Source organism: Mirounga leonina, unplaced genomic scaffold (assembly GCF_011800145.1).
Source record: "Mirounga leonina isolate KUSES-001 unplaced genomic scaffold, KU_Mleo_1.0 Mir_454, whole genome shotgun sequence".
Classification (NCBI taxonomy): Eukaryota; Metazoa; Chordata; class Mammalia; order Carnivora; family Phocidae; genus Mirounga; species Mirounga leonina.
This window is the reverse complement of record NW_023270763.1, coordinates 15947965-16013703: the sequence shown is the minus strand read 5'-3', so window position 1 is coordinate 16013703 and position 65739 is coordinate 15947965. Positions and strand designations below refer to the sequence as shown.

The 65739-nt window shown below is 43.6% G+C and overlaps 2 protein-coding genes and 1 non-coding gene across 4 annotated transcripts; 2 read left to right on the top strand and 1 right to left on the bottom strand.

The window, feature by feature from the left end:
* The first annotated feature begins 2971 nt into the window (after positions 1-2971).
* Positions 2972-3078, top strand: LOC117999686. The gene has a single exon (XR_004676299.1). It is a non-coding gene; the product is annotated as a U6 spliceosomal RNA (small nuclear RNA).
* Positions 3079-9592: 6514 nt separating this feature from the next.
* On the top strand, positions 9593-36818 carry LOC117999555 (integrin alpha-D-like). The gene is made up of 30 exons (XM_034988789.1): positions 9593-9660; positions 11482-11587; positions 14089-14192; positions 14328-14398; positions 14525-14639; positions 18056-18186; positions 18858-19003; positions 21408-21561; positions 21658-21808; positions 22010-22083; positions 23385-23514; positions 23623-23765; positions 23955-24095; positions 24189-24398; positions 24914-25044; positions 25163-25320; positions 26256-26410; positions 26672-26803; positions 27619-27692; positions 27921-28062; positions 31991-32104; positions 32218-32297; positions 32410-32493; positions 34736-34814; positions 34975-35082; positions 35189-35266; positions 35470-35583; positions 35726-35827; positions 36085-36195; positions 36678-36818. The coding sequence occupies exons 1-30, from the start codon at positions 9630-9632 to the stop codon at positions 36789-36791; spliced, it is 3483 nt and encodes a 1160-aa protein (XP_034844680.1). The 5' UTR covers positions 9593-9629; the 3' UTR covers positions 36792-36818.
* Positions 26269-38667, bottom strand: LOC117999554 (cytochrome c oxidase subunit 6A2, mitochondrial). 2 transcript variants are annotated; one of them, XM_034988787.1, is made up of 4 exons: positions 38531-38667; positions 38222-38358; positions 37978-38093; positions 26269-26365 (listed from the first exon to the last, which is right to left on the bottom strand). In XM_034988787.1, exons 1-3 carry the CDS (start codon positions 38601-38603, stop codon positions 38010-38012), a joined length of 294 nt encoding a protein of 97 aa, XP_034844678.1. In that variant the 5' UTR covers positions 38604-38667; the 3' UTR covers positions 26269-26365; positions 37978-38009. The 2 variants fall into 2 exon arrangements, with proteins under 2 accessions (XP_034844678.1, XP_034844679.1); XM_034988788.1 differs by lacking the exon at positions 26269-26365 and adding an exon at positions 36924-37315.
* Positions 38668-65739: the final 27072 nt, after the last annotated feature.

The following is a 65739-nucleotide window of genomic DNA, read 5'->3' as shown; positions in this document are numbered from 1 at the left end:
TTTTGGGTACAATTGTAAATGGGACCGACTCCTTAATTTCTCTTTCTTTGGTCTTGTTGTTGGTGTATTGGAATGCCATTGATTTCTGTGCATTGATTTTTATATCCTGACACTTGACTGAATTCCTGTATAAGTTCTAGCAGTTTTGGGGTGGAGTCTTTTGGGTTTTCCACATAAAGTATCATATCATGTGCAAATCTTCTTTGACGATTTGGATGCATTTTATTTCTTTTTGTTGTCTGATTGCTGTGGTCACGGCTTCTAATACTATGTTGAATAGCAGTGGTGATAGTGGACATCCTTCCCGTGTTCCTGACCTTAAGGGGAAAGCTCTCATTTTTTCCCCATTGAGAATGATATTTGCTGTGGGTTTTTCATAGATGGCTTTTATGATATTGAGGTACATACCCTTTATCCCTATACTCTGAAGAGTTTTGATCAAGAAAGGATGCTGTACTTTGTCAAATGCTTTTTCTGCATCTATTGAGAGGATCATATGATTCGTGGTCTTTCTTTTGTTATTGTATCACGTTGATTGATTTGCAAATGTTGAACCAACCTTGCAACCCAGGGATAAATCTCATTTGGTCGTGGTGAATAATCTTTTTAATGTGCTGTTGTATCCTATTGGCTAATATTTTGGTGAGAATTTTTGCATGCATGTTCATCAAGGATATTGGTCTGTAATTCTCCTTTTTGATAGGGTCTTTGTCTGGTTTTGGGATCAAGGTAATGGTGGCCTCATAAAACGAGTTTGGAAGTTTTCCTTCCATTTCTATTTTTTGGAACAGTTTCAGAAGAATAGGTATTAATTCTTCTTGAAATGTTTGGTGGAATTCCCCTGGGAAGGCATCTGGCCCTGGGCTTTTGTTTGTTGGGAGATTTTTGATGACTGCTTCAATTTCCTTAGTGGTTATAGGTCTGTTCAGGTTTTCTATTTCGTCCTGTTTCAGTTTTGGTAGTTGATACATCTCTAGGAGTGCATCCATTTCTTCCAGGTTATCTAATTTGCTGCCATATAGTTGCTCATAATATGTTCTTATAATTGTTTGTATTTCTTTGGTGTTGGTTGTTTTCTCTCCCTTTCATTCATGATTTTGTTGATTTGGGTCATTTCTCTTTTCTTTTTGATAAGTCTGGCCAGGGGTTTATCAATCTTGTTAATTCTTTCAAAGAACCAGCTCCTTGTTTCGTTGATCTGTTCTACTGTTCTTTTGGTTTCTATTTCATTGATTTCTGCTCTGATCTTTATTATTTCTCTTCTCCTGCTGGGTTTAGGCTTTATTTGCTGTTCTTTCTCCAGCTCCTTTAGGTGTAGGGTTAGGTTGTGTACTTGAGACCTTTCTTGTTTCTTGAGAAAGGCTTGTATTGCTATATACTTTCCTCTTAGGACTGCCTTTGCTGTATCCCAAAGATTTTGAACAGTTGTGTTTTCATTTTCATTGGTTTCCATGAATTTTTAAAATTCTTCTTTTAATTTCCTGGTTGACCCATTCATTCTTTAGTAGGATGCTCTTTAGCCTCCATGTGTTTGAGTTCTTTCCGACTTTCCTCTTGTGATTGAGTTCTAGTTTCAAAGCATTGTCGTCTGAAAATAGGCAGGGAATGATCCCAATCTTTTGGTACCGGTTGAGACCTGATTTGTGACCTAGGATGTGATCTATTCTGGAGAATGTTCCATGTGCACTAGAGAAGAATGTGTATTCTGTTGCTTTGGGATGGAATGTTCTGAATATATCTGTGAAGTCCATTTGGTCCAGTGTGTCATTTAAAGTCTTTATTTCCTTGTTGATCTCTTGCTTAGATGATCTGTCCATTTCAGTGACAGGGGTGTTAAAGTCCCCCACTATTATTGTATTGTTATTGGTGTGTTTCTTTGCTTTTGTTGTTAATTGGCTTATATAATTGGCTGCTCCCATGTTAGGGGCATAGATATTTACAATTGTTAGATCTTCTTGTTGGATAGACCCTTTAAGTAGGATATAGTGTCCTTCCTCATCTCTTATTACAGTCTTTGGTTTAAAATCTAATTTGTCTGATATAAGGATTGCCTCCCCCGCTTTCTTTTGTTGTGCATTAGCATGGTAAATGGTTTTCCACCCCCTCACTTTCAATCTGGAGGTGTCTTTGGGTCTAAAATGAGTCTCTTGCAGACAGCATATCGAAGGGTCTTGTTTTTTTAATCCAATCTGATAGCCTGTGTTTTTTGATTGGGGCAGTTAGCCCATTTACATTCAGGGTAACTATTGAAAGATATGAATTTAGTGCCATTGTATTGCCTTTAAGGTTACCATTACTGTATATTGTCTGTGTGCCTTTCCTCTCTATGCTGCTTTTAGGCTCTCTCTTTCCTCAGAGGACCCCTTTCAATATTTCTTGTAGGGCTGGTTTTGTGTTTGCAAATTCCTTTAGTTTTCTTTGTCCTGGAAGCTTTTTGTCTCTCCTTCTATTTTCAATGACAGCCTAGCTGGATATAGTATTCTTGGCTGCATATTTTTCTCATTTAGGGCTCTGAATATATCATGCTAGTCCTTTCTGGCCTGCCAGGTCTCTGTGGATAGGTCTTTTGCCAATCTGATGTTTCTACCATTGTAGGTTACAGATCTCTTCTCCTGAGCTGCTTTCAGGATTTTCTCTTTGTCTCTGAGACTCGTCAGTTTTACTATTAGATGTTAGGGTGCTGACCTAATTTTATTGATTTTGAGAGGGGTTCTCTGTGCCTCCTGGATTTTGATGCCTGTTTCCTTCCCCAACTTAGGGAAGTTCTCTGCTGTAATTTGCTCCAGTATACCATCTGCCCCTCTCTCTCTTTCTTCTTCTTCTGGGATCCCAATTATTCTAATGTTGTTTCATCTTATGGTATCGCTTATCTCTCAAATTCTGCCGTCATGATCCATTAGTTGTTTATCTCTTTTTCTCACCTTCTTCATTTTCCATCATTTGGTCTCCTATTTCACAAATTCTGTCTTCTGTGTTCACTTCGGCAGCACATATACTAAAATTGGAATGATACAGAGAAGATTAGCATGGCCCCTGCACAAGGATGACACGCAAATTCGTGAAGCATTCCATATTTAAAAAAAAAAATTCTGTCTTCTTCCTCATTCATCCTAGCAATTAGAGCCCCCATTTTTTAGTGTACCTCATTAATAGCCTTTTTGATTTTGACTTGGTTAGATTTTAGTTCTTTTATTTCTCCAGAAAGGGTTTCTCTAATAACTTCCATGCTTTTTTCAAGCCCAGCTAGTATCTTGACATCATACTAATGTCCGTATTGAGTAGGTCCCTGGCAGTCGGTACTGCCTCTTGTTCTTTTTGTTGAGATGATTTTTTCCATCTTGTCATTTTGTCCAGAGGAGGATAAATGAATGAGAGAACAAAATGCTAACAGGGTAACAATGTCCCCAGAAAATATACTCTAAACAAATCAGAAAAGACCTGAAGCTGGGGTAAAAGAAAGGGAAAGAAAGAAAAAAGAAGAAGAAAAAGATAAAAACAAAAACAGAACAAAACAAAAAAAAAGCCAATATGATCAACTATGAACAGGCTGGTGCAAAGACCAGTGCCACACACTAGATTTTGGGCATATTTTGGTTTGTTAGAAGAAAGTGCCTCCCAAAATTTTAAAGAAAGAAAAACTTATATATATACAAAAAGAAGGGTAAATATGATGAAGGGATGGAATATGACTGTAAAGATGAAAGCTGTAAAAGATTTTCTAAAAGGAATTAATAAGAAGTTGGTTGAAAGAAGAGGATTAAAAAAAAAGGGAGAGAATGTGATCAGGCAGGAGAGCAGAACAAAACCATACACTAGAGATTAGGGTATATTTTGATCTGTTAGAAGAAAGTGTGTCTCAAAATTTTAAAGAGATAACAACTTATATATACATACCAAAAATAAGGGTAACTACTATGAAGGGATAGAATATGACTCTAGAAATGAAAAATAAAAAAGATTTTTTAAAAAAGGGATTGATAAGGAATATTATGCAGCCATCAAAAGGAATGAGATCTTGCCATTTGCAATGACGTGGATGGAACTGGAGGGTATTATGTTGAGTGAAATAAGTCAAACAGAGAAAGACATGTATCATATGATCTCACTGATATGAGGAATTCTTAATTGCAGGAAACAAACTGAGGGTTGCTGGAGTGGGGGGTGGGATGGGAGGAATGGGGTGACTGGTTGATAGACACTGGGGAGGGTATGTGCTTTGGTAAGCGCTGTGAATTGTGCAAGACTGTTGAATCTCAGATCTGTACCTCTGAAACAAATAATGCAATATATGTTAAGAAAAAAAGAAGAAGAAGAAGGTAGCGGGAGGGGAAGAATGAAGTGGGGGAAATCGGAGGGGTAGATGAACCATGAGAGACGATGGACTCTGAAAAACAAACAGGGTTCTAGAGGGGAGGGCGGTGGGAGGATGGGTTAGCCTGGTGGTGGGTATTGAGGAGGGCACATTCTGCATGGAGCACTGGGTGTTATGCACAAACAATGAATCATGGAACACTTCATCTAAAACTAATGATGTAATGTATGGGGATTAACATAAGAATAAAAAAAAGGGATTGATAAGATGTTGGTTGAAAAAGGGAAAAAGAAAAAAAAAGACGGTTAAAAAAATTAACTTTGAAAGACTAAAGAATCATGGTAAAAAAGACATGAATTCTATGTGCAGAATTCCCCTAGCGCTGGAGTCCTGCCGTTCTCATTGATTGGTAAACTTGGTCTTGGCTGGCTGTTCTTGCTGATCTTCTGGGGGAGGGGCCTGTTGCTGTGGTTCCCAAATGTCTTTGCCAGAGGCGGACTTGCCCCGCCCTTGCCGGTCCAGGCTAAGTAATCTGCTTGGTTGTTCTCAGGAGCTTTTGTTCCCTGCAAGCTTTCCGAATAGCTTTGGAGGATGAGAGTGAAAATGGCAGCCTCCCAATCTCCAACCCAGAGGAGCCGAGAACTCGGGGCCCTGCTCCTCAGTGAGCCCCCAGAGAAAAGCAGTCAGTCACTCCCATCTCCCCGGTCTCCAGCGCACTCTGTGCTCACCCGGCCTGTGAGGGAGCGTTTCTATCTCTGGCACCCGACCTGGTTTGGATTCTCCAAACCCAGCAGATCCCTGCAGTGCGCTCCCGCGCCACTCCTCCCAGGAGAGGAAAGGGAGTCTCCCTGGATCGGTCGCTTGTTGGGTCCCTGCTGGAGAAGCAGTGGCCCAACTGTGCCGCAGATCATGGTTTATGGCAACCCTGAGCTGAGAGCCCACTCCTCAGCTCCATCTAGGCAGCCAGCTTCCCCGCTCCCATACCTGGGAGCTCTGCCGCACTCAGGCACCCCCGGTCTTTCTGTGACCCCAAGGGTCCTGAGATCACACTGTCCCGTGAGGGTTCCACCCCCCCACCCCCACCCCCACCCCTGCTTAGCCACTGGAGTGACGTCCCTCAGCGGAGCAGACTTCTAAAAATTCCGATTTTGTGCTCTGCCGCTCTATCATTTGTCTATCCTCCCGAATATCGCCTCAGATTCACTTCTCCACACATCCTACCTTCCAGAAAGTAGTCGCTTTTCTGTTCAGAGAGTTGTTGCTATTCTTTTTTTCGATTTCCTGTTGAGTTCATAGGTGTTCAGAATGGTTTGATCCCTATCCAGCTATATTCCTGGGACCAGACGAAATCCAGGTCTCCTACTCCTCTGCCATCTTGCTCCACCCCCTGAAGAGTTTAAATCAGGAAAGGATGCTGTAGTTTGTCAAATTCTTTTTCTGCATCAATTGAGAGGACCATATGGTTCTTCTCTCTCCTCTTATTAATGTGTTCTATCAAATTGTGTGATTTGAGAATGTTGAACCCCCTTGTATCCCAGGGATAAATCCCACTTGGTCGTGGTGGATGATCCTTTTAATGTATTGTTGGATCCTATTAGCTAGGATTTGTTGAGGATTTTGGAATCCATATATATCAAGGATATCAGTCTGAAATTCTCCTTTTTGATGGTGTCTTTGCCTGGTTTGGCGACTGAGGTAATGCTGGCCTCATAGAATGAGTCTGGAAGCTTTTCTTCTGTTTCTATTTTTAAAAACAGCTTCAGTAGAATAGGTATTATTTCTTCTTTGAATGTTTGGTAGAATTCCCCAGGGAATCCATCAGGCCCTGGACTCTTGTTTTTTGGAGGTTTTTGATCCCTGCTTCAGTGTCATTACTGGTTATTGGTCTATTCAAGTTGTCAATTTCTTCCTGTTTCAGTGTTGGTCGTTTATAGGATTCTAGGAAAGCACCCATTTCATCCATGTGGCTCCATTTGTTGGCATACAGTTGTTGATAAAAATTTCTTTCCATAAAATTTTATTATGTTATGTTAGTCACCATACAATACATCATTAGTTTTTGATGTGGTGATCCACGATCCATTGTTTTCATATAACACCAGGCGCTCCAAGCAGTATGTGCCCTCTTGAATACCCATCACTGGGCTAACAAATCCCCCACCCTCCTCCCTTCTAAAACCCTGTTTGTTTCTCAGAGTCCATAGTCTCTCATGGTTCATCTCTCCCTCTGATTTCCCCCTTCATTTTTCCCTTCCTTCTCCTAATGTCCTCCATGCTATTCCTTATGTTCCACAAATAAGTGAAACCATATGATAATTGACTTTCTCTGCTTGACTTATTTCACTTAGCATAATCTCCTCCAGTCCCATCCATGTTGATGCAAAAGATGGGTATTCATCCTTTCTGATGGCTGAGTAATACTCCATTGTATATATGGACCACATCTTCTTTATCCACTCATCTGTTGAAGGGCATCTCTGCTCTTTCCACAGTTTGGCTATTGCAGACATTGCTGCTATGACATTGGGGTGCATATGACCCTTCTTTTCACTACATCTGTGTCTTTGCGGTATATGCCCAGGAGTGCAGTTGCTGGGTCATAGGTTAGCTCTATTTTTAATTTTTTGAGGAACCTCCACACTGTTTTCCAAATTGACTGTACCAACTTGCATTCCCACCAACAGTATAAGAGGATTCCCCTTTCTGCACAACCTTTCCAACATTTGTTGTTTCTTTCCCTGTCCATTTTTACCATTCTAACTGGTGTAAGGTGGTATCTCAATGTGGTTTTGATTTGGATTTCCCTCATGGCTAATGATAATGAACATTTTTTCATGTGTCTCTTAGCCATTTGTATGTCTTCTTCAGAGAAGTGTCTGTTCATATCTTCTGCCAATTTTTGACTTGATTATTTGTTTTTTGGGTGTTGAGTTTGAGAAGGTCTTTATAGATCTTGGATACCGGCCCTTTATCTGTCATGTCATTTGCAAATATCTTCTCCCATTCTGTGGGTTGCCTCTTTGTTTTGCTGACTATTTCCTTTGCTGTGCAGAAGCTTTTTATCTTGATGAGTTCCCAAATTTTCATTTTTGCTTTTGTTTCACTAGCTTTTGGAGATGTATCTTAAAAGAAGTTACTGTGGCCAATGTCAAAGAGGTTACTGCGTATGTTCTTCTCTAGGATTTTGATGGATTCCTGTCTCACATTGAGGTCTTTCACCCACTTTGAGTTTATCTTTGTGAATGGTGTTAGAGAATGGTTGAGTTTCATTCTTCTGCATGTGGCTGTCCAATATTCCCTGCAGCATTTATTGAAGAGACTGTCTTTTTTCCATTGCATATTTTTTCCTGCTTTGTCGAAGATTATTTGACCATAGTGTTGAGGGTTGATATCTGGGTTCTCTATTCTGCTCCATTGGTCTATATGTCTGTTTTTGTGCCAATACCATGCTGTCTTGGTGATCACAGCTTTGTAGTACAGCTTGAAATCAGACAACGTGATGCCCCCAGGTTGGTTTTTCTTTTTCACCATTTCCTTGGTGATTTGGGTCTTTTCTGATTCAATACAAATTTTAGGATTATTTGTTCCAGCACTTTGAAAAATGTCATTGGAATTTTGATTGGGATGGCATTGAAGGTATAGATTGCTCTGGGTAACATAGACATTTTAACAATGTTTATGCTTCCGATCCATGAGCATGGAATATTTTTCCATCTTTTTGTGTCTTCTTCAATTTCTTTCATGAGCCTGCCATGCTGTTACTCAGGCAATCCTGTTTGGGCAAAGATGCCCTGCCCCCTGTGGTGGGGGATGGTCTTTGTGGGAACCAGTTTTTTGGGGCTTTTGTTCTCTGGCAGCTTTCCCTGGCAGCTCTGAGTCTCTTCTGAGAGTCAGAGCAGAAGAGATCATTTCCCACCCTCTGTCTCAGAGCAGAGAGATTGCAGTCTGTTCTTCAGTGAGCTCTCCAGGCCACACTATCTCCTTTTCTGTCTGTGCTGCTATAAACTGCAGCATCCTGGGTTGTGCACCCCTCAGCAGCACTTCCAGTCCTTGCCTCCTGGTCAGGCATGTCTCGGCCCTTTGTGCTTCTAAAACCACCAGCCGCCCCCATTTCGCATGCACATCCCAGCTGCTCTGGGTTTCAGTCTGGGGGGCTGCCCTAAAGTACTTTCCCAGTCGCTACTGGTCTCCAAGTCTGTGCCCCATCCCCAGTGTGGGAGACTATCGCTCACTGGCGGTGTAGGATCCCGACTGCTCAGCTCCCTCCCCCTTCCATTTTCTTTGGATATGTGCCACCAGAATCACAGCTCCCAGCCTCATACCTCGAAACCAATCGCCTGCAATATTCTGTTTGTAGAGATCCAGATATATCTTCTTATATCTCAGGCTGATTTCGTGGGTGTTCAGAGTGATCTGGTAGATATCCAGCTCAATTCTGGGGACCGGTTGGAATAGGGTCCCCTACTCCTCTGTCATCTTTTCCTCCTGCCTCATTTTGCGTTTAAAGTTATTTGCTTTTAATGGGTACAAAGACATTTTTCATTTTTTGAAATAGGAGTTAAAGAAAATTTGGGCCAGATGAGTCTCCTTTCTCTCAGAGGTTCTAAACCAGCTATCAAGCAGCTCTTAGGAGGTAGCAGAGAGCGGGCACTCCATAATCTGATGCAGTTAGGTTTGAATCCCAATCTGCCACTTCCTGCTGTGTGTCCTTGAGTAATTATGTAATTTCTCTGTCAGGAAAATAGAAACCCACTGGCTATTTTACCAGAGAGAATTTAAGACCGGGAATTGGAGGACTGTAAAAGCCAGAAGGCAATGCAGAGTTGGAGTCTACTTTTTAAAACAACACTCTCACTTATCTACTCCCGTCCCCCCAACACTTCTATCTGAAGTGGAGTTCTGCCTCTCTCCAGTCTCACGTTCATGCAGTCGGGCCTCTGCAGCAATCTGCTTTATCCCTTCCACTTATATGCAGCCTGGTTTCTGAGGCCCCAGAGGGGTCCCAAGTCACCCTGGGTACCATCTGGGTCTCATGGGCTGGGGGAGAGTGGTCTTCTGGGAAAGCCTGGCCATGAAAAAGGAAACCAGATCTACAGAGGTGGTGATGGTGGGAGAGTATGGGGGATTTTCCCCAAGGGCATCTTTGGCCTCCTGCCCCTGCCTCTGTTCTATGATTAACCAAGAACTTCCTGACTGTGCCCCTCCTTCTGTTACTTCAAGGCCCTGAGTCAGTATTTTAACTTTCCCCCAGGGCACTGAGTGCCCTTCAGTGCTCTACTGCTCAGCTCTTCACTTCTCCTTCAATGCATGCTCAGTGATGGCTTTTGGAATTATGCTCCTCCTGGGTGGTGAGTGGAGGCCCTCAGGGCTGGGAGAAGCCTGGAGGGGATGCATCTCCGTCTGGTAGGGCAGATTGGGGATGGTGGTTAGCTCATATAGCTCTCTGGAGAAGCTGAGAACAGGGGAGGGCCCTTGTGTTTAGAGTCTTGTGTGGAAGGAGGAATGGCCTGGAATCAGGGGAGGGTCATAACCTGAGCAAAGATGAGAGAAGATGGACTTGTAGGCTATGCTTGGGTGGAGGATGAGCTCCCTCTCCATGATTCTTCTTGTGGGGGTCCTGGTGTGTGTGTGGTACAGGGGACAGGAGTCTGCCCCAGGGCCCCAGGGGGAAAGCCATAGGAGTCACTAGGGAGGGGAAGTGTTGGATATCACCTGGTCCCACATGTCCCTCAAGTCTTGATTTCAGGTATGCTGTCCCACTGCTGCCAAGAGAATAGTCCAGAAATTGAAAACTGTATCAGGACCACATTCGCGTGTCATTTGAAATCACTTATATATGTGTCAGTTAAAAATCAGATTCTACACAGAAGCCCAGACTGTCAGCTTCTCCTGAGAAATGGGAAGTTCCGGAGCTCTGAACACTAGAGCTTGGTAATGGCTACTTCCTTTAAAAGGGCCACAAACTCTAAGTGCCCGTAATTCCTTGGTGCTCACACTTACCCACTTCAGTCACTGATGTCACCTGCCTGACCTCTGAGGCATTTGAGTCTGAGACATTTGGCACCCTCCTACTTGTCAGGTCATAGAGCCCATTTTCAGACTCAGAAACAGAGTCATTCTTTGAAAGGAAGATGTAGTATGTGAAGCTCCCTTGCATGTGGCCATTGTAGGGTTGTAGCACCTTCAACACCTGGCCTTTTCCTTAGAACCCTAGGGTTCAGGTGTCGGGACCCTGCCTGTTACCTCCTGGCCTGATGCTTTACCTCCTTAGAATTTCCTTAGTTTGGGGGTTGGAGTTGACTCCTCAATCCAGACACTGGGAATTCTAGTAGAAATGGGGAGAAAAGATGCTATTTGGGAGTGAAGGTCTTGGAAAAAGCCCTTGAAATGTAGGGGGTCTTCCCCTGAGGTTTTTGAACTTAGTCACCAGAGAGGAGAATGTCAAGGGTCAAGAGAGTGGGTTGGAATCCTGGCTGTACCAGTGACTTGCTATGCAGTTCTGGCCCAGTCAACAAATAATAATTAGTCATCTGCTAAGGGCCGGGCACTGTACCAGGCACCATGCAAGACAGTTGCAGTCTTTGCCGTCTTAGAGTCTGGCACCAATGGAGGGGGACATGGGAAACATAAAATTACAAATAATCATAAAATTCTCAGTCTGTTCCCTAATCTGAACCTTAGGGTCTTTGTATAATGAAAAGATGGAGCAGGACAGTCTTTAAGAAGGGTGATCATATGCCCTGGCCAACCTGGGCCAGTCCCAATGACCTTGGTGTAATTATTAATGGTGCCCCTTTCACTCACAGAAGGGCTCAGTTTAGAAAATAAATTGTGTGGTCACTTTATCTTTAGGGGACACACCTGATCTAACAGACCAGGAGGTGACAGGCCTAATTTCAGATTGTGGATATCCTTTGAAATGACCTTGAGGGGGCATTTTTCTGGATTGTCGCTCTTTATATTGTGGTTTGATTATTTCTGATGGAGGGAGAGAGGCAGGAATCACACAGATGGCAAATCAGGAAACAAAGAAAAAGAGAATACCCTTCTTTTTGGCACACGAGCTGGACTGGGGTGGGCATCAAGATCCCAAGAAGTCAGAGGTCCAGAGGAGATGAGGCTTTTCTGACTGTTCCTCCTACCCCCGCCTCTCTCTCCATATTCCTCAGTCCTGGCTTCTTATCATGGATTCAACTTGGATGTGGAGGAGCCCATGATCTTTCAAGAGGATGGAGCTAGCTTTGGACAGAGCGTGGCCCAGTTTGGCAGATCTAGGTAGGCCATGCCCACCCACCCCCCACCTCTGTCCCTTCAACCTGCAGGCAAATGCTTGAATATGCATTTGGCATGTGGCATGAACTGAATATGGCATGCTCAAGAGGTGTCTTGGAGGAAGGGCAGCATGGGCAAGAAGCCTGTCCATCACTCCTCCAAGGCCCCTGGCACCCTTACTACTAACTATTCACAATCCCAGGAAGGACCACAAACTCTGGACAAGACAGTGCTTTGGGAGGGAGGTCTTGAATCTGTTCCTCGGTGACCAGTGCATGTGACCAGTATAGTCACCCTTGCGCTTGGAGTAATGTTTTGCAGTCTTCCTCTTGAAATTATTAATAATTTAATCTTAGCATGTGTGTTTTGTAAGTAAAATTGATGGGACAGTGGAGATGTGCTGGGGGCTTGGAGCCTTGGCTCACATGCAGCCCAGCCTTCTGGGGAATGTTTCTCAGCTGCCACCCTCAATCCCTGGCATGAACTGAGCAAGGTCAGGGTTGGCTGAGGCACACAGTTCGCCCAGTCCTATGAGGGTTTGCACTGGTCCGGTGAGTGTCCCTGTGCCTGAGGGAATGCAACACTAAAGAGCAAACAGGAAATACCAGGACAGGTAGAGAGGAGTACTGCCAAAGGAAAAAAAGAAAAGGAAAAAAACTTTTTCCATGAACAAGAGGCCCCACATTTTTATTTCACTCTGGGACCGGCAAATTATGTACCTCACCTTGCCTCCAGAAGCTCACATTTTCAGGTCCCAGTGACAGGGACCCAAAATGTTGAAGTTACCATGTGATGCAAACCTAACCAAAGTCTGGGAGGCATAGGAAGGGAGAGATCAAACCCAGGAGGGAATTCCAGGAAGGCTTCACAGAGGGGGTGGATTGGCAATGAGCCTGAGAATACGGGAAGATTCAGCTGGCCAAGAAGTAACATCTTGAGGTCACTGAGTTCTACATGCACATCCATCTCCCCTCCTCACCCAGCTGGCAGGCTGGGACATGGAAGCAAGTGCCAGGTGCCAGAGTTTTGTTTTTTTCTTTCTTTCTTTGTTTTGAAATGCAGAGCTTGTAAACTGAAGTGCACAAACTTGAAAGGTCCAACTCAATGAATTTTTCATATGTGTATAGCCAGGTAACTGCTGCCTAGATCAAGGTGTAGAACATCTTCAGCCCCCCTCCCCTGGGTTCCTTTGGGCTCTTCCCAATGATGCAAAACCCAACAAATCCAAAGGTAGTCACTGCTTCACTTTTATCACCATTAGTTTGTGCTCAGGCCCTATTCAGAAGATACATATATGTATAACTATTGATTAACCACTGTTCCCCAGTATTTCCAATAAAGTAAATAATATATACTGGATGACATTCTGATTGCTACAAAGTTATTGTTTTTCCTGGTTTTGCTGAATCATAATCTAAATACCAAAAAGACTAAGCCTATGTGTAAGGGATGGATGGGGTAAAGAAAAGCATGCAGATCGATGGTTTAAGATATTTTCACCCTTTTAGGTCAGCAGGTACCAGACTTCTATGTCTCTACCATCTATTTAGGTTTCCATCAGCAATTCTCAGACACACAGGGATTTCAGCTTTCCATAAAGGGATAGATTTCTAGAAAGAATCTTTAAATACTAATTTAACAAGGCTTGCTTGGCTAATTAATTAAAAGACACAAACATTTGTTTAGTTACTTGAGTGGAGAGGTTTTTGGTAGATATTACTTTTATTCAAAATTTAAAAATTCTCGGGGTGCCTGGGTGGCTCAGTTGGTTAAGTGACTGCCTTCGGCTCAGGTCATGATCCTGGAGTCCCGGGATCGAGTCCCGCATCGGGCTCCCTGCTCGGCGGGGAGTCTGCTTCTCCCTCTGACCCTCCTCCCTCTCATGCTCTCTGTCTCTCATTCTCTCTCTCTCAAATAAATAAATAAAATCTTAAAAAAAAAATTTAAAAATTCTCTCCTTTCAAGGAGTTTTGCAAAAATTGTTGCACTTATGTGACTATAGATTTTGGTATGGATTCTGATACTGCTGCTTCAAATTGAATTGTAATTCAAATTCAATTAATTACAGAATCATCTATTTGTCTTGATAATTTGTGGCTTTAGCAGATTTTTCCATTTAACTTGAGGTGATCTATTTCTTGGGTGGCTCAGAATAATGGCACCCCCAAAACAAAACGCACTTGCCCATGGTTGGGAAATACTGTTTTGCTTTGAATAGTTTTATTTTTGGTGAATGCTAAAAAAAGCAACAACACTCAAACCATTTTGTATATAAATACACATTTATTTATGTATACACACACACACACAAAGAAAAAGCCCAGCATGGTCCTTCAGCACATGTGGGTTAAACTTGGGCCCGTTATTTGAAGCCTCATGAGTGGCAAATGCCAAGAGCTTCCCTCTCAAAGTCTCACTTCCCTGCTACACAGTGATACTTCCTCACCCGAAGCACCCTCTGCCCTTACCCCTCCTGCAATTGTATGTCATGCTTGTGCCTTCAGAGTCGTGGTGGGAGCCCCCCTGGAGGTGGTGGCGGTCAACCGAACAGGACAGATGTACGACTGTGTGGTTGCTACTGGCCTATGTCAACCCATACCACTGCACAGTGAGTGACTGCACCCAGGAATTGTGGTCCTCATTCCTCCTCTACTGCAGTGCCCCTTCCTTGGCCTCTAGCCCTGACTCTCCCCACAAATGGGAGTGTGCCCATGAATGTAATCATGTGTATCTGCCCTCTCAGCACCCCCAGAGGCCGTGAACATGTCCCTGGGCCTGTCCCTGGCAGCCTCCACCAATCACTCCTGGCTGCTGGTAAGTTTCCCTGGGTCATAGGAGGGTGACAAGGGGAGGAGCAGGGGCCAGGGGAGGCTGGGGCTGGAGGAGAAGAGTATGGAGAGTTTGGGGTGACCCCTTGCTCACACAGGACTCTGCCTTTAGGCTTGTGGCCCCACCATGCACAGAGCCTGTGGGGAGAATATGTATGCAGAAGGCTTCTGCCTCCTGTTGGGCTCCCACCTGCAGACCATTTGGACCATGCCTGCTGCCCTGCCAGGTAGGTCCCTATAGAGACAGCAATTCTATGTGAGTACATGCTGGTGCTGAAGAGTGGGCAGAGCATGAGACCATCGTCTTGGCTTCCTGTGCCCATGGCCCTTTCCCAGAGGCCTCTGCAAGCCCAAGAAGGTCTGGGAGCATGGTCTGGCCTGGCAGGGAGGGCAGCTCACAGCAGGAACTCTAAGCTGGTCAAGGGGAGAAAGTTCTGATGGAGCAGAAGGGAGCCTCAGAGTGCTGGCTGCAGGAGGCATGAGGGTCTCACAGTGGTCAACAGGTGCAGGGAGGCTTTTTGGGCTTTCAGAGGAAAGGCCTTGGGTGGTGAAAATGTGGTGAGGATGATAGTTCCAAGGATCCAAGAGGGAGGCTGTTCTGGATCATTCCCTGATGAACTTCTAAGGGGAGAAAATGGTAGGGCCATGGAAAATGTGATGCACAATTTTGCCAGCACTGATACCTTCTACAGAGAATGGTGCCAGAGACACTGAGCAGCATCTCTCAGAGGGTCAGTCTGAATATGTTTGTCTTCTGTGTCCTTGGGGCAAGTGGCTTCATTCCCTGGGCTTTAATTTCCTCATTGGTAAACTGGGTCTTAATAATCAAGGTGGTTACGAGGATTAAAAGATTTAATGTATAGGGACGCCTGGGTGGCTCAGTCTGTTAAGCAGCTGCCTTTGGCCCAGGTCATGATCCCAGGGTCCTGGGATCGAGTCCCACATCGGGCTCCTTGCTCAGCGGGGAGCCTGCTTCTCCCTCTCTCTCCCTCTGCTTGTGCTCTCTCTGTCAAATAAAATCTTTAAAAAAAAAAGATTTAATATAGATAAAGTGTTTAGACCTCTGCCTGACACATAATATGTGAGTACCATTATGACTGATCTTCTAGCTAGGACCATGTGTTTGGACTAGGAGAAGGAGATAATGGGCTCCAAGTCAGAGGGGCCACTCAAGGTGCTGACTGAGAGCAATGCTTTGGACTAGAGATGCCATGATGCCAGGCATGGTGGGCTTTGAGGCAAAGGTGAAGTTGCAGCAGAAACACCTCCTACCCAAATTGTGAGAACAGTTTACAGAGGGGACAGAGAAAGTGGAGGGTGGGAGTCCAGGAGTCTTGGGGGTACCATGACCTGTCTGGGATGTCTATGCAGCCAAAGTAGGGGATGTGGCATTTAAGCACTAGGAGGTAAGTCTCTTCTAGATGTCTCCGTAATTCATGAGGTGGGATACCTGATGAAAATGGAACACAGACACATAGGCCTGGTGCAAGCAAAGCAAATTTGAGTAGAGGTAGAAGTGACTGGGTGCCAGTCAATGCCTGATGCCTGGTGCAGATCTTTATTGCACCCTCACAAGATTCAGGGTGGTAGGCAAGATGGTCTCATCTTACAAGCAAGAAAACTGAGGCTCAGAGAGCTGAGTTCCTGTTGTTAGGAAGTGACAGAGCCGAGACCTGGAGCCAACCTTGCCTGACTGACTTGGTCTTTTTTTTCAGAAGGCGCTCAGCTATAGCCTGGTGCCTGCTATTGGAAGCCCAGTGGAGACAGTAAAAGGAACAAGAAACAGAAATGATATTGTGAGGGAACTTGCCACCATTGTGGCCTGAGAGAGGATATGAGGGGTGGTTTTGTGGTGCAGCTAACAAAGTAAGCACAAGTGCAAGATGTGGGGATTGGGACCTTCAGCTACCCAGCTGTGGGGGATATCGGGTAAGGAGGGGAGCAGTGAGGGTTTCTTGGCCTGCCACGTGGGGGGCTGAACTTCCTGGTCAAGAAAGCAGGGAGGGAAGTGGCCTTCCATTTCTTCTCAGCAGGGGTGAAGCACCAGCTTGTTGCATAGGTGGGATGGGGGAGGTGTGGGGAGCGAGGAGAAGGTATTTTTGCTTCAGTGGCAGGAGGCCAGCTGCCACAGTTCAGCATCATGCCTCATTACTGTCTGTGGAGGCTGATCTCCCACCACCATGGGAGCAACACAGGATGTGAGGCACTGGTGGAGGAACCAACTGTGTCCTTCACACAGGCCACAAGCACTTATGTGAGTTTGGCGTCAATGTGAAGTGTCTTATTTGTTTATAGGTGTATGGTGTGACTCTCCATTATGGCGGACTCCATGAGGGCAGGGGTGGTATCTTTTTTCAAGCTATGGTCTTAGACCAGGTTTCCTGAGAAATAGACTCTGAGGCTCATTTAGGAATACTCTTGGGAGCAATAGTTCTGAGAGCATGAAGGAAGCAGGACTGAGCAGAGAAAGAAGGTGGACTGTGATGGATCAGAACAGACCCTCAGCTAACCCAGAGGAGCTTGGAACATGGCTGGATGCAGGTCGCCCCCAGGAGCAGGAGTTGTAATCTTGGGCAAGACATCTGCTGAGTTATCAACTGGGAGCCATCAACAGCTACCCCCTATAGCTGATAATAAGGACCTCTGTCCTGAGAGGGGGTGGGTCTTCTTGGTGGCAACCTTAGCATCTGCTGCTGGTGTGTTCTTGTGCCTGGAACAATGCCTGGCACATGGTGATGATATGCTAACACATCAGCTAATCCCCATCACAGCTATGGGAGGCCAGTCCTGTCTTAAGCATTTTGTGTACACATTAACACTTTTTAACCTACCCCGTGTGTTAGGCACTATTATTATCCCCATTTTACAGATGGGAAAACTGAAGCCCAGTGGAGTTATATAACTTGCCTGAATTCACGACTAGTAGGTGGCAGAGCTGGGGTTTGAGCCCAGCATGCTCAGAATGCACACTTGAATCACTTTCTAAATTGCCTTCCCCTTGTGCTCTATGACATTCCTAGTGTGTATTCAACAAATATTTGTTGAGTAATTGAATGAGGAACCCATCTGGCCTCTGTCCTTTACTTCTTTCTCCCCTTTCTAGGCCTTGTGGAAGGAAGGAAGCAAGGGACTCTGCAGGGTGGGTGTGGGGGTGCGGGGTCAACAGATTTTTTTTTAGTTTAGAATGCTTTGAAAATTAAGTGTTAATTTTAATTCCAGTATAGTTACCATACAGTGTTATATTAGTTTCAGGTGTACAATATAGTGATTCAACAATTCCATATATCACTTGGTGCTCCTCACAAGTGCACTCCTTAATCCCCATCACCTATTTAACCCATCCCCCCACCCACCTCCCCTCTGGTAACCATCAGTTTGTTCTCTTTGGTTAAGAGTCTGTTCTCTTCTTTGTCTCTCTCATTCTGTCTCTCTGTCTCTCTTTCTTTTTTGCTCATTTGTTTTGTTTCTTAAAGTTTGGGCAATGGATTTGGGCTTCCTCCGAGGAAGGTGTAGAAACTGGGTGGGAATTGATTCCTAGGCCAAGAATGGCCCCTTAACTCTGTGGAGCCAGAAAGATTTCTGGGCCCTGGCAGACAGCTGGGACCCACACACGCATCTCTGATTCCTTCTTCCTTCTCTACAGAGTGTCCAAGTCAAGAGATGGACATTGTCTTCCTGATTGATGGTTCTGGCAGCATTGTCAAAAGTGACTTTAAGCAGATGAAAGACTTTGTCAGAGCCGTGATGGGACAGTTTGAAGGCACCAACACCCTGGTGAAGACTGGGTCCCCAAGGCCTGGGGAGTGGGGTGGGGGTGGCAGCTGCCTTGGGGAAGACCAACCTAAGAGGAAGCCTGGTGTTGCTGGGGGTTGGCTCAGTGGGCCTGTGCCTGATACTTGTGTCCTGGTGCATGGCTGATTTGAGCCCTGACCTGAGGAAATTCCCCCATGGCATTTAATATGTCCCCACATGGCCTAGGAAATACAGTTTTTTACTGTTTAGAAGCATTGAAAGGATTGCAAAAGTAGTTTTGCTGTGAAATTAGACTGAAGGTAACTTGGCCAAATAATTAATGATTTCTTTATTACATTTTCCATGTAACTCATGATTTATCTTATTATTTTATTTCCCAGTAATTAGTGTATATGTATGTGGAAATTCTTGAGAAGTGAGGAAATATAGTCTACAAGTTGATTTCATGTAATGAAATTTTTAAAAAGTCCAAGTTTAAGAAATGTTGAGGTAGGAAATGTTATTCCTTGCAAACTCTGAAAGAAGCATCATTTGGTTTTGATTTTCTAGTTTTCTTTTTGGGCCATGTTTCCCCTGGGTTTTAGCCTCAAGAACACATGGAAAGTGGTTTTTAAAACCAAAGTTATTCCAAAATAAAATGTTTATTGAAGAATAACTCCTGAGCTCCAGGGCCTTCCTCTTCTCCTTTGCAGTTCTCCCTGATACAGTACTCCAACTACCTGAAGATCCACTTCACCTTCACCCAATTCCAGAGCAGCTTGAGCCCTCAGAGCCTGGTGGATCCCATCGTCCAACTGGATGGCCTGACATTTACAGCCACGGGCATCCTGACAGTGGTGTAAGTTTCCCCTTCTGCCTCATGTGGATAAGCTGCCACACCATTTCCTCATGCTGGTCTGCACAGCCCTTCTGCAGGGCTGTGGGAAATCTGGGGAAAGGGGCTCAAAAGGGAAGTGGAGGGGCTGTAGGTGGAGACTTCCCTGGAATGTTCTCTTCATATAGGACAGCACTCCTCTGCAGTGTTTCCTCTTTGCCTGGCTTGGGATTGGCTGGACCCTGAGTCCAACTAGGGAAGCCAGAGACATGGGCTTTGGTTCAGACATACCCGAGTTCTCATTCTGGCTCCCTGCTGGTGACCTGGGCCACCCTGGGATTTACTGACTCTTTCTAAGTCTCAGCAAACTGTCAAATGAGGATAAACTTACAACTTGGTTTTAAGAATTAAAGGAGATAACATGCATGCAATGCTTCTGCACCAGAAGTGCTAGATAAGTGGTTGGTGTTTTATCCAGAGAATGGTGCACTCACGTTTTACCTCCCTGGCAGAGACTTGGGAATTGTTGCCAAGTGTTTTCTTTGCGTCTCTCTCCTCACTCATTTCCCTCTCTTCCCACATTCCTCATCCATATGAACTCTGCATTAACTGGGTGCTTACCATGTATGTGCCTGACCAGCTAGGATGACCATAAAGAAATGACTTAGGTGGTGGCGCCAGAACAGAAGATGTGGTTCTTATGGGAAAGAAATAGGCTAAATGTCTGGGATTTTCAACTTCCTGTGCACCCCTGGGTGCCACTCTGGGGATGGTGCTGGAGAAATGCTGAATAAAGGATGCTCCTGCCAAATGTACCCTCTTTACTGCTGGGTGGCTTTTCTGCCTTGAACACTGGCTGCATGGGACTGGACAACCAAGAGGAATGCCTCTGTCCCTTGAATTGAAAGTCACACAGGAGCGGCATCCCTTCTAGCCCTTGGAACTCCTCCCAGTGGTGGGTGACAGTGTGGTTGTCCTCAACACCCATTCTGCTCCCCTCACCCAGAACAGCAGCTTCCCCACTCCCCAGAACCAAAGCCATCTCAGGGCTTCTCTGCCACTGTTTGTTTTTTGTTTTTTTCTTTTTAGAAGTTTCATTACAAAAAAAGATAAAAAATTGCAATAACATTAAGGAGATTTTTGGAAAAAGTATTACAGTCCCTCTACCAACCACCTCACAGTATTTTAGCAAAAAGAAAGGATAAAAACAAATGAATAAACAAATCCCACCCACAAAGCACAGGGCCATTTCCATCCTTGTTTTTATTCAGACATATTTCATATAGTCACGATGTGGGCAGAAACAAGTTTCGTCCTGCCTTTTTTTTTCATCTACTACATGAACCTGTGCCATGTTTCTCTACAGCTTTTACTGTTTTCCTTTGAAATGGCTCTGTACTTTCTTACAAAGCAGGTGGATCATGATTTGCTAAACCCCTTCCCTGATCTTGGACATTTAGCTTGTTTCCAGTATTATATTTTGAGTGTGTGTGTGTGTGTGTGTGTGTTTATTCTGAATTTATAGAACTATATGAGCATATAGTTACATTTTTAATCATTTGTAATAGCTACCACAGAATTAATGCTTACCTTTGGCCATTCACTGTTTTAAAGGCTTTCCCTCATTTGATCCTCAAAATAACCTCTTATGATTTATCTCATTTATCTATTGTTGCCTAAAAAACCACTCCCAAACTTAGTGGCTTAAGCAACAACTCTTTTATTAATATTTTTCGTGATTTGGGACTCATCTGTTTTCAGAAGCTGGAACATGAGAGATTCATTCACATGGTCCTGCCTGGGCAGGACTCGCTGGAAGGCTGGGCTTAGCTGGGATGGAGGAGCCTTCCTCTCCATAGCTATAGAAGCTACAGAAGTCTTGAGCTATAGACTTCCCTCATGGTGGCTCAGGGCTTCCCCAAATGAAAGGGCTAACAAGGCTTCTTAGGCCCATAGTTGGCATGGTGTCACTTCCATTTCATGCTACTGCTGAAACTGGTCACAGGTCAGACTCAATATGGGAAGGGAACCAGGTGTGGCACACTGGGGGTCATCTTTGAAGAACAGCTATGGTACAATTATTATTCTCACCTTCACAGAGAGAAACAAAGGCTCAAAGAGGTAAAGCAACTGTCCAAGTCTGTCAGACTGTAAAGTTCCTACTCTGAACCATACTGCCTTCTGGAAATGAGGTTCCATGGTAGATGGAATTATAGAAAAAGGAATATGAGTACCTTTATTATTGATCTTACTAATCATTGCATGACTTTCAAAAAAGGTTGAGGCAATTTTTTTTTAAACATGGCTGACACAGTCTGATGGTACCAGGACTCCCCAGTCTCTCCATATGAGCTTCTACTGCTACAGATTATTTCTTTCCAGAATCAATTTCATCTACAGAGAGTCATCTCCCTTTCTTCCTTGACAGGAAAGAACTATTTCATAGTAAGAATGGGGCCCGTAAAAGTGCCAAGAAGATCCTCATTGTCATCACAGATGGGCAGAAATACAGAGACCCCCTGGAGTACAGAGACGTCATCCCTCAGGCAGAGAGAGCTGGCATCATTCGCTATGCCATTGGGGTATGTCCTTTTCCTCATGTCACCCTCAGACTCAGGCTCAACGTTACCCAGGCAGAAAGGCTGGTGGGCTCCTCCTCAGCTGTCTCTCTGCCACAGGTGGGAAATGCTTTCCAGGAACCCACTGCCAGGCAGGAGCTGAACACCATTGGCTCAGTGCCCTCTCAAGACCACGTGTTCAGGGTGGACAACTTTGGGGCACTCAGCAGCATCCAGGAGCAGCTGCAAGAGAAGATCTTTGCAGTTGAGGGTAAATGCAGGGCGAGCTTGGGTCTTGGAATAGAAAGGTTCTGGACCCAGTTGTTCCCTGAAGTTCTGAGAGGCCATCCTTATTCACAGCTCACCCAAAATTGTGCCCCAGAACCTGAGCTTCAGAGTCATTCTTCTCCTTCTGCTCTGAGTCCTTGTGGTCTCATAGCCCCCAGAGCCTAAATGACCTGTTTCCCCACAGGAACCCAGTCGAGGACAAGTAGCTCCTTCCAACATGAGATGTCACAAGAAGGCTTCAGTTCAGTACTCACAATGGTGGGTGGAACACGTACTTGATAAATAGGTCTCAGGCACCAATCCTGGGCCAACCCTGTGCTGGGAGTTGGGACCCAGAAGTAAATAAGAAAGCAGATTCTGTCTTCAATGTCACTGTCTGTTTGGAGAGAGGCATATAGGCAGTGTATGTAGGTGGTAGGAGCATAGCAGAGAACAGGATAGCCACGACTCCCGCTCTCATAGGGCACATATCCAGTGGGAGGAGACAACAAACAACAAAAAATATCTTCAGATTGTGCTAGGCATTAGGGTAGAGCAAGACAGGTGCTCAGAGGAGGCCTGAGGAGTGACAACTGAGGCCGAATGATGAGAAAAGGCCAGCCCTGGAAAAATCTGGGAGAGATCGCTCCAGGTAGAGGAAAAAGCAAGTGCAAAGGTCTTGAGGCATGAACATGGTTACTGGGCTAGAGAGATAGAAGGGCCAGCATAGCTGGAGCAGAGTGAGAGAGGGGGGTGGAAAGATGGGAAAGACCAGATCATGCAGATGAAAGAAATAACAATATAGTGTGACTTGTGTGCAAGTCAATGTGTGCTCAAAATATCCAGAGGGATTTGCTTCAAAGTAATTTTGGGGGTGAGGAGGGGGGACATAGAAATGAAACAAGGTTGGTCATGAATTGATCACTGAAGCTGGCTCAAGGGTACTTGGGAGTTCATTATGCATTTCTTTCTACTTTTGTATATGTTCTAAATTATCCATAATCAAAAGTTTAAAAAGGCAATAAAAAAGTATGCAGAGTAGGAAATGCTTATCACTCCCTGAGGGAGCCAACGAAGACCTCACAGAGGAGGTGAGTTTGAGGTTGACTCTTCCTGAGAGAGGAGTTGAGTCTTAGAAAGAGAGAGGAGAGAGGTGTCCAGGTCAAAAGCTTCATGTGTTTAAACATAGGGTAACTCCACAGGTTTGACTGGAGAGGACCCTAGATTCCATCCTCAGGGGCTTGGTGGCAGGGAGCCATGTTGGATTGCCAGCAGGATGATGGCTATATGTTTGTTGGTTCTGAGGAAACCTACTCTGGGGTACTGGAGGATGGAGCAGAAAGGAGCCAGCTAGGAGGCAGAAAGGGCAGTGGATGAGAATAGTTGGGATTTACCGGAACAGTGGCACTGGGGATGGCTGAGAGACATTAGGAGTGAGGGACACTGAAGTTGCTGAAAAGGACTGGGGAGGGAGAAAGAGAATGCCAAATAATGAGCAGAGTCAGTGGCAGGCATTGCTTTGGAATAGGCTGTCTTCTTTTGGGTCAGGCCTGCTCAGCCCTAGAATCCTTTCCTCCCAGGATGGACCAGTTCTGGGGGCTGTGGGGAGCTTCAGCTGGTCTGGAGGTGCCTTCCTGTACACCCAAAATATGAGCCGCACTTTCATCAACATGTCTCAAGAGAATGTGGACATGAGGGACTCTTACCTGGGTGAGAAAAGGCTGTGGCTGGGGGCACAGGTGGGACATGAGCTGCCTGGGAAGGGCAGGAGCTCAGGGGTGGGGAGGAAGCCTTTGTGCTGAGGCCTGCCCTCCTCAGGTTACTCCACTGAGCTGGCTCTTTGGAAGGGGGTCCAGAGCCTGATCCTTGGGGCCCCCCGCCATCAACATACCGGGAAAGCTGTCATCTTCACCCAGGCATCTGGGCAATGGAGGCCGAAGGCTGAAGTTGCAGGGACTCAGGTTGGGTGTTGAGGAAGCCAGAGTGGAACATGAAGGTGGCAGGGTCTCCAGGGGCAGAGGGGGAGGAGATGAAGGGGTTTGGAAGCCTGTGGGGGGAAGGTCCTGGTGGCTGTGGAGAAGTGGGTCCAGTCCCAGAAGGGGGTGCCTCTGGCAGGGGCAGGCAGGATGACTTCAGGCTCTGCCTTGCAGATTGGCTCTTACTTTGGGGCCTCCCTCTGCACTGTGGATGTGGATGGAGATGGCAGCTCTGACCTTGTCCTCATTGGGGCTCCCTATTACTACAAGCCAACCCGGGGGGGCCAGGTGTCTGTGTGCCCCTTGCCCCAGGGGGTGAGTGTCTGATGAGAGCTGGGCTGGGTGAGGCCTGGGTGTGGGGTGGAGGGGTTGCCTGGGTTGGGACCTGACACTGGTTTTGTTCTGCAGAGGGCTAAGTGGCAGTGTGAGGTCATTCTCTGTGGGGAGCAGGGCCACCCCTGGGGCCGCTTTGGGGCAGCCCTGACAGTGCTGGGGGATGTGAATGGGGACAAGCTGACAGACGTGGCCATCGGGGCCCCAGGAGAGCAGGAGAGCCGGGGTGCTGTCTACCTATTTCATGGAACCTCAGGACTGGGCATCAACCCCTCCCACAGACAGGTGAGACCCCTGTCTGCAGCCTCTCCCAGTTCCATCTCCTTTTCTATGTCTCAGATTTGCCTGATGCCCTGCCTTGTCACTGACCTTAACAGTAGCCATGCTTCTTCTAGGGGTTTAGTGCCCTGAATGTCACCAGGCCCAGCTAAGTGCAAAGTATCTCTCCTTTCTCCTTTGGCTCCAAACAGACTTCAGTGTGTGGGCAGCTTAGTGGTTAAGAGATTGCAGGGCCTGGGTTAAATGCCTGTCCAGCCATGTCAGCTGTGTGGCCTTAGGCAAGTGACTGATTTAGCCTCTGAGAGCCTTAGTTTCCTTCTATGAAACATTAAATGAAGGAGCTCTGTCTGGGGTCCCTGGGGTCTCACTATGCTTGCTTTCCATTCCTGCCCTCTCATCTCTCCTTTTCAATTTTTCCATTCAGATCTGCTTTCACTGCAGTTTCCTTTCCAAATCTTTCTTCTCAAACCTTTCAGATGCCCTCCCCTTGACTTCCGCTTTTCCTTTTCCTCTCTGGCCAGCGGATCGCAGGCTCCCGGCTCTCTCCCACACTCCAGTATTTTGGGCAGTCACTGAGTGGGGGTCAGGACCTCACCCAGGATGGACTGGTGGACCTGGCTGTGGGGGCCCGGGGACAGGTGCTGCTGCTCAGGTGACAACCCCTCACATCCCACCCTTGCCCACTGTGTGTCCATTCAACAAGCTTCCCCCTCCCTTGTCCTCCTCTCCGGGGCCAGAATCAGGTCCTCAGCCCCTGTGTGCACCCTCAGGAGTCGGCCAGTGCTGAATGTGGGGGTGGCTATGAGATTCATGCCCTCGGAGGTGGCAAAGGCTGTGTACCAGTGCTGGGGAGACGTGCCATCCACCCTGGAAGCTGCGAGTGCCACAGTCTGTCTCTCTATCCACAAAAGCTCACTGGACCAACTAGGTGAGTTCTTCCCAGTGGACCAGCACCTTATCCCCCTTGAGGCCCCCAACCCTATCCTCAGGAGGAAATGAGCCCAGGGATCCAGATACCACTTGCATATCCACTCACCTGCCAGTGTTGGAAACCCCGGGTCCCTTCTCTTCCCCTCTCCCCACACCCAGGCCAATAGGCTCTAAGTCCGGGATACAATCTGGAATCTTCCCACTTCTCTCCACCCGCTCCAGCCACTGCCTACCTTGAAGCCACCACTTCTCTTTCCTACCTATACTTTGAGCTGTTTCCATGTCTGTTCTTGCAGCCTGCCATCCTTTCTCCGTAGAGAAACTAGAGGGATCGGTCCTAAAACACAAATCTGGTCTCCTCACTTGCCTGCTTAACCACCCCGCAAGCTCTCCTTTCTTCCATTTATAAAGACCAAAATCCTTCTCTACAATGCCCTTGCTGACTTTGCTCCTCCCTGCCCTTCCAACCTACCTCATCACACTCTCCCTTTCTGTAAATGTGCCATCCTCCCTCTCCCTTCTGGTCTTAGCCATTGTTCTCATGGTCTGGGACTCTCCCCTCTCCCCCCCCCCATTCTTCACCAACCTTTGCTCATCCTCCAGGTTGGGGCTCAGACAAGGCCCACCCAGGAAGGCATTTCTGAGCCCAGGTCTGAATTAGCAAGCCCTCCTTGGTACTACTGAGGATCCCACCATTGGGTTGATTGTGCTGGGGGATTATGGCCTGCATGCTGGTCTCTCTTCCTAGACGGAGAGCTTTATGACAGCAGGGACCATATTTCTCTATCTTCTTCTCCACACATATCCTAGCACCTGATACAGCTCATGGCCCATAGGAAGTGCTCAGCAAATGTTTGTTGCATAAATAAACAAAAGCAGAACATTTGAGGTTCTCTTGGACTTTTCATCTTCTGTTCCTCCCTTCCGCTTCAGGTGATGTCCAAAGCTCCATCAGGTATGATCTGGCATTGGACCCAGGCCGTCTGATTTCTCGTGCCATTTTTGATGAGACCAAGAACAGGACTTTGACTCGAAGAAAAACCCTGGGGATGGGAGATTACTGTGAAACCATTAAGCTGCTTTTACCAGTAAGGACTTCGGGTTCTGGGAAAGGGAGGGGGAGAAGGAGCCCAAGGTGAGCCTCTGGCACCTCTGCTCCCTGTTGAGTGAGGGGAAGAGGGTGGGGATATTGGGGCTGGAGAGAGGAAAGTTGAGGCCAGAGAACCTGACTCCACAGCTAGGACAGAATGCTGTCCCAGCAGCAGGGAATGGATGTAGTTGAGCAGAAGGGCCAGTGGTGGAAAGTAACGAGAAGGGTAGTGGGTTCTTGAAAGCCCATTCTCCCTCAGGACTGTGTGGAGGATGTGGTGAATCCCATCATCCTACGCCTCAACTTCTCCTTGGTGGGGGAGCCCATCCCCTCATCTCAGAACCTTCGCCCTGTGCTGGCTGTGGGCTCACAGGACCTCTTCACTGCTTCTGTGAGTCTTCCAATGAAATCCCAGGGATGTACTGATTTTCACTGTGTCTCTGTGTCTTAAGAACCTATTGTGGTTCTCAACTTTCCATCAACCACATTAAGTCCATAATGCCTCCACCCAGTTACCAAGGCCCTGCCTAGCTTGGACTCTTACACACATCCCAGATGGCCACCACTTTACCTCAACATAAACTCTCTGATTCTCATTCTCCAAATCCTTCCCAACATCTGTCATTCCTTCCTCTGTTTCTTTGTCCATGTTGTAGTTCCTACTTGGAAAACATTTCCTTCTCTCCACCTCAAAGATCCTTTCTAGTTCTCTAAGCCCCAGTCTCAACTTCCCCCCTTTTGGAAATCATATTCAGCATCTCTCTCTTCTTCTCTGGCTTCCTATTACATCATAGTGATACCAAATATTACATGACTGGAATCATAGCAATCGGCATCTACTTTTGTGGCTCTCTGGGAATTGTGGGTTCTGTGAGTACAAGAGCCATGTCTAATTCACCTGTAGTTTCCACTTTTCCTAACTCCTCACCCAACCCAGAACCTGTCCCTTATTGACACTTGATAATGTTTGTCGAATAATTGTTCCAATGTGAGTTGGATTTAACTCCTCAACTAAACTTTATGCTCCTTGAAGCCAAGGATCTTATCATTCTGCCCCTCCCTTACTGCCCCACTTCTTGACAGTGTTGGTGTGGGGTGGGTGCTCAGTAATATTCAATAATGAGCACTCAAGATGAGCGCTCCTAATGAGGGAAATGGAGAAAGATTAAGACATGGATGGGAAGAGAATTTACTGTTTTTCTGCAGCTCCCTTTTGAGAAGAACTGTGGACAAGATCACCTCTGTGAAGGGGACCTGAATATCAATCTCAGCTTCTCAGGGTGAGCTCTAACTCCTTTCATTTCTAGACACTTAAGCTTTTGGGTCTCTCATCCCCATGGGATGAGAAATGCTTATGTTTCCCTTTGGCTCTCCTTCTAACAAAGAAATTAAATTTTGATTGGAATGTTATCAGTTCATGAGTTCCCACATTCCTGCCCCTACCCTTGATCCAATTCCAACCTATTTCCAGCACAGTCTCTTTTTCAGTTTTGTCCTTCCTCCTCCAGCCTGCAGACCCTGGTGGTAGGGAGCTCCCTGGAGCTTAATGTGACAGTGACTCTGTGGAATGAGGGTGAGGATTCCTATGGTACTGTGATCCACTTCTACTACCCAGCAGGGCTGTCCTACCGACGAGTGCTAGGAACCCAGGTAAATAGCTTCCTTGTTCTCTAATGGCCTCTTCCCTGCCCTGGGTTATAGTAGGTTCTTTTAATTCTTTTATGATGACATGTAAACACAGATACACACAATTCTGAAGGGGAGAGAGAGAGAGAGAGAGAGGTGCATAAAGCAGATGTATAGTTTAATGGATGATATTAAACAAATAGCATATAGCATCCAGGTCAAGAAATAATACACTGCTAGCACCCCCAGAAGTTCTCCCTCCATGTTCATTTCCTCATCAAAACCTCACTCTCTCCCCAAGGTAACCAGTATTCTGACTTCGTGATAATCAATTCCTTGTATATTTTATGGTTTTACCACCCATGAGCACATCCTTAGAAAAAACTGTTGAGTTTTGTCAATATTTGAAATTTATAGAAACATGTTATATGTTCTTTTGTATATTTATTCATTTTTTCAGCATATGTTTGTGAAATTCATCCATGTTGTTGCTTCTGGATGTAGAACATTTTTATTGTATATAAAATCCCTTTGTATGACCATACCACAATTTATTTACCCATTCCACATTTAAAAAAAAATGTTTTTATTTAATTTCCAGGTAGTTAACATATAGTGCAATATTGGTTTCAGGAGGTAATTCATCCCGTACTTATAACACCCAGTGCTCATCACAAGTCCCTCCTTAATATCCATCACCCATTTAGCCCATCCTCTGTCCACCTCCCCTCCAGGAACCCTCAGTGTGTTCTCTATAGTTGAGTCTCTTATGGTTTGCCTCCCTCTCTTTTTTTCCCTTCCCTTATGTTCATCTGTTTTGTTTCTTAATTCCACATGTGAGTGAAATCATATGGCATTTATCATTGACTGACTTATTTCACTTAGCATAATACCTTTGCCATGGCATGGTTCCATCCATGCCATAGCAAATGGCAAGATTTCATTATTTTTGATGGTGGAGTAATGTTCCATTGTATATGTATACCACATCTTCCTTATCCATTCATTACTCAATGGACATTGGGGCTCTTTCCATAGTTAGGCTTTTGAATTTAATGCTGCTATAAACATTGGGGTGCATGTGCCTCTTTTAATCACTATTTTTGTGTTCTTTGGGTAAATGCCTCTAGTGCAATTGCTGAGTCATAGGGTAGTTCTATTTCTTAACTTTTCAAGGAAGCTCCATACTGTTCTCCAGAGTGGCTGCACCAGTTTGCATTCCCACCAACAGTGTAAGAGGGTTCCCCTTTCTCTGCATCATTGCCAACACCTGTTCTTTCTTGTGTTGTTAATGTTAGCCATTCTGACAGGTATGAGGTGATATCTCAATGTAGTTTTGATTTGTATTTCCCTGATGATGAGTGATGATGAGGATGTTTTCATGTGTCTGTTAGCCATCTTTATGTCTTCTTTGGAAAAATGTCTGTTCCTGTCTTCTGCCCATTTCTTAACGGGATTATTTATTTTTTGGTTGTTAAATTTGATAAGTTCTTTATAGATTTTGGTTACTAACACTTTATATGTCATTTTCAAATATCCTCTCCCATACCATTGGTTACCTTTTTGTCTTGTTGATTGTTTTCTTCATTGTGCAGAAACTTTTCATCTTGATGAAGTCCCCAAAGTTCACTTTGGTTTTGTTTCCCTTGCCCCCAGAGATGTGTCTTGTAAGAAGTTGCTACAGCCGAGGTCAAATAGGTTCCTGCCTGTATTCTTCTCTAGGATTTTGATGGTTTCCTGTCTCACATTTAGGTCTTTATTCCATTTTGAATTTATTTTTTTGTATGTTGTATGAAAGTGGTCCAGTTTCATTCTTCTGCCTGTGGCTGTCCAATTTTCCCAACACCATTTGTTAAAGAGACTGTCTTTTTTCCATTGGATTTTCTTTCCTGTTTTATCAAGGATTAGTTGACCATATAGTTGTGGGCCCATTTCTGGGCTTTCTTTTCTGTTTCATTGATCTATGTGTCTATTTTAGTGCCAGGATCATACTGTCTTGATAACTACAGCTTTGTAATATAGCTTGAAGTCTGGATTGTGATGCCTCCAGCTTTTCTCTTCTTCAAGATTGCTTTGGCTATTTGGGATCTTTTCTGGTTCCATACAAATTTTAGGCTTGTTTGTTCTAGCTCTGTGAAGAATGTTGGTGGTATTTTGATAAGGATTGCATTTTTGTGTAGATTGCTTTGGGGAGTATGGACATTTTAACAATGTTTTTATTCCAACCCATGAGCATGAAATATTTTTCCTTTTCTTTGTGTCCTTTTCAATTTTTTTCATCAGTGTTCAATTTTTGCAGAGTATAGATCCCTTACCTCTTTGGTTAACTTTATTTGTAGGTATCTTTTGGTTTTTCATGCAATTTTAAATGGGATCAATTTCTTGATTTCTCACTCTGCTGCTTCATTATTGGTGTATAGAAATGCAACAGAGGTGGGGCAGGGGATGGGGTAACTAGGTGATGGACATTAAAGATGGCATGTGATATGATGAGCACTTGGTGATATACTCAACTAATGAATATTGAACATTATATCAAAAACTGATGATGTACTATACCTTGGCTAATTGAATCTTAATAAATAAAAATAAAATAAAACAAAACAATAAAAAAATGCAACAGATTTATGTACATTGATTTTATATCCTGTGACTTTGCTGAATTTGTGTATCTGTTCCAGTAACTTTTTTGTGGAGTCTTTTGGATTTTTACATAGCATATCATGTCCTCTGTGAATAGTGAAAGCTTGACTTCTTGCAATTTGGATGCCTTTTATTTATTTTTGTTGTTTGATTATTGAGGCTAGGACTCCAGTACTATGTTAAACAACAATGGTGTGAGTGGACATCTACCACACTACAACTCGTGATCATTTGAGTTGTTCCCTGATTTTGGCCATGACTATTCTTGAGCATGTATATTGGTGCACCTACGCATAATATTTGCAAGGTATTTGCCACATATGGCATTGCTGGATCTTAGGTTTCTGTATCTTCAAGTATAATAATTTGCACATCCATCAGCAGATTATTAGAGTTCCTGTGACTTTCTATCCACTGCAACACTTGGCATTGTCAGACTTTTAAATTTTTGTTCATCTGGTGATATTTCCTTATAGTTTTAATTTGAATTTCCTTACAGGTTTAATTTGCATTCTTTAATAAATTTGAACAACCTTTCATCTATTTCCTGGTCATTTTAATTTCTTCTTTTGGGAAGTGCCTGTGCAATTTTTTTTCTTATTCTTCTATTGAGTTTTCCATACTTTTATTTTCTTTTAACTTTTTATTTGAAATCAATTTAGCTCACATATATTGTATTATTAGTTTCAGGGGTATAATTTAGAGATTCATCAGTTGCATATTACACCTATATTACATCAAGTTCCCTCCTTAATGCACATCACCTAATTACCCCATCCCCCCACCCACATACTTTTCTTAATTGTAAGAGTTCTTTAATATTCTGGTTATCAGACTTTTCCAGTTATATGTGTTCAGATATATTTTCCAGTCCTATTGCATGTCTCTTCAGGCTCTTTAGAGTGTCTTTTAATAAACCAAATGTGTTCATTTGATTGTGGTTGATTTTTACCAAAACTTCCTATATGTTTAGTGTTTTATGTGCTGATCATGTTTAAGAAATACTTCCCTACTCCAAGGTTATGAAGATATTCCCCTTTATTACCTTTTAAGAGCTTAATAATTTTGCTTTTTCACCTGAAATCTTTAATCCGGTTGGAATCTATTGTAATTATGGAGTGAGGTAGGGATTCAATTTTTTTTGTTTTTCTGTTTGCTTGATTTTTTTTTGTATGGGCCAGTTTTCCTAGGATTATTTATTGAAAAGTCTGTCCTTTCTCCCACTGCTCCACAATGCCACCAATGTTATATATCAAGCCCATATATGCACATGGGTAACATTTTAAAATTAGTTTTCCTCCCCTGGAAGCCACCCCATCAGCGCCCACTCCGCTTGGCATGTGAGGGAGTGCCCACTGGGAACGAGGGCCTGAAGAGCAGCAGCTGTAACATCAACCATCCCATCTTCCAAGAGGACACCAAGGTGAGTGCCTCCCCCCAGATCCTCATCACTCTCCACCCTTGTCCTGACCCATTTCTTTCCCTTACTCCTCCATGACCTTCCTTATTCCCATTCCTTCTTTCTTCTTCTCTCAGGGCACCTTCATAGTCACATTTGATGTCTCCTACAAGGCCACCCTGGGCAACAAGTTGCTTCTGAAGGCCAATGCAAGCAGGTGAGGCGAGGTGTATCCCTCATTCTTTCATCTCATGCCCCAGCCAGAGATTTCTCTCCTGGATTCCTTCCCAATGAGGCTCCCCTCCCTCTCTCTCTCTCTCTCTCTCTAGTGAGAATAATAAGCCTACAACCAACAAGACCACCTTTCATCTGGAGCTCCCAGTGAGATATGCTGTCTACATGGTGATCAGCAGGTCTGAACCTTTGACTCTTCTATAATCCTAGTACCTCCCCTTGAAGCCCAGGATCTTTGAAGGATAGGTATCTGAACTAGCCCTCTAATTCCTCACATGGGAATACTTGTGCCCAGTCATATATTTATGCCATAATAACATACACGATATACTTCTTGCTTCTTCTCTGATGAACTGACCTACTGGTGGGACACACACACTTTGCCACCACTCTGCACTCCTCCCTCTCTCTCCAAGGTGCAGGCCTCCTTAAACATGAAGCCAATTCTATTCTTCATTCAAATATGAGTGTGTTGAAGTGAAACTAACTAGATTAAGATTGAGGCTTTTATGAGCTCTCTGAGCTCTCTGTGTGGTTTGTCACCACACAGAGGAAAGAAAAGGTCAAGGTTTCACAAAACAAAGAGGAGGCCAGAGATGTGACAAACTGCTGGGAAAGTCTCTACGAGTCCAAGGCTGTGGCAGGCCACAGGAAAGTCAAGTGCAGGGCTGTTGCTCTCAGTTCGGAAGGTGGGTGGTGGAGCAGGGGCAGGCCAGGCTGGAAGCAGGGCAAGGAGACCCACATAACCTGGCCAAACTCCAGAGGTGTAGGGAGGTGGTCAAAAACTTATAATATTGCCATGGGACAGAGTTTGCTACTGTTGTTGCTGCTGATGACACATGAATTTTTAGGAGAACTAGGGAGGGAGGATCAAACAGTGTCATTGCCCTTCCAAACTCCATGTATGAATTTCCCCTACTGTCCATGGGAAAATAGTGGAACTTATATTAAGAGCTTACAGTTATATATACTTATGATATGCCAGGCATTTAAAAAGTACTTTACGTGTATTTACATTCATTTAATCCTTCTAAAAACTCTGTGATTTAGTTATTGTTAAACCCCCTTTTCTACCAACAAAGAAATCAAGAGGTTGTTCCTGTCAGTCAGCTGCTAAGTGGCAGAACCAGGACTCAAAGTCAGATGGTCTGGCTCTAGAGGTTGTGCTCATGCCCATACACTGCTATGCCATTCCAAGGATTGGGGAAGCTGAGTGATTTACTCAAATTTGAAAAGAGAGTTAGAACTGGAAGATTTTAAGGTGAGAAAACTGAAGCATAGAAAGGGTTGGAGTGAGGAACATAAAGGCTAGCACAGTAAGGGAAAAAAAATAAATCCTAACATTTATATCATTGCTGCAGACTTCATCACAACTCTGTCACAGGCATGATTATTAGCATCCTCATTTTATACAGGAAGAATCCACAGAGGTTAAGTAACTTACCTTAAGTTACTTGGGTAAAAAGTGGTAGACTGAAATGTGAACCCAGATGGTCTGGCTCCAAGCCTGTGTTGTTAATCATCACACTGACAGTCACATCTGTGGGAAACTGTGGGGGGCCCATGGAGTTTCTGTATGGCTGCCCTGGCTTCTGTACACTAGGTGCTGGTGAAATGTGCAGCACCCCTGCTTGTTTGCTTGATTCCACTGAGACCTTAGATGTTAACTCTGGGAAGGCAGGGATTATGGTTTGGTAACTGTTGAATCCCCGGAGCCAAGCACACAGCCAGGTATAGGGTAAATGCTTACTGAAGGAGGCAATGCATAGATGGATGGATGGATGGGTGGATGGATGGAAAGCCACCTGAAGCCTGGTGAACATTTATGTCCACTCCAGGGGCTTGTGTTCATGCACCATCCTTCCTCACATTTACTTAACTGCCCCAGGATAGCCACATCTCTTTTCTTCACTCCATCATAGAGGGGCTTGCACTGCATTTTTTCCCTGGTGATCCAACCATGATTTCCTCGAATCCCTTTAGGCTTATTTGTTCTGGCAACAGCCTCTGCAAGCATTGCTGGAGGCCAACAATATACCTAGTAAAGGAGAAAGCCGTGTGAACACCTTTTTCCCATGGGAAAATGTTTAAATGTTATGAGAGGTAACGTTTAATTTGCGCCTTTAAGTAAAAATTTCCAAAAGGGGAATGGTAAGGATGTTCCAAGCAAAAGAAAGAACTTGAACAAAGCTATGGGGATGTGAAAGAGCCAGGGTATCCAAGGACACGCTAGCAGTTCTGGGTGACTGGGGCAAATGTTATAGAGAGGAGCTGAAGCTGAGGCTGCAGAAGCATGTGGGGATCATAACTATTTCATGGGATCATCTGCCAGGAGGCCCAATAGAGCCCTTAGCAGCAGACCGGGACACAACTGAGGATGGCTCCAGGGCTGTTTCTCACCAACAAGCCCTCTCTCTCCAGGAAGGAAGAGTCTACCAAGTACTTCAACTTTTCAACTTCTGATAAGAAGAGCAAGAAAGAAGCTGAGCATCGTTATCGTGTGAGAAGCCAGGGAGCATCCATATCTTCCCTCCCATGGTGCTGCTAATGTTGGGAGCTGGTGGGAGAGAGAAAGAGGAGCTGAGGGCTAGATCCAGGAAAGAAGTAGGATTTGGGATGCTCCCAGGACCACAATAATGTTCTGTCTCAATTTTCTGCAGGTGAATAACCTGAGTCAGCGAGATGTGGCCATCAGCATCAATTTCTGGGTTCCTATCCTGCTGAATGGTGTGGCTGTGTGGGATGTGGCTGTAGTGGCCCCTTCACAGGTATCTGCTTGCCTTTCTAACTCTCCAGAGTCTGATCCTACAGTGCCTCACACCCTCTTACCAGTGAAATGTTGATCATTCTGTGGCTATTTCTCTCTCTCACTAGAGTCTCCCCTGTGTGTCAGAGAGGGAACCTCCCCAGCATCCTGGCTTCCTGACCCAGATTCCAGGGAGTCTTGTACTGGTGAGAAAGACCCTGGATTCCCATTGCAGGACCAGCTGCCTATTGGGGGATATAGGGAAATGCACTTGTTAGGTTGGAGATCTATATATATGACCTATAATTGCTCATCTATTCCCCACCCCAAACCTGATGGACTTCATTTTCTCCTGTGGTTCTTGCCTAAGTTAAGACCCTCCTCAACTTCATTCCTCCCCTGTCCCTAGAACTGCTCCATTGCTGACTGCCTGAGGTTCCGCTGTGACCTCCCCTCCTTTGGCATCCAGGAGGAACTTGACTTCATCCTGAAGGGCAAACTCAACTTTGGCTGGGTCAGCCAGGTGTGTAGGCCCAACAGCAGAGTCCCTCCCCTGGATTTGGGTGGTACCAGATGTGTCTGTGCCCATCCTCAAGCCAGGAGATTTCTCAAACTCTGAGCCTCTTCCTAGGGTATTTCCCCAGCTCTGTCCCTGTGTATTTCAGACATTGCAGAAGAAGGTATTGGTGATGACTGTGGCTGAAATCACATTCAATAGATCCGTGTATTCCCAGCTTCCAGGACAGGAGGCATTCTTGAGAGCTCAGGTAGGGACTATGTGGTAGGAGTGGCCAGGCTGGTAAGAGGGATCCTAATGCTAAATCTTTGGTGCTGTGTGGGAGGCTCAGAAGCCTAGAGGAAGGCAGGATGAAGGCCCCTCAGCAGGAGAGTTGTCCCTAAGTCCATAAGTGTTTCTGTATCTCACCCCTTGAGCAAAGGAAGGAGGGGAGGCCCTTAAAGGTTGGGGAACCTGGGAAGAGTCTGGAACAACAAGGAGTCTGATACTTTCTCATGCACAAATCAGACGGCGATGGTGCTTGAAGCGTATGAGGTCTATGATCCTATTCCCCTCATCGTGGGAAGCTCTGTGGGAGGACTGCTGCTCTTGGCTCTCATCACAGCCATCCTATACAAGGTGAGTGTCTTCATCCCACTCTCAACACTACCAGTATCTAACCCAAGCCCTTCCAGAGACAGGATGGTATAGTGGGAAGAACTCAGACAATGGAATCAGACAGGCCTGTGTGTACATTTTGGCTCTATTCTGCTCACTCTTTAATGTTGGGCAAATTACTCAACTTCTCTGAGCTTGTCTCCTCATTTTTGAAATGACAGTAATGCCTACATTACAGAGTAGCTGAAGTGAGACAGACATGAAACCAGGCTATGTGTGTAGGCCTGCCTATGAATTTATGCTTTTCTACTATAGCTTTTATGCATAACTGCTGTGCTTGCACACAGTAGATAATACATGATAGCTGTAATTCATATAAGTGTTCTGGCACACAAATATGAGTCAGCTTATTTCTCTTCTCGTCTTCTCTCTCAGCTTCTTCCTACTCCCAACTCTCTTCCCTGCCCTCTTACCCAGCTCTTCTGATTTACTTCCCTTCACAGCTTGGCTTCTTCCAACGTCAGTACAAAGAAATGCTGGACAACAAACCTGAAGACACTGCCACATTCAGTCAGGAGGATGTCAGCTGTGAGGCCCCAAATTTGCCTTTGTCCTAATAATTCACTTTTCTGTTTGTCTCTACCTCCATGGACTGGTCTTGCCTTTGCCTACAAATCTACTTCCATGGGAAAAATTTCTGTATAGCTCTGGACTGGTCTGAGCAACTTATCAAGTGCTAAGCCAACTTCTCAAGGCATTGAAAGGTTTTTATATTTTAACATATTTGTCAGTTCTTCAGTAATGACTCACTTTTTACAGAAGCAAACATGAAGCCAGCATGAATTTTCATATATATAAAGAATTGCCACATTAAATGAGGATGTTTATAACACATTCTTCTTGTATGAAAGAGCTCTAATTCAGGGACCTGAGTCCTGTTCTAGGAAGAGTTGGGGGAACCTGCTTGTGGGCCTAGAAAACATTCTCTCGCTTTTTCAGGTGACTGAGGCTGATAATCTTTTCTTAATGGTGCTATGAATAATATTAGGGGAGAAGCCAAAGGAAGAACTCTAGTGTGTGTTGCTCATGGGGCTCAGCACAGGCTTCAGGCTCCTTGGTAATGGCAAATGAGCAGAATGTCCTAGGAGGGGAATGAAATGTCCTGAACATGTTTGAACCAATATCCCCCTTGAATGAGGTCCCCAAAGATTGGGAGAGCCAAGCTTCCAAAAAGGAGCATCTGATTTCCCAGACAATACAGAAGACCCATTAAATGTGGTCATAGAGAATGGCTGAAATATTCCAAATCCAAAATTAGGTCATGAAGCCTCACACATAGGGCTGTAGGTCCTCTGTTTGAAATCAAGGTTGTCTCCAGAAAACCAGAATTCACAAATATTGTCAGTGTGTCAGGCAAAAAGTTGTCTGCAGCCCTGAGTTCCCAGGGGACTTCTGAGGAGGGCCTCATTTAAGTCATTTAATCTCTGAGAATCTCAATTCCTCCTCTAGAGAATGGGAACTAAAATTATATCTTGCTCCCAGAGATACTGTGAGGATTCAGTGTTATGTGAAAGACCTTTACAGCCTAGAGCCCTAATTATTAATAGGTGAGGGAAAAGGAGTAGGGATGAAGATCTCCTACCTAGTCATCAAGGACATTCCCTCGAGCACCTCCCATATCATGGCCTTGGGAAGAGCAAGCAGAGCACAGACTGCACTGTGTGCCTGCGCCCAGTAGAGCTCTTCGGTCCCCACCCCACCCCCACGGTCCCCAGGGAGGCTGTGGACACACAGCTTCCACACCTTTATTGCACCTGGTGGCATCTGCCTGGGCCTCAGGGCTGTTCATAGCCAGTGGGCAGAGGGTTGACATGGGGATTGTGGAAAAGGGTGTGGTTACCGTCTCCCCAGGAGTAGGGCTGTGAAGAAAGGGAGAGAGGATTGTCAGCGTGGTCTGGGCCTGGGGGTTCCAAGCCCCCCCTCCCACAACCTTTGCCCTTCTGATCCTCACTCCCGCCCTGGGGGCAGAGGCCTCAGGCCAACGTACCTTGGTGCGGATACGGAGGTGGTGATAGGGGATAAACTTGGGGCGTTCACGGTGGCCCGCGTGGAGCCAGGAGTTGAGGGTGCAGAGGGCCACGCTGGGCAGCGCCAGCACGAAGGTCAGGAGGCGCCAGGTGCTGGCTGCAGAAGGAGGGGATAAGCAGAGATGAAAGAGAAGTGGGGAGGCCAGGGCCTCTGAAGGTCAGAGTGGGAGGGTTGGTCAGTGGGGGTGTTGTCAGACCCTGGGAGGCCACACAGGCAGGAGAGGGGTACAGGTAGGCAAGCCACAGGGTCAGGTCCCAGCCCCACTCACCTCCTGCCCCTCCATGGTCTCTCTTTGCTGCACTTGCCAAGCCCCGACTCAAGGACTTCAGAGGCAGAGCCATTGCGGTGGGTGAGAGAAGCTGGAAACTGCACTGTCCTTTCGCTCTCCTTCACCGAGGCCTAGATTCTCCTCCCCTCTTTTTGGGCCAATCACCTGTTGAGTCTGTAACATGGGTGGCTATTTTTAGGGGTTTTCTATATTTAAAATGAGGCCTTACTGCCATGAGGTCCTTCTTTCTGGACAGCTGCTATTTGGTACCTCTTATTTTGGTAAGGGACACTTAAAAAAACCAATGTGCCATTCTTTTTATAGTTTCAGGGAACTATTTCCTTCAATACTCTAGTCCCAGTGGCTGGCACACAGTAGGTCTTTAATAACTATTTGTAGAATGAATTAAGTGTCCTTTTGAATCTCAGTTTTTTCATCTGTACAATGTATAATAATTTATACCTTAAATGGGTAGTTTATTAAATTTAAGTAAAATAAGAGGAATATGCCAGCTTAGTGTCTGGCATGAAACAGTAGCTCAGTATATGTATTAGTTACAGTTCTTTGCAAAGAACATAACTCACTCTAATTGGTTTTAAAAAGATAAGCAATTCAAAATCAGGTAGCTCAAAGTGTCTCTCGTATGGCCAGAGAAGCCAATAATCTGTGCAGCCAGAAGCAAGCTAATCTATGGGCCAGCTGCCATGAGACACCACCGCAATTTGCACTGCTGGACTCCAGATACCAAAAACTTCACCCATGCTGCTCTGGAAAGCCAGATTCTTCTACCCTAACATCCTTCTTCATGAAGCTTGCATCCTTGAGTTGATGTTTTCTGAATCAGAGAATCATGTGTGCCCCAGTTGACAATAGCTAGGTCATTGTCTATGCTCTAGCTTCAAGAAAGGCTGGGAAATTGAGTTCTGCCTTCTACATTAAGGAGGCAGGAATTCTATCTTGGGGAAAATCCCCAAGTATAAGAAAAGCATTCAAAAGATACTGGGTAGCCACAGACTTGACAAGTGTCTACTGCTAAGTATATTATTCAATCTGAAAAATCTGACTACTTGGAGGAAAAAGAAGAAAGCCTAGGGAGACCTGTATAAGCCCTTTATCAAAGTAGGTCACTAGAAAGCTACAAGATAGTGCAGGGCTAATTCCTGGCCTGGTGCACTGTTCTGCCCTCTGCACTAGCACAGAACCTGGCATGAAATAGTTGTTCTAAAAATATGTTTTTATTGAATGCTTCAACCATGTTACATTAGTTAACCCTATATAAATGCCTTTGCAGAACCATAATCCAACAGGATGCCTCCATCTTTGATCAGGACTGATTTAACTAATATGAATTTAATATATAAAAGAAAAATGAATTTTTGTACTTAATCTGAATATATAAAAGAAAAATGAAAAAGGTACATTTTTAGGAAGGGGCTGCTCCATAACTATTCCTCCTGTTGGTTTGAAACTGAACACTAGCTTCTACTTAACTTTCTGATGCTTTTTTTAAAGTAACCTTGTTGAACAGTCAAATGTTATATAATGCTTCTAAATTATTCCAGAGCCCTCACTGAGCTATAATGGAATTCTTCCTATGATTGATATTTCCCAGTTGGGGTTTGGACTTGCTGCTAAGAAGATGGGCCTTATTCCAGTTAAAGGTACATGGCATCTCCCTCCACATACAGTCCCCTCAGCTTATGATTACAGCTTTTGGAGAAAGCAAATGACCAAGGGTGTTTTTACTTGAAAACATTCTAAAGGACCCAAATAAATGAAATCATGAATGAAAGAGGAGGGATCACAACCAACACCAAAGAAACACAAACAATTATAAGAACACATTATGAGCAACTACATGCCAGCAAATTAGACAATCTGGAAGAAATGGATGCATTCTTAGAGATGTATAAACTACTAAAACTGAACCAGGAAGAAATAGAAAACCTGAACAGACCCATAACCACAAACGAAATTGAAGTAGTGATCAAAAATCTCCCAACAAACAAGAGTCCAGGGCCAGATGGCTTCCCAGGGAAATTCTACCAAACATTTAAAGAAGAATTAATGCCTATTCTTCTGAAATTGTTCCAAAAAATAGAAATGGAAGGAAAACTTCCAAACCCATTCTATGAAACCAGCATTTCCTTGATCCCAAAACCAGACAAAGACCCCATCAAAAGGAGAATTACAGACTAATATCCCTGATGAACATGGATGCAAAAATTCTCACCAAAATACTAGCCAACAGGATCCAACAGTACATTAAAAGGATTAATCACCACAAACAAGTGGGATTTATACCTGGGCTGCAAAGTTGGTTTAACATCTACAAATCAATCAATGTGATAGAATACATTAATAAAAGAAAGAACAAGAACTCTATGATCCTCTCAATAGATGCAGAAAAAGCATTTGACAAAGTACAGCATAGTTTCTTGGGATGGGACTACTCTTCACAGTGTAGGGATAGAGGGTACATACCTCAATATCATAAAAGCCATCTATGAAAAACCCACAGTGAATATCATTTTCAATGGGGAAAAAATGAGAGATTTTCCCCTAAGGTCAGGAAGATGGCAGGGATGTCCACTATCACCACTGCTATCCAATATAGTACTAGAAGCCCTAGCCACAGCAATCAGACAACAAAAAGAAATGAAAGGCATCTGAATTGGCAAAGAAGAAGTCAAACTCTCACTCTCTGCAGATGATATGATACTTTATGTGGAAAACCCAAAAGACTCCACCCCAAAACTGCTAGAACTCATACAGGAATTCAGTCAAGTGGCAGGATATAAAATTAATGCACATAAATCAGTTGCATTTCTATACACCAACAAGACAGAAGAAAGAGAAATTAAGGAGTTAATCCCACTTACAATTGCACCCAAAACCATAGATACCTAGGAATAAATCTAACCAAAGAGGCAAAGAATCTGTACTTAGAAAACTATAGAATACTCATGAAAGAAATTGAGGGAGACACAAAGAAATGGAAAAACTTTCCATGCTCATGGAGTAGAAGAAAAAATATTGTGAAAATGTCTATGCTACCTAGAGCAATCTACACATTTAAGGCAATCCCTATCAAAACACCATCCACTTTTTTCAAAGAAATGGAACAAATAATCGAAAAACATTCCATGCTCATGGATTAGAAGAACAAATATTGTGAAAATGTCTATGCTACCTAGAGCAATCTACATATTTAATGCAATCCTTATCAAAATGCCATCAACTCCTTTCAAAGAAATGGAACAAATAATCCTAAAATATGTATGGAACCAGAAAAGGCCCCAAATAGCCAGAGAAATGTTGAAAAAGAAAACCAAAGCTGGAAGCATCACAACTCTGGACTTCAAGCTCTATTACAAAGCTATAATCATCAAGACAGTATGGTACTGGCACAAAAACAGACACACAGATCAATGGAACAGAATAGAGAGTCCAGAAATGGACCCTCAACTCTATGGTCAACTAATCTTTGACAAAGCAGGAAAGAATGTCCAATGGAAAAAAGACAGTCTCTTCAACAAATGGTGTTGGCAAAATTGGAGAGCCACATGCAGAAGAATGAAACTGGACCATTTCCTTACACCACACACAAAAATAGACTCAAAATGGATGAAAGACCTAAATGTGAGACAGGAGTCCATCAAAATCCTTGAGGAGAACACAGGCAGCAACCTCTTTGACCTCAGCCACAGCAACTTCTTCCTAGAAACATCACCAAAGGCAAGGGAAGCAAGGGCAAAAATGAACTATTGGGACTTCATCAAGATAAAAAGCTTTTGCACAGCAAAGAAACAGTCAACAAAACCAAAAGACAACCGACAGAATGGGAGAAGATATTTGCAAATGACATATCAGATAATGAGCTAGTATCCAAAATTTATAAAGAACTTATCAAACTCAACACCCAAAGAACCAAGAATCCAATCAAGAAATGGGCAGAAGACATGAACAGACATTTCTGCAAAGAAGACATCCAAATGGCCAACAGACATGAAAAAGTGCTCAACATCACTTGGCATCAGGGAGCTACAAATGAAAACTACATTGAGATATCACCTCACACCAATCAGAATGGCTAAAATTAACAAGTCAGGAAACGACAGATGTTGGCAGGGATGCAGAGAAAGGGGAACCCTCCTACACTGTTAGTGGGAATGCAAGCTGGTGCAGCCACTCTTGAAAGCAGTATGGAGGTTCCTCAAAAATTGAAAATAGAGCTACCTTATGACCCAGCGATTTCACTACTGGGCATTTGCCCCAAAGATACAAATGTAGTGATCTGAAGGGGCACGTGCACCCCAATGTTTATAGCAGCCATGTCCACAATAGCCAAACTATGGAAAGAGTCTAGAGGTCCACCAACAGCTGAATGCATAAAGAAGATGTGGTATATATATACAATGGAATATTATGCAGCCATAAAAAATGAAATCTTGCCATTTGCAATGATGTGGATGGAACTAGAGGGTATTATGCTGAGCGAAATAAGTCAATCAGAGAAAGACAATTATCATATCTCACTGATATGAGGAATTTGAGAAACAAGACAGAGGATCATAGGGGAAGGGAGGGAAAAAATGAAACAAGATGAAACCAGAGACAGAGACAAACCACAAGAGATTCTTAATCTCAGGAAACAAACTGAGGGTTGCTGAAGTGGAGGGGGGGTGGGGGGGAAGAATGGGGTGGCTGGGTGATGGACATTGGGGAGGGTATGTGCTTTGGTGAGCACTGTGAATTGTGTAAGACTGATGAATCACAGACCTGTACCCCTGAAACAAATAATACATTATATGTAAAAAAAAAGAAAACACTCTAGGCTCTCCTCCTTCCACTCAGAGTTTTGTTGGCCATTGCCAAACAATTGCCTGGGCCTTCACATCCCTTTGTCTCAGCTTGGACGTTTCCATGAAGAATTTTTCTTGCTGGGACTTGGTGAATGCCCTGAGAGATGCTGCCATCCCTCCCATGTGGTGCTACTGTTGCTCCCATGTGGTGCACCTGCCCAGTACTCAGCCTTCTATTTAGGTAGTCTGCACTTTCCTAGCTGATCTGTGTAGAGGCAGTGTAGAGCAGGTCCTTCAGTCTTTGTATCCACCATAATTTCTTAAGGTCTCTCTCATGCAATCAAGTAATTGGGCTGCTTCTCTAGTTTCTAGAGGTTTAGGTTTTTCTTTGTCTTAGGCAGGGGGAGAACAAACTTACCAGTTGTTAAGTAAACCCCAGTGGGCAGCATCCCAGCCCCTTTTCAGACATGCCTCAGCTGTTGGTGGTGAAGGGTGTGGAGCAACAATTCCATGTCAGTTTCTCTTGTATGTCTTTCTTGGGATTCTACCTACCAAGACCACATTGTCCAAAGCAAAGATCAATCCAACATCTGATCTACTAAATATAAATTTTGTTCATGGGGAGGCCTAAGACAGGATATCTGAAATTAGAATTGTCCCAGAAAGGGAGGATACAGGATACGAGTTAGTGAAGATGAACTGTGAAGGGACTTAGAGATAAGACAGAACCAGGGTGGAGCTCACTAGTGGGCTAATGATAACAGGATGATAGGGTCTAAAAAGGGGCTATTAGCTCCCTCTGGCCTTGGAGCAGGTGAAGCTTGTTATAGTGGCCATCTATTGTTTTGTGTCTCTGCCCAACATATGCGTTCTTCTGGTAATAACATCCTGGGTTTTCTTTGTAAAATCACCACTCCTTTCTCATTTTCAGTTCTCCGTTCTTGTGGGGTTGACTCCATCCTCCAGCTGCAAAAGGGGCCACATGATCCAGGCTTAGACAAACCAGAACATTCTGTCCTCCTAACCATAGTAATTGGTTTGGGAGGGATACATGTCCATGAGTCCCAATTTGGGGACTTATTTCTTGCACTACTGAGATGTAGTGGTACTTCAACTGGACCTGGAGTTGCTAGAGCTTCAGTCTGGAATGTTAGATTGAAGCCAATACTGAAGCCATTTTTCAGAGCAGACCTGAAAGACAGGGATAGATCTAGCCTTTTTGATAATATTTGAACCCCTGGATCAAGATGTACCAGAATTGAGAAAGATCTGTACCCTTAGAACTTTCAGTTGCATAAAATGAAAAAGATGGTGTTTTTAGTCTTCCTTAATTGCTAAACATTTTCTGTGAAACTACCTCCTATCTCTAAAGGTTTAGAATTTGTAATAGTGAATTTGTAATTTCTGTACTATGCTCTGTTTTATTGAAACTTTTTGCCTTCTTTTGTAGATGAAATTTAATGGGCACTTGACGTGAGTCCAGAGTTGGTTAAGATGAAGTTAATTAAATAAAGTACACATTTAGATGTAGTCCAACTTGCTAAAAGTTTAATGGTTGAGTCTGTACTTTTTATTTTCTTCTTGCATTTCATAATAATGTAACATTTATAGCAGCAATGTCACAATAGCCAAACTATGGAAAGAGACCAGATGTCCATCAACAGATGAGTGGATAAAGAAGTGCCACACACACACACACACACACACACACATTGGAGTATTACTCAGCCATCAAAAAAAAAAAGAAAGAAATTTTGCCATTTGCAACAACGTGGACGGAACTAGAGGGTATTATGCTAAGCAAAATAAGTCAATCAGAGAAAGACAATTATCATATGACCTCACTGATATGTGAATTTAAGAAACAAAACAGAGGATCATCGGGGAAGAGAGGAAAAAATAAAACAAGAGGAAACCAGAGAGAGAGACTAACCATAAGAGACTCTTAACCATAGGAAACAAACTGAGGGTTGCTGGAGGGGAGAGGGGTGGAGGGATGGGGTAACTGGGTGATGGACATTAAGGAGGGCATGTGATGTAATGAGCACTGGGTATTATATAAGACTGATGAATCACAGACCTGTACCTCTGAAACCAATAATAAATTATATGTTAATTAATTAAATTTAAATTAAAAAAAAGATTTGCTCTCCCTCTCTCTCTGCCCTCCTGCTCCCATTCACGTGCTCTTGTTCTCGTCTCTCATTCTCTCAAAAAATAAAATAAAAAAATAAAAGTAATGGGTTATCATCAGTCACCAGGGAAATGCAAATTAAAAACCATGATGAGCCAAAAGACTAAGATTATTCTCTGCATATTTTCAGACCACAATGCTTTGAAACTGAAACTCAATCACAAGAAGAAATTTAGAAGGAACTCAAACACCTGGAGGTCAAAGAGCATCCTGCTAAAGAATAGTTGGGTCAACCAGGAAATTAAAGAAGAACTTAAACAATTCATTGAAATTAATAAGAATGAAAACACATCGGTTCAAAATCCATGGGATACTGCAAAGGGAGTTCTAAGAGGGAAGTACATAGCCATCCAAGCCTCTCTCAAAAAATTAGAAAAATCCCAAATGCACAAGCTAACCTTACACCTAAAGGAGCTGGAGAAAGAACAGCAAATAAAACCTAAACCAAGCAGGAGAAGACAAATAATAAAGATTAGAGCAGAGATCAATGAAATAGAAGCAAGAAAAACAGTAGAACAAATCAACAAAACTAGAAGCTGGTTCTTTGAAAGAATTAATAAGATCAATAAACCTCTGGCCACATTTACCCAAAAGAAAAGGGAAAGGACCCAAATTTATAAAATCATAAATGAAAGGGGAGAGATCATGACTAACACCAAGGAAATAGAAACAGTTATTAGAAATTATTACCAGCAGCTATAGGCCAACAAATTAAGCAAGCTGGAAGAAATGGATGCATTCCTGGAAACTTATAAACTACCAAGACTGAAATAGGAAGAAACAGACAATCTGAATAGACCAATAACCAGCAAGGAAATTGAAGCAGTAATCAAAAACCTCCCCAAAAACAAGAGTCCAGGGCCAGATGGCTTCCCAGGGAGATTCTACTAAACATTTAAAGAAGAAATCATACCTATTCTACTGAAGCTGTTTCAAAAAAATAGAAATGGAAGGAAAACTTCCAAACTCGTTCTATGAGGCCACCATCACCTTGGTCCCAAAATCAGACAAAGACCCCATCAAAAAGGAGAATTACAGACCAATATCCCTGATGAACATGGATGCCAAAACACTCACCAAGATCCTAGCCAATAGGATACAACAGTACATTAAAAGGACTATTCACCATGACCAGATAGGATTTATTTCTGGGTTTGCAAGGGTCATTCAACATTCCCAAATCAATCAACATGATAGAGCACATTAATAAAAGACAAGACAAAAATCATATGATCCTCTCAATTGATGCAGAGAAAGCATTCGACAAAATACAGAATCCTTTCTTGATTGAAACTGTTCAAAGTATAGAGATAGAGGGAACATACCTCAACATCATAAAAGCCATCTATGAAAAGCCCACAGCGAGTATCATTCTCAATGGGGAAAAAATGAGAGCTTTTCCCTTAAGGTCAGGAACATGACAGGGATGCCCACTCTCACCATTATTGTTCAACCTCGTACTAGGAGTCCTAGCCTAAGCAATCAGACAACAAAAGAAATAAAAGGCATTCAAATTGGCAAAGAAGTCAAACTCTCTCTTCGCAGATGACATGATACTTTATGTGGAAAATCCGAAGATTCCACCCCAAGTTATTAGAACTCATAGAGCAATTCAGCAATGCAGCAGGATACAAAATCAATGCACAGAAATCAGTTGCATTTCTAGACACTAACAAGTTGATTGTAGAAAGAGCAATTCAGGAATCAATTCCATTTACAATAGCACCCAAAACCATCAGATACCTAGGAATAAGCCTAACCAATGAGGTAAAGGATCTGTACTCTAGAAACTACAGAACACTTATGAAAGAAATTGAGAAAGACACAAGGAGATGGAAAAGCATTCCATGTTCATGGATTGGAACAATAAACATTGTTAAAATGTCTATGCTGCCCAGAGGGAGAAAAAAAGATGGTAGAGGAGTAGGGGACCCTATTCCAACTGTCCCCTGAATTGAGCTGGATATCTACCAGACCACTCTGAACACCCATGAAATCAGCCTGAGATATAAGAAGATATATCTGAATCTCTACAAACAGATTATCATAGGCAGTTGGTTTCAAGTATGAAGTGGGGAGCCGTGATTCTGTGGGCACATACTGGAAGATAAAGAGAAGGGGGAGAGAGCCTTCGGGATCCTGCACTGCCAGTGAGCGAAAGCCCTCCACGCTGGGGATGGGACACAGACTCGAAGACCGGTAGCAGCGGTGAAAAGACTTTAGGGCAGTCTCCCTCCCCCCTAGACTGAAACCCGGAGTGGCGGGGTGCATGTGGGAACTGGGAGTGGCTGGTGCTTTTAGAAGCACAAAGGGCAGAGATGTGCCCCAATCTGGAGGCAAGGACTGCAGTGTTGCTGAGGGGCGCACAACCCAGGACACTGCCATTTATAGCAGCACACACAGAAATGGAGATAGTGTGGCCTGGAGAGTTCACTGAAGAACAGACTACAGTCTCTCTGTTCTGAAGTAGAGGGTTGGACACGGTCTCTTCTGCTTTGACCCTTGGAGGAGACGTGGAAAGCCACCAGGGAAAGCTGCCAGAGAACAAAAGCCCCCCCAAAACAGTTTTCACTGAGCACATCGCCCCCCACAGGGGGAAGGGCAACTCTGCCCAAATAGGATTGCCTGAGTAACAGTGTGGCAGACCCCTCCCTGAGAAGACAGGCTAGGGGAACAAGAGGCCAACAACCCTAAGATCCCTATAAAACAGGTGCATCTTGCTTGGGTTCTGGTCAATAATTTGGACTCTGTACACTCCTTCAACCATCCCTCAACAGAATGAGTAGGAGGAGGAACCCCCAAAATAGAAAAGACTCAGAGACTGTGACTTCTGCCACAGATTTAAAATGGATACAGATATAACCAATATGTCGGAAATGGACTTCAGGGTAACAGTTATGAAGACAATAGCTATAATGGAGAAATCGATTAATGGCAACATAGAGTCTCTAACAGCAGAAATGAAAGCTGAATTGGCAGAACTTAAAAATGCTATCAATGAGATCCAATCTAATCTATATACTCTAACAGCTAGGGCAAACAAGGCAGAAGAACGAATTAGTGATCTAGAAGACAAACTGATAGAAAATAAGGATAAAGAGGCACCCTGGGAGAAACAGCTCAAAATCCATGAAAACAGAATTAGAGAAATAAGTGATGCCATGAAACATTCCAAGTCAAAATTATTGGGATCCTGAGGGATGGAGAGAGACAGAGGACTAGAAGATATATTTGAGCAAACTGCAGCTGAGAACTTCCCTAATCTGGGGAATGAAAAAACATTTGTGTCCTAGAGGCAGAGAGGACCCCTCCCAAGATCAAGGAAAACAGGCCAACACCTTGGCTTGTAATAGTAAAACTCTCAAATCTTAGAACCAAGGAAACCATCTTAAGGGCAGTTAGGGGGAAGAGATGCCTTATGTACAGAGGGAGGAACATCAGAATAATGTCAGACCTATCCACAGAGACCTGACAAGCCAGAAGGGCCTGGCAAGACATATTCAGGGTACTAAAGGAGAAGAACATGCAACCAAGAATACTTTACCCAACAAGGCTTTCATTTAGAATGGATGGAGAGATGCAGAGCTTCCAAGACCGGCAGAAACTGAAAGAATATGTGACCACTAAGCCGGCCGTGCAAGAAATATTAAGGGGGGGTTCTATAAAGAGAGAAAGACCCCAAGAGTGATATAGAACAGAAATCTATAGAGACAATCTATAGAAACAAGGACTTCACAGGCAACGTGACGACAATAAATTCATATCTTTCAATAATCACTCTCAACATGAATGGCCTAAATGCTCCTATAAAACAGGACAGGGTTGCAAATTGGATAAAAAGACAGGACCCATCCATATGGTGTCTACAAGAGACTCATTTTGAACCTAAAGATACATCCAGACTGAAAGTGAAGGGATGGAGATCCATTTTCCATGCTAACAGACGTCAAAAGAAAGCTGGGGTAGCAATTCTTTATCAGACAAATTAGATTTTAAGCTAAACACTGTAGTTAGAGACAGAGAAGGACACTATATCATTCTTTTTTTTTTTAAGATTTTATTTATTTATTTGAGACAGAGAGAATGAGAGAGAGAGAGCACATGGCGGGGGGAGGGTCAGAGGGAGAAGCAGACTCCCTGCTGAGCAGGGAGCCCGATGCAGGACTCGATCCCAGGACTCCAGGATCATGACCTGAGCCGAAGGCAGTCACTTAACCAACTGAGCCACCCAGGCGCCCGAACACTATATCATTCTTAAAGGGTCTATCCAATAAGAAAACCTAACAATTGTAAATATGCCCCAACATGGGAGCAGCCATCTACATAAGCCAACTGTTAACCAAAATAAAGAGTCATATTGATAATAATATGGTAATTGTAGGGGACCTCAATACTCCACTCTCAGCAACAGACAGATCATCTAAGCAGAAAATCAACAAAGAAACAGAGCTTTGAATGACACACTGGAACAGATGGACCTCATAGGTATATACAGAACATTCCACCATAAAACAATAGAATACTCATTCTTTTTGAGTGCACATGGAACTTTCTCCAGACAAGACCACATACTGGGTCACAAATCAGGTCGCAACCAATACCAAAAGATTGAGATTATTCCCTGCATATTCTCAGACAACAATGCTTTAAAACTGGAACTCAATCACAAGAAAAGATTTGGAACAAATTCAAACACTTGGAAATTCTTGACCACTCTGCTCAAGAATGTTTGGGTCAACCAGGAAATCAAAGAAGAAGTTAAACAATTCATGGAAACCAATAAGAATGAAAACACATCAGTCCAAAACCTATGGGATACTGCAAAGGCGGTCCTAAGGGGGAAATACATGGCCATCCAAACCTCACTCAAAAAATAGAAAAATCCCAAATTCACCAACTAACTTTACACCTTAAAGAACTAGAGAAAAACCAACAAACGATGCCTAAGCCACGCATTAGAAGAGAAATAATTAAGATTAGAGCAGAGATCAATGAATTAGAAACCAGAAATACAGTAGATCAGATCAACGAAATTAGAAGTTTGTTCTTTGAAAGAATTAATAAGATCGATAAACCACTGGCCAGACTTATCCAAAAGAAAAGAGAAAGGACCCAAATTAATAAAATTATGAATGAAAGGGGAGAGATCACGACTAATACCAAGGAAATAGAAACAATTATCAGAAATTATTATCAACAGCTACATGTCAATAAATTAAGCAACCTGGAAGAAATGGATGCCTTCCTAGAAACCTATAAACTCCCAAGACTGAAACAGGAAGAAATTGAAAACCTGAATAGGCCAATAACCAGTAACGAGATTGAAGCAGTGATCAAAAACCTCCCCCCAAAAACAGAGTCCAGGGCCTGATGGATTCCCTGGGGAATTCTACCAAACATTCAAAGAAGAAATAATACCTATTCTACTGAAGCTGTTTCAGAAAATAGAAACAGAAGGAAAGCTTCCAGGCTCATTTATGAGGGCAGCATTACCTTAATCCCCAAACCAGGCAAAGACCCCATCAAAAAGGAGAATTTCAGACTGATATCCTTGATGAATATGGATTCCAAAATTCTCAACAAAATCCTAGCTAATAGGATTCTGTATTGTATCCAACAATACATTAAAAGGATCATCCACCATGACCAAGTGGGATTTATCCCCAGGATGCAAGGGTGGTTCAACATTCACAAATCACACAATTTGACTGAACATATTAATAAGAGGAGAGAGAAGAACCAGATGGTCCTCTCAATTGATGCAGAAAAAGAATTTAACAAACTACAGCATCCTTTCCTGATTAAAACTCTTCAGAGTAGATTGGCGGAGCAAGATGGTGGAGGAGTAGGAGACCTGGATTTCGTCTGGTCTCAGGAACTCAGCTGGATAGGGATCAAACCATTCTGAACACCTACAAACTCAACAGGAAATTGAAGAAAAGAATAGCAAGAACACTCTGAACAGAAAAGCGACCACTTTCTGGAAGGCAGTACGTGCGGAGAAGTGAATCCGAGGCAATATTCGGGAGGATAGACGGTGGGGGAGGGGGCCTCCATCTGCCGCTTCTGGCAAGTGATAGAGCCGCAGAGCACAAAATTGGAACTTTTAGAAGTCTGCTCCACTGAGGGACGTCAATCCAGTGGCTAAGCGGGGAGTGGAATCCTCGTGGGACAGTGTGGTCTCAGGACCCTCAGGGTCACAGAAAGACCAGGGGTTCCTGAGTGTGGCAGGGCTCCCAGGTATCAGAGCGGGGAAGCCAGCTGCAGAGACGGAGCCAAGGCTCGGGCTCTCAGCTTGGGGTTGCCATAAACTGTGATCCGCGGCAGAGTCGGGCCACTGCTCCTCCAGCAGGGACCCAAAAAGCGGCAGATTTGGGGAGACTCCCCTTCCTCCCCTGGGAGGAGCGGCATGGGAGCGCACCGCAGGGATCTCCTGGGTGTGGAGACCCTGCACAGGGTCGGGTGCCAGAGATAGAAACGCTCTGTCACAGGCCGGGTGAGCACGGAATGCGACCAGAGACCGGGGAGATGGGAGTGATTGACTGCTTTTCTCTGGGGGCTCACTGAGGAGTGGAGCCCCGAGTTCTCGGCTCCTCTGGGGTGGAGTTTGGGAGGCCGCCATTTTCACTCTCGTCCTCCAAAGATGTACCGAAAGCTTGCAGGGAACAAAAGCTCCTGAGAGCAAACCCGAGCAGATTACTTATCCTGGACCGGCAAGGGCAGGGCAATTCTGCCTCCGGCAAAGACACTTGGGAACCACGGCAACAGGCCCCTCCCCCAGATCAGCAAGAACAGCCGGCCAAGACCAAGTTTACTGATCAATGAGAATGGCAGAACTCCAGCGTTAGGGCAATACTGCACATAGAAACCATGGCGTTTTTACCATGATTCTTTAGTCTTTCGAAGTTAATTTTTTTTAACTGTCTTTTTTTTTTTTGAATTTTTCTTTTTCCCTTTCTCAACCAACATCTTATCAATCCCTTTTTTAAAAAACATTTTTATTTTTCATTTTTAGAGTCATATTCTATCCCTTCATAGTAGTTACCCTTATTTTTGGCATATATATAAGTTGTTCTCTCTTTAAAATTTTGAGATAGTTTCTTCTAACAGATCAAAATATACCCTAAATCTCTAGTGTATGGTTTTGTTCTACTTTCCTGCCTGATCACATTCTCTCCCCTTTATTTTTCTTTTTTCTTTTAAATCCTTTCTTTTTTCAAACAACTTATTATCAATTACTTTTATAAAATTTTTAATAATTTTCTTCTTTACAGTCATATTCCATCCCTTCATCATATCAACCCTTATTTTTGTACATATATAAGTTTTTCTGTCTTTAAAATTTTGGGAGGCACTTTCTTCTAACAGACCAAAACACCCCAAATCTAGTGTGTGGTACTGATCTATGCCCCAGCCTGATCATATTTGATCATATTCTGGGGTTTTTTTGTTTTGTTTTGTTCTGTTTTTGTTTTTCTTTCTTTTTTCTTTTTCTTTTTTCTTTCTTCCCTTTCTTTTCCCCCAGCTTCAGGTCTTTTCTGATTTGTTTAGAGTATATTTTCTGGGGATGTTGATACCCTGTTAGCATTTTGTTCTCTCATTAATCTATTCTCCTCTGGACAAAATGACAAGATGGAAAAAATCACCTCAATGAAAAGATCAAGAGGTAGTACCAACTGCCAAGGACTTACTCAATACGGACATTAGTACGATATCGGATCTAGAGTTCAGAATCATCACTTTAAAGATACTAGCTGGACTTGAAAAAAGCATGGAAGTTATTAGAGAAACCCTTTCTGGAGAAATAAAAGAACTAAAATCTAACCAAGTCAAAATAAAAAAGGCTATTGATGAGGTGCAATCAAAAATGGGGGTGCTAACTGCTAGGATAAATGAGGCAGAAGAGAGAATCCGTGATAATAGAAGACCAAATGATGGAAAATAAAGAAGCTGAGAAAAAGAGAGATAAACAACTACTGGATCACGAGGGCAGAATTCGAGAGATAAGTGATACCATAAGACAAAACAACATTTGAATAATTGGGATCCCAGAAGAACAGAGAGAGGGGCAGAAGGTATACTGGAGCAAATTATAGCAGACAACTTCCCTAATTTGGGGAAGGAAACAGGCATTCAAATCCAGGAGGCACAGAGAACCCCTCTCAAAATCAATAAAAATAGGTCAACACCCCGACATCTAATAGTAAAACTTACGAGTCTCAGAGACAAAGAGAAAATCCTGAAAGCAGCTCGGGAAAAGAGATATGTAACCTACAATGGTAGAAACATTAGAATGGCAACAGACCTATCCACAGAGACCTGGCAGGCCAGAAAGGACTGGCATGATATATTCAGAGCCCTAAATGAGAAAAATATGCAGCCAAGAATACTATATCCAGCTAGGCTGTCATTGAAAATAAAAGGAGAGAGAAAAAATTCCAGGACAAACAAAAACTAAAGAAATTTGCAAACACAAAACCAGCCCTACAAGAAATATTGAAAGGGGTCCTCTAAGCAAAGAGAGAGCCTAAAAGCAGCATAGAGAGGAAAGGAACACAGACAATATACAGTAACAGTCACCTTACAGACAATACAATGGCACTAAATTCCTATCTTTCAATAGTTACCCTGAACGTAAATGGGCTAAATGTCAAAAGACACAGGCTATCAGATTGGATAAAAAAACAAGACCCATCGATATGCTGTCTGCAAGAGACTCATTTTAGACCCAAAGACACCCCTAGATTGAAAGTGAGGGGGTGGAAAACAATTTACCATGCTAATGCACAACAAAAGAAAGCTGGGGTGGCAATCCTTATATCAGACAAATTAGATTTTAAACCAAAGACTGTAATAAGAGATGAGGAAGGACACTATATCCCACTTAAAGGATCTATCCAACAAGAAGATCTAACACTTGTAAATATCTATGCCCCTAACATGGGAGCAGCCAATTATGTAAGCCAATTAATAACAAAAGCAAAGAAACACATTGACAACAATACAATAATAGTGGGGGACTTTAACACCCCCCTCACTGAAATGGACAGATCATCTAAGCAAAAGATCAACAAGGAAATAAAGACTTTAAATGACACACTGGACCAAATGGACTTCACAGACATAATCAGAACATTCCATCCCAAAGCAACGGAATACACATTCTTCTCTAGTGCCCATGGAACATTCTCCAGAATAGATCACATCCTAGGTCATAAATCAGGTCTCAAATGGTACCAAAAGTTTGGGATCATTCCCTGCCTATTTTCAGACCACAATGCTTTGAAACTAGAACTCAATCACAAGAGGAAAGTCAGAAAGAACTCAAACACATGGAGGCTAAAGAGCATCCTACTAAAGAATGAATGGGTCAACCAGGAAATTAAAGAAGGATTTTAAAAATTCATGGAAACAAATGAAAATGAAAACACAACTGTTCAAAATCTTTGGGATACAGCAAAGGCAGTCCTAAGAGGAAAGTATATAGCAATACAAGCCTTTCTCAAGAAACAAGAAAGGTCTCAAGTACACAACCTAACCCTACACCTAAAGGAGCTGGAGAAAGAACAGCAAATAAAGCCTAAACCCAGCAGGAGAAGAGAAATAATAAAGATCAGAGCAGAAATCAATGAAATAGAAACCAAAAGAACAGTAGAACAGATCAACAAAACTAGGAGCTGGTTCTTTGAAAGAATTAACAAGTTTGATAAACCCCTGGCCAGACTTATCAAAAAGAAAAGAGAAATGACCCAAATCAACAAAATCATGAATGAAAGAGGAGAGATCACAACCAATACCAAAGAAATACAAACAATTATAAGAACATATTATGAGCAACTCTGTGCCAGCAAATTAGATAACCTGGAAGAAATGGATGCATTCCTAGAGATGTATCAACTGCCAAAACTGATCCAGGAAGAAATAGAAAACCTGAACAGACCTATAACCACTAAGGAATTGAAGCAGTCATCAAAAATCTCCCAACAAACAAAAGCCCAGGGCCAGATGGCTTCCCAGGGGAATTCTACCAAACATTTCAAGAAGAATTAATATCTATTCTTCTGAAATTGTTCCAAAAAATAGAAATGGAAGGAAAACTTCCAAACTCGTTTTATGAGGCCACCATTACTTGATCCCAAAACCAGACAAAGACCCCATCAAAAAGGAGAATTACAGACCAATATCCATGATGAACATGGATGCAAAAATTCTCACCAAAATACTAGCCAATAGGATCCAACAGTACATTAAAAGGATTATTCACCATGACCAAGTGGGATTTATCCCTGGGCTGCAAGATTGGTTCAACATTCGCAAATCAATCAACATGATACAATGTATTAACAAAAGAAAGACCAAGAATCATATGATCTGCTCAATAGATGCAGAAAAAGCATTTCACAAAGTACAGCATCCTTTCTTGATCAAAACTCTTCAGAGTATAGGGATAGAGGGTACATACTTCAATATCATAAAAGCCCTCTATGAAAACCTACAGCGAATATCATTCTCAATGGGGAAAAACAGAGAGCTTTCCCCCTAAGGTCAGGAATGTGGCAGGGATGTCCACTATCACCACTGCTATTCAACATAGTATTAGAAGTCCTAGCCACAGCAATCAGACAACAAAAAGAAATAAAAGGCATCTGAATCGGCAAAGAAGAAGTCAAACTCTCACTCTTTGCAGAAGATATGATACTTTATATGGAAAACCCAAAAGGCTCCACCCTAAAACTGCTAGAACTCATACAGGAATTCAGTCAAGTGGTAGGATATAAAATCAATGCACAGAAATCAGTGGCATTCCTATACACCAACAACAAGACAGAAGAAAGAGAAATTAAGGAGTCGATCCCATTTACAATTTTACCCAAAACCATAGATACTTAGGAATAAATCTAACCAAAGCAGCAAAGGATCTGTACTCAGAAAACTATAAAATACTCATGAAAGAAATTGAGGAGGACACAAAGAAATGGAAAAATGTTCCATGGTCATGGATTGGAAGAACAAATATTGTGAAGATGTCAATGCTACCTAGAGCAATCTACACATTCAATGCAATCCCCATCAAAATACCATCCACTTTTTTCAAAGAAATGGAACAAATAATCCTAAAATTTGTATGAAACCAGAAAGGACCCCGAATAGCCAGAGGAATGTTGAAAAAGAAAAGCAAAGCTGGCGGCATCACAATTCCGGACTTCCAGCTCTCTTACAAAGCTGTCATCATCAAGACAGTATGGTACTGGCACAAAAACAGACACACAGATCAATGGAACAGAATAGAGAGTCCAGAAATGGACCCTCAACTCTATGGTCAACTAATCTTTGACAAAGCAGGAAAGAATGTCCAATGGAAAAAAAACAGTGTCTTCAACAAATGGTATTGGGAAAATTGGAGAGCCACATGCAGAAGAATGAAACTGGACCATTTCCTTACACCACACACAAAAATAGACTCAAAATGGTTGAAAGACCTAAATGTGAGACAGGAGTCCATCAAAATCCTAAAGTAGAACACAGGCAGCAACCTCTTCGACCTCAGCCACAGCAACTTCTTCCTAGAAACATCGCCAAAGGCAAGGGAAGCAAGGGCAAAAATGAACTATTGGGACTTCATCAAGATAAAAAGCTTTTGCACAGCAAAGAAACAGTCAACAAAACCAAAAGACAACCGACAGAATGGGAGAAGATATTTGCAAATGACATATCAGACAAAGAGCTAGTATCCAAAATCTATAAAGAACTTATCAAACTCAACACCAAAAGTACAAAGAATCCAATTAAGAAATGGGCAGAAAACATCAACAGACATTTCTGCAAAGAAGACATCCAAATGGCCAACAGACACATGAAAAAGTGCTCAACATCACTCAGCATCGGGGAAATCCAAATCAAAACCTCAATGAGATATCACCTCACACCAGTCAGAATGGCTAAAATTAACAAGTCAGGTAATGACAGATGTTGGCGGGGATGTGGAGCGAGGGGAACCCTCCTGCACTGTTAGTGGGAATGCAAGCTGGTGCACCCACTCTTGAAAGCAGTTTGGAGATTCCTCAAAAAGTTGAAAATAGAGCTACCATACGATCCAGCAACTGCACTACTGGGTATTTACCCCAAAGATACAAATGTAGGGATCCGAAGGGGTACGTGCACCCCGATGTTTATAGCAGCAATGTCCACAATAGCCAAACTATGGAAAGAGCCAAGATGTCCATTGACAGATGAATGGTTAAAGATGTGGTATATATATACAATGGAATATTATGCAGCCATCAAAAGGAATGAAATCTTGCCATTTGCAAGGACGTGGATGGAACTGGAGGGTATTATGCTGAGCGAAATAAATCAATCAGAGAAAGACATGTATCATATGACCTCACTGATATGAGGAATTCTTAATCTCAGGAAACAAACTGAGGGTTGCTGGAGTGTTGGAGGGTGGGAGAGATGGGGTGGCTGGGTGATAGACACTGGGGAGGGTATGTGCTATGGTGAGTGCTGTGAATTGTGCAAGACTGTTGAATCACAGATCTGTACCTCTGAAACAAATAATGCGATATATGTTAAGAAAAAAAAAAAGAAGATAGCAGGAGGGGAAGAATGAAGGGGGGGAAATTGGAGGGGGAGATGACCCATGAGAGACGATGAACTCTGAAAAACAAACTGGGGGTTCTAGAGGGGATGGGGGTGGGAGGATGGGTTAGCCTGGTGATGGGTATTAAAGAGGGCATGTTCTGCATGGAGCACTGGGTGTTATGCCAAACAATGAATCATGGAACACTACATCAAAAACTAATGATGTGGGGCGCCTGGGTGGCTCAGTTGGTTAAGCGACTGCCTTCGGCTCAGGTCATGATCCCAGAGTCCCGGGATCGAGTCCCGCATGGGGTTCCCTGCTCAGCGGGGAGTCTGCTTCTCCCTCTGACCCTCCTCCCTCTCATGCTCTCTGTCTCTCATTCTCTCTCTCGCAAATAAATAAAATCTTAAAAAAAAATAAAAAAAAAAAACTAATGATGTAATGTATGGTGATTAACATAACAATAAAAAACTCTTCAGAGTATAGGGATAGAGGGAACATTCTTCAATTTCATAAAATCCATCTATGATAAACCCACAGCGAGTATCATCCTCAATGGGAAAAGCTGAGAGCCTTTCCCTTAAGATCAGGAACACGACAAGGATGCCCACTCTCACCACTATTGTTCAACATAGTACTAGAATTCCTAGCAACAGCAATCAGACAACAAAAAGAAATAAAATGTATTCAAATTGGCAAAGAAGAAGTCAAACTCTCTCTTTTTGCAGATGACATGATACTTTATGTGGAAAACCGAAAAGACTGCACCCCCAAATTACTAGAACTCATACAGCAATTCAGTAATGTGGCAGGATACAAAATCAATGCACAGAAACCAGTTGCTTTCTTATACACTAACAATGCAACTGTAGAAAGAGAAATTAGAGAATTCATTCCATTTATAATAGCACCAAAAACCATAAGGTAACTCAGAATAAACCTAACCAAAGAGGTAAAGACCTATACTCTAGGAACTACAGAACACTTATGAAAGAAACTGAGGAAGACACAAAAAGATGGAAAAACATTCCATGCTCATGGATCAGAAGAATAAACATTGTTAAAATGTCTATGCTGGCCAGAGCAATCTATACTTTCAATGCCATCCTGATCAAAATTCCAATGCAATTTTTCAAAGTGCTGGAACAAACAATCCTAAAATTTGTATGGAATCAGAAAAGACCCCAAATCGCCAAGGAAATGTCGAAAAAGAAAAACAAAGCTAGGGGCATCACGTTGCCTGCTTCAAGCTGTATTACAAAGCAGTGATCACCAAGACAGCATGGTACTGGCACAAAAACAGACATATAGACCATTGGAACAGAATAGAGATCCTAGAAATGGGCCTTCAACTCTGTGGTCAAATAATCTTCGACAAAGCAGGAAAAAATATGCAATGGAAAAAAGACATCTCTTCAATAAATGGTGCTGGGAAAATTGGACAGCTATATACAGAAGAATGAAACTCGAACATTCTCTTATACCACACACAAAGAAAAACTCAAAATGGATGAAAGACTTCAATGTGAGACAGAAATCCATCAAAATCCTAAAGGAGAACCTAGGCAGTAACCTCTTCAACATCAGCCACAGCAACTTCCTGCTGGACATGTCTCTAAAGGCAAGGGAAACAGAAGCAAAAATGAACTTTTGGGACTTCAACAAGATAAAAAGCTTCTGCACAGCAAAGGAAATAGTCAACAAAACAAAGAGGCAACACACAGAATGGGAGAAGATATTTGCAAATGACACTACAGACAAAGGGCTGATATCCAAGATCTATAAAGATCTTCTCAAACTCAACACCCAAAAACCAAATAATCAAGTCAGAAAATGGGGAGAAAACATGAAAAGACACTTCTCAAAAAGAGACATACAAATGGCTAACAGACACGTGAAAAAATGTTCATCATCATTAGCCATCAGGGAAATTCAAATCAAAACCACATTGAGATACCACCTTACACCAGTTAGAATGGCAAAAAATGGACAAGGGAAGAAACAACAAATGTTGGAGAGGTTGTGGAGAAAGGGGGACCCTCTTACACTGTTGGTGGGAATGCAGGTTGGTACAGCCACTTTGGAAAACAGTGTGGAGGTGCCTCAAAAAATTAAAAATAGAGCTACCCTATGACCCAGGAATTGCACTCCTGGGTATTTACCCCAAAGACACAGAAGTAGTGAAAAAAAAGGCCATATGCACCCCAATGTTCATAGCAGCAATATCCGCAATAGCCAAACTGTGGAAAGAGCCGAGATGCCCTTCAACAGATGAATGGATAAAGAAGATGTGGTCCATATATACAATGGAATATTATTCAGCCATCAGAAAGGATGAATGCCCAACTTTTACATCAACATGGATGGGACTGGAGGAGATTATGCTAAGTGAAATAAGTCAAGCAGGAAAGACAATTATCATATGGTTTCAAGCATATGTGGAACATAAGGTATAGTGCAGAGGACAATAGGGGTAGGAGGGGGAAACTGAATGGGAAGAAATCAGAGAGAGAAACAAACTATGAGAGACTCTGGACTCCGGGAAACAAACAGGGTTACAGAAGGGATGGGGGTGGGGGGACGGGGTAACTGGGTGATGGTCATTAAAGAGGGCATGTGATATGATGCGCACTGGGTGATATACTCAATTAATGATTCATTGAACATTGTATCAAGAACTAATGATGTTCTATACCCTGGCTAATTGAATTTAAATAAAAAAATAATAAAAACCATGATGAGTATCACTACATATCATGAGAATGGCTAAAATTAATAGACTGACAATACCGAGTATTGTCAAGGATGTGCGATAACTGGAACCCTCATACATTGCTCATGAAATGTGAAATGGTCCAGCCACTTTGGAAAACAGTTCGACAGTTTCTTAATAGTAAATTAAATGCATACTTACTGTATGACCCAGCAATTCTACTCTGAGGTATTTACCCATGGAAAATGAAAACATGTCCACACAAAGACTTTTTCACAAATCTGTACAGCAGCTTTATTTATAATAGGCAAAAACTGGAAATAGTCCAAATGTCTATCAATAGGTGAAGGAATAAACAAATTGTGGGATACCCATGTAATGGAATTCTCTGCAACAAAGAGGAACAACTGTTGTTATATGCAACAAAGAGATGAATCTCAAATTATGTTAGATCGGAGAAGCCAGACACAAGGGTACATATTGTATGATTCCATTTATATGAAATTCTACAATAGGCAAAACTAATTTATAGGAGCATAAAGCAAACCAATTGTTGTCTGGGAATAAGTGGGGTAGGGAGAGGCTAACTGGCAAGGGGCATGAAGAAGGGGTGATAGAAATGTTCTATATCTTGATCATGATGGTGGTTTATTAATGTATACATTTATCAAAGATCAGACTACACTTAAAATGGGGGCATTTTATTATCTGTAACTTCAATAAAGCTGTCAGTCCAAATATGCTAAGATTTTTCTGAGGTGTAGAGGATGGACAGGAGTATCAGTGCTGATTGGCCAATTTTTAAAAAGATTTTATTACATTAAAATAACAGTTTAAATAGCTAGCACTTATAGAATACTTACTATATGCCAGGTGCTGTTCTAAGAGTTTCCACATATAGATTAAACTCCCAAGAACTCTCTAACATGGGGACTATTACCCCATTTTACAGATGAAGAAACCAAGCCACTGAAAAGTCTTAATCTTGCCAAAGGCCATCCATTTGGTAAGTGGCAGAACCAGGACCTAAATGATCTGGCTTGAGAGAGCTTTCTCCTAATTTCTATGCTACAGTGTCTCTCACTGGGAAAATTTTGAAAAAGAAATCCCCTTTTCTCCATAATTCTGACCTTCTCTAAGAAAAATATGTTCACGTTAGCAAGTTTCTTCAGGCTTTGCCCACATGCCTACATATTTACTCTATAATCATAGTTTAGTTACTGAGTAAGAGGGAGCTACTCCAAGCAAAAGTTGAATCTAATTCTGCTTCCCCAAAAGAAGATTCTTTTTGGTTCATTCACATTTTCATAATAATCGTATTTTCATGCTATCTATTTATTTATTTTTAGATTTATTTATTTATTTGAAAGAGGGAGAGAGAGCACTAGAGTGGGGGGAGGGGCAGAGGGAGAGGGAGAGAAATCCTCAAGCTGACTTCCCACTGAGCACGGAGCCTGACCCGGGGCTCAATCCCAGGATCCTGGGATTATGACTTGAGCTGAAATCAAGATCTGGAGGCTTAACTGACTGAGCCATCCAGGCGCCCCTTAACGCTAGCTATTTAAGTTCTTTTGCTGTATTCATTTCCTTTATTATTGGAATATATCATTATTATAATAATGTTATAATAAGCATTTTCATGCCATGCACAGAGCTTATGTTTTCCCTGTTGAATTTCTTGTGAGGAATTGTCCCCAGGAGTGTAGCTGCTGCCCCATATCACAGAGGGCCTCTGGCCACCATAAAGCAGAAGCTCTTTTAACTCTAGGAATGGACACAGTTCAATTTGCTAGTGCCTGACACTGGGCCAGCCACAATGACCCCAGCCTATTCATGGTCTCAAGAGTTCTAGAAAGACTACAGCAGTTCTGGTGACTCTCTTCTGGGAGTCAACTAGGATATGTTAGTGCAATCAGCCCTTATGACAATTAAAAGAGCCACAGCCTGCCAAAAACTTCCATCTAGGCAGCCACCATAGTCTGTCATTCTTCCTGTGACTGTCACAACTGTCTCCTTTCTTTTTTTTAAAAGAGTTATTTTTATTTATTTATTTATTTATTTATTTATTTGTCAGAGAGAGAGAGAGGCAGGCAGAGGAAGAAGCAGGCTCCCCGCCGAGCAAGGAGCCCAATGTGGGACTCGATCCCGGGACCCTGGGACCATGACCCGAGCCGAAGGCAGATGCTTAACAGACTGAGCCACCCAGGCGTCCCACAACTCTCTCCTCCTACATTCCCTGTCACTAATCTAGCCCAGGCTTTCTTTACCTCATCCGGAGATTACTGTATGTTTCCTAGTTGGCTTTTTTGGCTTGTTTTGCCTTACCTCCAATTACCTTACACAAAGTTGTCAGGCATGTTTCTTTTCTTTTTCTTTTTTATTATGTTGTTTTTGATGTAGTGTTCAATGATTCATTAGTTGCATATAACACCCAGTGCTCATCACAACACATGCCCCCCTTAGTACCCATCACCCTACTACCCCATCCCCCCATCCTCCCTCCCCTCTGAAAGTGAATGGATAAAGATGTGGTACAAAAATACAATGGAATATTATTCAGCCATCAGAAAGGATGAATACCCAACTTTTGCATCAACAGGTATGGAACTGGAGGGGATTATGCTAAGTGAAGTAAGTCAAGCAGAGAAAGACAATTATCATATGGTTTCACTCATATGTAGAACATAAGCAATAGCAGGGAGGACCATAGGGGGAAGGGAGGGAAATCTTAAGGGGGAGAAATCAGAGAGGGAGAGGAACCATGCGACACTATGGACCCAAGGCACGTGTCTTAATATAGGGCAGTGCTTCCTGTTTCTGCAGGGGACGCATGGAAAATGTTAACAATTTGTGCAGCATTCTAGGATAAAGGGTTGACGCGGCTCCCAGCTGGAGGTGCCTGGCCCAGTGCTTCTGGCCATCCCAGGCCCCATCCACCTGCCCTCAGGGTTAAAGCAGTGGCTCTCTACCCTGGCTGTACATTAAAATCAACCAGCTTCTAAAAATTCTTTTGCTCAGGCTGCACACTCAGGTGTAATAACATAGTATACAGTCAAAATTGAGAACTTTGAACTAAAGGGTTATCTCTGTTTATCCTCGGAAACCTCTACAGGTTACTTTTCTTTCACTATAGCCCTTCCTTTTCAGGAATGGGTCCAGGGTATTAATAAACTAAGGTCAAGGCCCTGAACTTAGGTGTGTGGAACTCTCAATAGCTGGACTCGATGCCACATGATAATAAAATTTAACCTTACCAAACTGTCTAAGGCTAAGTGTCTCTAGGCTGGGGATATACAGACTTTTAGTCACAGTGGCGTAGTGTAAAGTTCTGAGAAAGCTGTACCTATGCGCCTGGGTGTCTATACCTGCGTGCATGTTTTCGCGGAGGTGAGGGGGCTAAAGGCAGAATTCAGTGGAGACCTTGGGAATAGAAGGAGGTCTGGATTCTAAGGCCAAGAGGGGCTGTGGTGCAGCAAGTGTCTAAGGAATGGTTAGGAAATGCGTTAGCTAATGGAATGAGCGGACTCCAGGAAGAGAATGGAGGGCGCAAAGCTGAAAAGGGCAGTGGAGATGCACATGCCGCCCCTTCCAATCCCGATAATACCCACCTGCTTGCGGGGGTTCATGGAACGACCTATCGAAGGGGCTCGGCGGAAGTGGATGCCCAGAAATGGCCCCTGCTCCAGGTAAGAGGCAGCGGGCTCGGGCTCCTGCCCTTCGCTAGCTCTTACCTAGTGACATCCCGTGCCCGCAGATCTCCTACATGGCACCTGGGGTGCAGCCAAGCGGGGCTGGTCACCCTCACTCTCTGGACACGAAACCCCAGCGGCGTTGCGATGGGACCCTGCTCCGCGAGGGCCGGCCTCCGAGGGAACTCGGTGGGAACTCGGTGGGAACTCGGTGGGAACTCGGTGGGAACTCGGCGGCTCGGAGATAGCGTCCTTGGAGCCAGACGCCCCACTCCGGGAAAGGGGCCTCTGCTGGGCCTTTCGGGAAATGTCGTCGTCCGCAAGGGGCCTCGGAAACGGGAAGAGCATTGACCCTGCACCTAAGCCACTCATGTGGGCGTCCCCCCAACCCCGTGGAGACCTGGATGCCGAGGGTCCAGTGCGTCCGTACCCAGCTTCGGCCGGGGGCATTTCGTTCCGGTCGGCCCTGCTCTCTTCTCGCGTCCCAAAGAACTGCCCCACCCGTCCCCCGGCGTTCCCAAGAATGGGGCGGAACGGTCGGGGCAGTGAGCACACCACAAGGAGCCGCGTAGGAACTGCCATTCCGGGCCCCAAACAGAATGTGAGAGGAAATGGCTGGGGGCGAACTGTCCTCAAGCGAGAGGCTTCAGAAGCGCGCTTAGCGCGCAAGGCCTGGTTGCTGCGCTTGGGGATCACCCGAGCACCCCAGCCCGAGGCTTTGAGTCACGCGCACGCGCCGGCCCCGCACCCCGGCGCGTCCCTCCCTCGGTTCCAGGGACAGGCGTCTCACCTGGGAATTGAGAGAGGGAACGACATGCAGGGGACAGGACTACCGCGCCCCCTACGGACAGAAAGCAGTGGTGACGACCGGCTGGAAAGGTTTGGAGAAGGTTTAGGAGAGCGCAGGTGAAGAGGGACGCTGGGTCCTGGGTTGCAGGGCTGGGACTGGGGAGAGGAGAATGAGGCGCTGGCTTCTGGCACAGAATTGAAGGGGGTGCCCAAGAATTTAGTAATCAAGATAAACAACATTTGAATGCAATATCAAAAAATCAAAAAAACTTTATTTACAAAAACAGTTGGCTGCACAAGCTGTAGTTTGCCGATCTAAAAAATTTCCAGTATTAATCTTGATTGCCAAGTATCTTCCTGCCCCTTTACATTCTACACCAGAAGGCAGTGCCTCACTCATCTTATCCTGGTGCCACCTCTCCCAAATTCCCTC

Coding starts and splice junctions, on each gene's coding strand:
- LOC117999555 (XM_034988789.1), top strand. CDS start 9,630: ATGGCTTTTGGAATTATGCTCCTCCTGGGTG. Junction 11,588..14,088: donor GCCCAGTTTGGCAGATCTAG/GTAGGCCATGCC, acceptor TTGTGCCTTCAG/AGTCGTGGTGGGAGCCCCCC. Junction 14,640..18,055: donor CATGCCTGCTGCCCTGCCAG/GTAGGTCCCTAT, acceptor CCTTCTCTACAG/AGTGTCCAAGTCAAGAGATG.
- LOC117999554 (XM_034988787.1), bottom strand. CDS start 38,603: ATGGCTCTGCCTCTGAAGTCCTTGAGTCGGGGCTTGGCAAGTGCAGCA. Junction 38,359..38,530: donor AGACCATGGAGGGGCAGGAG/GTGAGTGGGGCT, acceptor CTCCTTCTGCAG/CCAGCACCTGGCGCCTCCTG. Junction 38,094..38,221: donor ACCTCCGTATCCGCACCAAG/GTACGTTGGCCT, acceptor CTTTCTTCACAG/CCCTACTCCTGGGGAGACGG.